The sequence below is a fragment of the Centruroides vittatus genome, unplaced genomic scaffold (assembly GCF_030686945.1).
Source record: "Centruroides vittatus isolate TY-2023 unplaced genomic scaffold, ASM3068694v2 contig_356, whole genome shotgun sequence".
NCBI classification, from domain to species: domain Eukaryota; kingdom Metazoa; phylum Arthropoda; class Arachnida; order Scorpiones; family Buthidae; genus Centruroides; species Centruroides vittatus.
This window is the reverse complement of record NW_027122179.1, coordinates 178317-250405: the sequence shown is the minus strand read 5'-3', so window position 1 is coordinate 250405 and position 72089 is coordinate 178317. Positions and strand designations below refer to the sequence as shown.

Below are 72089 nucleotides of genomic sequence, written 5' to 3'. Positions count from 1 at the left end.
CAGTTCGATAATCATTTACGTCATTTATTACAGAAAATATTGTACATACTTGTAATTATGCAAGTTAAACAATTAGACTATGATAATTAATTAATTATTTAATAATATAAGGTGTTATAAAAATTCTTACATATAATCAAATTTTTCCTTAATTGTAAATGTTTAATAGCATTTAACATAATGTTATGTTTCGTACTGAAATATCATATGGTATGGAAGCTGGTTTGATTTCATAAATTATAATAATGTTCTTATTATTAATAAATGAATTTCTGGAACTGAATCATATTTCTGTGTCACTTCATTACATTATTACATTATAATTCCGATGTTATATTAAATAAATAATTTACGGCTTGATATAAATAATGCTTACAGAATTACAGCGTTTAAAAATAAAAAATATCAGCCATTTGTCTTCGGCTCTCAATCTGAATTCTTGTATTTATTCTTGTGTACTGCAATAGTTTTACTAAATGTTTTATGTTTCAGATCTATGACAACTTCATTTCGATTGAAAAATTTTCTTCTGAAAATTTGCCAGTTGAATTTAAGTATAAGGTACGATAAAAACAATGTAATACAATACGAGTGAATTATTAACAATAAACTTTGTATACGTTTTCAGATAATTTGTTTCATGAAGAGATTTAAAGGACATTCAATGGGAATATCTATGGCAGGCTTTTTCTATGTTAGAAAGGATTTTGTAAATAGAGTAAGTAATATTACTACAAAAGTATTTCAGTGGAAATAAGAACAAATTCACTATTATTGTCTTTTTATAGATGGCGAGTGCATTATATTCCATTTTCTCTTCGGCTATACAAGTTACCGGTGTGATGAATAAACAGAAATACTGTGTTCCCTCCTTAAGCGGTAATAATGTTAAAAATAACAACGCGAGTTCTATATTCTTCAATGAAACAACATATTGATGATATTATTGTCATTCAGTAATTACAGGCATTTGTTGCAAAATATAAATTACTGGAAAATGTCTGTAGTACGTTTGCTTTAACGTCTCTGGTTATTGACAATAAGTCTCGACCAATGAATTTTAATCAGTTGCAAAAGAATTTTGTCTAAGAAAAATTTTAAATAAATAGAATGAAAACAATGAAATCGCATTCAACACAAAACAGGATCAATCCTTCATGTCATTTATAAACGTTTGCGCACGCACACATGAGTACTTTTTCAACGCATTAATATGACTGCATATAAAAAAGGTTAGCATCGAGTTGCGTATCTTTCTCGGCTGTTATAAGGTTTTATGAAAAAATAACTTGTATATTATTAATTATCAATAAATTGCGTATCGCGCTATCTTTTACGAGATTTTATTACGAAATTTTTTCTATTTTTAGTTATTATCAAATGGGAAAGCTTAATTTTGAGGGTAGAGATGAGTGTTATAAAAGTGGTAAATGCTAATAACAACTAAAATCTCGTTTTCAAAGATAACACTTGACTTCTTTGTATCTCTCTTTAAACATCAATATTTAATAGCAATAATGTTCCTTATGGACAAATTACCACGTCAAAGAAATAGACACAAACACACACACACACACACACACACAATTACAATGTACTCGTTAATATGATGTAGTTTCTGACAATATTTACTCTTTTCAAGATCAATGAATGTGTGTGCAACGGGAACGTGATCTTACGAGGTAGGATGCTTTACAGGAAGACCTCTTACTGGAAAGTGGTCTTTATTTAAATGTTACAATCGTGTAGAAAACACGGAAAACCCCACGTAGTCAGTTCGTTGCAAGGCTATGACCAGGGTCCAATAGTGGGATATCCTTGTTTTTTGTCTACTCGGCCACTGGTAGACAAAAAATTTGGAATATTCGGTTACGTTTCTTGTGTGCGATCGCAACGAGTCGATTTCCATAATGACTTGACATAATGGGAGTTTTGTCCACTCTTCACGGAATGTATAACTGTTGATATCAGCTGCAGAGATTTACAAAAAAAATTTTAAATTCTGTAAAATGCCTTAGGGGCAGGGTTGCCAGATTTAAATTTAAAAAAAGCCAACTAAGGTAAAAAAAAGCCAGAAAAAAGCCAAAATTTATTTGGAATGTAAAACTTGTATGTAATAAATGGAACTTTATTAGATATTCTTATAGTTTCTGCTGTTGCTTTACGTATTATTTCATAGTGTTAGAATTAGTTAGACATCTTGAATGTTTTAATATTATTAAGTAAGTGTTGTAATGGTTGGATATATCAAAATCTAAATTCTATGTGGTTTGAGCTTGACTTTTCTATTTAATGATCATATTTCTTGGTGATTTCCTAAACATTATGGTTGTTGTTATATTTAATGGAATTATATTCAAATATATTCGATGGAGTAGTGGTGATGTTAGTGTGTCAGATTATATGTTTCGCATTTCTGATAACTTTTACTTGGAATTTAGAAACAGAATTTGTCTGAACGATAACTTTTTGTGTCAATCAGTTTAAATGGGTTTTGCGACAGAATAGTATCTAAATTTTAATTTTGTTAAGAAATCTCTGTCAGCTCGAAGTGACTAGGTCATTTCTCTCAAAATATTTGATGATCTTAAATGCTTTTTTTTTAAATGAATCCGTAATCGAAGACTCTTTTTATACTAATTGTGTCTGTTGTGTGTTTTGGAACGAGCTAAAGCAGTACTTCGGTAAATTTAGATTGTCAAAATTTGAATTTTTAAAAATAACTTCTTATTTTTTTGTTAATATGTGGAACAATTTTTTACATTTCATTTCCCATTTTTATAAATTTTGCTCTTGAACTTATTTCCAGAAGGTTTATCGCCGCTCAGAATTATAAAGTACACAGAATTCTAAAGAATTCTGATATTTTCTAACGACCAAATCACACAAAATTGTAGAAAAGAGTTCTATATGCAGGTCTTAAAGTGACTCTCATTTTTAGCTTTTTTTAGCTTTTGTTCATAGCTCCTCTCTTTTTTAGCTTTTTCTGAGAAAAACACATGTTTTAGCTTTTTTCTCTTCACATGTGAATTTTTTTTTTCGTAAATGCGCTCAGGAGAGAAATAGTGATCAGCACGCACCCATACACTTTATGGATCGTGCACATGATAAGGCACTGTCGTATACAGATGTAGTGTACATGTATATAGACTAACAAAACGAAAAGCTTCCCAAAGTGTGATACTCTGCACATGCTGTAGGAATTTGCGTGTGGGTTCTCCTTGCTTGTATTCTTCTGAAATACCGATCTCCGTGGCGCTTCGATACAATCACACTACATTAAGACATAAGTACACTTCTAGTTCGGCGTTAAGAGTGATTTCTATGCGGCATTATTTTTAGCATTTGTATTTATTTAAGCGCAGTGGACAAAAGAAAGAAATAGATTTTATTTAATACTAACAGTAGAAACTCATGCTTTTACTTCTACTGGAGTTTACGCTTTTATTTCAACTTCGACCCTTTAGTTACGAAAAGTGGGGAGACGGGCGTCACGTGATCGCGTACCTGACTTCTTACAAGTTTCCTTCCTTGAAAGTTTTATATTTTTTTCTCGATTTTAATTATTATTAATTAACTTCTTTTGGCGGATTCTTATACATTTGTATTATCTGAAGTTGCAGATATAAATGCATAAGACTTAATTTTAAAAATTGTTTTTCTTATATTTTAAAATTAAAAAATAAATTAAATATTATCGGAAATGCTAAACTATAAGTACAGTGTGTTTTACAATATCATTGCGAGCAGATATAGCAAATTATTTTATAAACGTATTTATTATTTTAATTTTTATAAATTATTTAATTTGATGCAACGTGATCAATTAATTACTGTGCGGCGTTAACATGGGCGTAGCCAGAAAGGGGCATGGGTGGGCACGGCCCCCCTCTAGTTAACCTGGTGCCCCTCCCCAGAAAATTACAGCCTCTATTAGTCCCCCCCATAACAAAACCCTGGCTACGCCAATGCGCGTTAATTAATATGGAGGCGAGACTCAATTCAATTACTTTTTCATTTCAGACGTTAATTACAATGTTATTTTAATGTAATTTTATACATAATGTATGTTTATTATAATTAATAAATCTATATAGGAATAATATCTGTGTCTAATAAAACAAAGCGATTATAAATGTAAAAAGCGTGCGTTGCATCTCGATCTTTTGTAAGCGAAATTTTATGATTTTAATTTTTAAAAAATGAGATTTTTATTTATAATTTGTGTAATTTGATCTATAAATACAAAATCTAAACTTATCAAATATCAACTTTATAAATAATTTCATCGTTTACTTGTTGACATCAGATTTGTTAAATTTCACGGGATTGTATAATTTTTTAACTTCAGGGTTTCTACTACCTTCGAAGTTGAAAGCTTTGTATATTTTCTCTCGTGAAAGTAATTGACTCTGCCGGTTCCCTACTGTGAAGGACAACAAACTGCTAAACATTTAATTACATTGTTTTCATAAACTCTCTTCTCTGTCAGTTGTGGGTCAAATGACTAACAAATTGTTTTATTCTATTCAGGGGAATAGATTTGGAGACTAGTATTACCAGTAATGAATTCTGTAATTTTATTTTTAATATTTAAAAAATATTGGTAAAATTACCAAATAAATGTTTGAGTCACAATTACTAGTGGCATTGCTATGTAATGAACATGCAACCCACTGATTCTGCCGTTGTTTTTTTTTCTTCTTTAATTACATTTTTTTATAAAGAAATCAAAAAATGGCATTTGAAATTTGGCATATTATATGAAAACACATCTGGTAGTTATGTTACTATTCGATTTGCTTTGCTGTGTAATGGTGGGAATTCCGTATGGGGCACATGAAAACTTAATGCAGGCCTGTTCTGGCTTAATGCAGTCTTACTGGTCATTTTTCTGGTGTATAAACTCAGCCTAACTATTTTCATATTTAATCTTATCAGTTCACTTAATAATCAATCTAATATCATATGCAATGTTATTGATACCAAATATGTGTGCGTTTGTGTGTTTTTTTAATAATGCCTGTTTTAGTTCACTATAACACTATTAGCTATTTTAGCTTTTTTTCAGTGTGAACTCTTTTTTGTCACTTTTTTCACTGTTATGACTGCTTTAAGTCCTCAATATGCTTTTAAAAGGAATATAGTATATTTTAAAAGATACGTGGACGATGTACTTATTTTACGGTAGAATAATTGTAAGATAAGTAAATTCGTAGAAGTAATAAACAATAACAACGACGGCCTAAAATTGAGAATGGAACAGAAAAGTTCCTTAGTTATCCATTTTCTAGATATTAGCATTATGTTCAAGAAAGGGCATTTTTCTATCAATGTTTACATCAAATCAACGCACAGCTCACTTTTCATCTCATCGCAATCAAATAACCCATACCGTTATAAGCTGGCAGCATTCTAAGCTCTTATCAGAAGTGCCTTTCTGTATTGTGACAGTGTTGTTGACAGAACAAAGGAAATTGACAGAATCGTACAAGTATCCGAATCCCTAGGATATAAAAAACGCACAATAGCAGGAATAGTTTAAAAATATGAGATGGGCACAGAAAGAAGTTCAAAACACGATCCCAGTAAAGTCACAAAGTTTACATACAATAAGAATATGAAAGGCATTATGAAAGAAATTGCAAACCGCAAAGAGACAAGAATGGTTCTAAGAAGAGCTTCGAACCTATATAGAATCTTAAGAGAAGATAAAGATCACCTTAGAACAGAAGAAAAAGCAGGTCTGTACAAAATTCTTTACGAGAACACACAACTAGAAATCAAAAAAGATTACATTGGAGTCACAACAAGAAACTTGGGGATAAGACTTAAAGAACACAAGTGCAATGTCAGAAAAGACTTTAACTCAACGGTACTTTCGCAGTTGGCGCAGACCCAAGGCTCAACAATAAAATGTTATGAAGTGACTATTGTCAAACCTTTGCGCTCCCCAACGTTAGCAAACTCCACTGAGAAAATTGAAATTTACAAAAGCAACCTGGAAGAGGCATACATAAATGCAAGGGACGCAGACAGCCTACCGACAGCGCGGAAATTTATAGTAAAAAATGTAACACGATCTCGTAGTTTTGCCATAGTTTATATTTACATGTTTCATCAATTATTCCTTATTCCTTTCCTTAACAATTAATATTCTAATACATAATCTTAATTTATTCCTTAACAATTTACAACTATGTTTTTATAAAGTATCACTAATAGATATACTTTTACTTTTTTTTTTTTACTTTTTATTATTTTTACTTTTTATTATTTTTACTTTTATTTCTATTACTATGTCTGATTTTATTGTATATTTATATTTGTATATATTATTTTTCAGTTATTTTCTTGTTTTTTCCGTTGTTGATTTTTTGAATTTTTGAACATATGTATTCTATTTAATGGAACGCCAATGTTCCGTTTCTCACGTTAAGCCCGAAGATGACCTATTCAGTAGGCTGAAAAAGTTACTTTTTCAATAAAATTATCTCAGCAACACAAAGGTGTACTGTGGTAAATTAAGTATTTTACTTATTATAAAAATATACAATTTTTCATAAAACCTGTCCTACCTCAAAATTAAAATATTTGCGGTTTTATAATAATTAGATATATTAAAATTTTTACAGTAAATTTTGAAAACAGCTGGTGCCACCAAATGTTGCAGCGAAAGTTAAGCAATCCGGTGCTGAATTGTTTACATTTTTATGTAAGTCTAGATCCTTGAAATAATTCGTGCACGGAATGCGACTAGTTCATTAGAATCTCAGCCAGATTCAACCATATTAATAATTAACTCACTATGGTAAATTTGTTTTGATATCATTGACATTTAATTCTAAAAATTATTCTCTCTCGAATAGATATCAATTAATTGCAAAGTTTGAAGTTTGTATTAATTAAATTTAGGAAAAGTTTTTGTAAATTAATCAAATTATTTTATGTCTTGGTATCGAGTAGTTCTTCAAACCTTTAAATTAAGTTATAGTTATATAATTTTACAATAAAAATACAAGATAACTTACCACCGAAAGTTTCATGAGTAATCAACTTGCTTCCAAGCAGAAACAGTACGAACGGCAATTTCGTATTCATATCTTTGCTAGTTTTCAGTGTATAATTAAACTAATTTACTAAAAAATTAAATATTTTAAATTGAAATAAGAAATTTGTTAGAATTATTTTCTAATGTATAAGATGAAAATATAGATAATACCACCTATCAAGTTGAAGTTTACGTGATTGCTGAGCAGTAATCAAAACTCTTATGAAGCTTATAATGCTTATATTATTCACCGTAAACAATATTTTAGTTTCTATTATTGGTTTATTAAGACTTTGCTAGAAGCTTTTCAAGTTGAAGATTAAAATCAATAAATTAATCAATTTTAATATTCCAGCGGTGTGTTTTTTACTGGAAAAAATAACTTATTTTAAATATTCATTACTTTCAAAACAGGCAATCAACTTATATAGATTTGTAAATTATATAGCAGTGATATAGAAATTCTAAAATATCGATTATTATTGCTACAAAAGTTTAATCTTTTTAGATAATTTATTTTCAACATAAGAAATAAATTTTTAATTTGCAATTAAATATATTTTAAATATTTATACAAAAATTATACAAAAGATATGGTTATTTATTTTAATTGAACAACCACACCAGGTATAATTTCATTTGTAATTATTCAACAATTAATGAATCATTAGATTTATTTTGCTGTAGTCGGAATTTTCTGTTGTCTACAATGAATAAACATTAAAAAATGTAAACTCTGAATTTCTGTTTATACAAGGATTGCTTGATTTTTATTTCTGCACATTAACTTAAATTGAATAAATTAAAAATATGAATAAAAATTGAAGCCTATCATTCTGACGATGTCACAATAAATAATTGCTTTTTTCGTGAATACTCAGGATGTATTTACTTCGTTATTGAAGTTTAGACTATTTACAAAAAATAAAATTTTTGAGTCCATCAACCCTTTTACATCACCACAGAAGTAACAGTTAACATGGTTCTTTTGAAGACATACTTCTTAAAAACAAAGGTAAAAGACAGGTAAAAATAATCCACAATGTTAATGTTAGATGTGAAAGGATTAAGATAAACTCAAAAAATATTATTTTTTGTAAATAGTCTAAACTTCAATTACGAAGAAAATACATCCTGAGTATTCACGAAAAATTGTAACTACAGTGGACCCTCGTTATAGCGCTGCTCACTATACCGCGCACGCGGTTATAGCGCGGGCGATGTTCGCGACGCGATAAGCTCAAACACGTTTATACAGGTCCGTGCGGCATTAGTAAGTAGCGCATTTTATTGTTACTGCGTATTGAGTAATTGTGTATGTATTGAGTTCCTGCATGTATTTTGAATAATGTTTAATTATTGTATGCATGATGAGTAAAAGAAAAGTTTAGTGTGAAAGAAAAGCTTGAATTATTGCTAAAGAGGTGAACCGCGTTGCAGCGCGTCGCTCGATATAACGCGGTTCACCTTATAACGCGGGTGTTGTTTCCCGCTCGACATGCGCGTTATATCGGGGTCCACTGTATATGCAAATAAGTAGAAAATCTCGTATCTACCACTAGAGGGCCAGAAGCAGTTTAAGAATGGATAAGGAGAACATGGTGAGAAGAATTCGTGTTTTTTAATGTAAAAAGTGTCAAATCATACAGAAAAAGGAAGACACTCGATCATTTTTAACATTCTGGATTTTTTACCTGTTCTTTACCCTTGTTTTTAAGAAGTATTGTCTTCAAAAAAACCATGTTAACTGTTACTTCTGTAGTGATGTAAAAGGATTAAGATAGACTCAAAAATATTATTTTTTGTACATAGTCTAAACTTCAATTACGAAATAATTGCTCATTCATATTAATTTGTTTTCATTTTGAATTTTATAGGTGTGGCTTTTTCATTTGTTACTGCAATGGCGTTTTATTGTATTGATAATTGTTAATGATTATTGTATTGTTAATGATTGTTAATAATGGCGTTTTATTGTATTGTATTGTTATCTTATATATATATTATACTTTACATATACTTGAAAAACTATTTTATTACATTAATACTTCTTCCCCAAAAAGCATATCTTCATGACTAAGAGAAGAATTTGAATCAGGGGAATACAGTTTCTCAGAAGTAAAATACTCTAACATTTTATGTGAAGGGACAAATTCTTTGCAACATATATTTGAGGACAAAAGTTGTGACCTAATCCTAATAATTGCATCTAGAAGAGAAAGTTGCATTCTATTCCTTGCCTTATTCTTAAAGTGAGTTAAAAGTGAAAACACCCTCTCTACTGTAGCATTGCTAATGGGTGTTATTAGGCAATTGAGGGCCTAAGTCGCAAGTTCTTTGAATTGGGGATTTTGTAATATTTTTTGTCAAAAAAGCTCACTCTCATTGGATATTCCACATTCCTTAAATTGATCTTCGTCCATCCAATTGACAAAAGATAATTTTCTGTATTGCTCTTCAATCATATTAAGATTGTCTTGTGCTAAATTCAAAAATGGCAATTCAGAAAACTTTGGTCGTAAAGCTTGGTTTAAAATTATATTTGGGCTTAATTGCGCTAGATATTGAAATAAATTTCTTGCCGATGGAAGTCTTTGTTGAACTTGATTTAAAGCTTCTTTTAACATTTGTAAACATCTTTCTTTGATAGTTAGAACTTTCTGCTTGATTTTTTCATAATTATTATTTATTTGCAGGTATTTATCACATTCATTCTAAAATTTCATTCCAAAATCAACTTTAGAAATACTTTTTTTATAATTACCATCATAAAGTCTAGTTTGCAAAGATTTGTAGGGCAAAAATAAATTTTCATGCAACTGATAAGGGTCTGCTTTATTTTGTTGAAAAAGGCCATTTAACCTTTCAAATTCTTGAACTATTGGAGTTGCAAAATGGAAATAGAGATAATTAGTCTGATCCAAGATCATTTCTTTTATCATTTTTGCTTTAAATTTGGTGTCAAATCGTTGTTCTGCTACTTCTGCAGAAATAAAATATGCTATAAGTTCTTTCCAATTCATTAATAAATTATACATGACCTTTCCCCGAACTAGCCAGCGAGTTGAAGATGTTTTTTCAAAGGAAAGTGGTGCAGTTCTAACAAAATCTTTTGAAAAGTTTAAAACATTAAACAACTGTTTGAAATCTTGGCGTTTTAAATTGCTATTTCTAAATCATTTAGGTATCTCAATCAACAAATATCCAATATTAGAAGGTAATTTTGAAACAGCATATTGAATACATAGCGCTAAAGAATGACATATGCATTTATACTGCACACAGAAAGGAGCAACTTCACTCAATCTAGACCATACAGAATTATTGCATCCTACCATATTAGATGCACCATCCGAGACAAAACGAATGCAATTTGTTAAAGATTGGCCAAATTTATGAATTTCATCTGAAACTAAATTAAATATATTATCTCCTGTTGCTTTTTGAACAGGAATTAATCCTAAAAAATTAGTGGTGATTTGCTGTTTTAAATTGCTAAAACATCTTACTAAAAGACACAAATACTTTTGAGTTGAAACATCAGTTGACTCATCCATGATTATTACATACCTTTTATCTTTCAAGTCTTCAATAAGTTCAGATTTCAAAACAGGTGAAATTACATTTTTCAGCAGAAGTAGGCATTTAGTTCTGTGCAATTTGATCTTGCCTAGAGTACTTCCACACGCTTGTTTCACAATAATTTCACCAACGTAATCGATTGATCTTATTGCACTATGGCAGGCTATACTTACTGAAAGCTGTAACTCGGCTTCCTTAACTTTATCATCAATTGTCTTGCTGGTTTTTGTGACAGGAAGAACAGTTTGATATGTAGATGGAGTATTTTTCTTGTGCTTGTCTGATTTGTCATGGTTTGAAAGATTGGATAATCTTGGGAATATGGTACACCTACATAATTTGCAATATGCGGATTCAGAACCATCGGTTACTTTTTTAATCCAAGGAAATTTATCCTTCCATTTATCATTATATTTTCTGTTATTGTCATATGTCGATTTCCACTTAGGCATAATTATAAAGGAAAATAAAAAATAAAATAACTTTGAGAACGATTTTATAATCACTTTAGGTATGGCGCAGCTGAATAGTTACAAGGTAGGCATGCAGAGTAGTAATAAGCAGCAAAATTTCTTATTTTAGTGTTGCCAGATTAAAATCTATAAAAGCGTGAAGTAGAGTCGCTGATAGGATCCCAGAATGTTGCCAGCTTGCTAAAATAAAAATGCCAAAATGCGATAAACCATGATGAAAAATTATAATATACAACTTAGAATGGATACTGAAAAAAATAAAATCAGATTTGTTAAAAAATAAAATTATCATGATGTTATTCGAAAAAAGCCAAAACAAAGCCAAAAAGCCAAACAAAATTTTTGATTCCAATCGGACTGAAAAAGAGCCAAATTTCGTAAATTTGGCGTCAAAAAAGCCAATCTGGTAACTCTGCTTAGGGGTGAGGTGCTAGCCTACCACTCGGGGTTTCCGGTATCATATCCAGTTCATTAAATTCTGGGCGGTTATTGCCCCAAGTTTATCTTAATATAAAAAATTGTAAAATTTTGGTGAAATCTGCTTGCTGTCAAATAATGTACATCTGGTAGATCACACTGTGAGTTGCACTTTATTGGAGCATATAAACGCGTAGTTCAATGGAACACTACTAAAGGACACCACCATTAATTGATTAATTGATCGTATGTTTAATTTTTTTATTGTTTCCGGAATTTATGATATGTGCACAATTGAGGAATACGGATGTCATATAGGAAAAATGAAACACGTTTCTGACTGCCTTCAAATCAATGGTATAGGAGTATACATCGCTGAATTCTGTTCCAGTATACATAACACTTCTCAAATACAATATGAACAATTTTCAACATTTATGTAAACTGCTTTGTAAAGTAATTATAAACTCAAGTGTAATTTTTCTGTGTTTTAATTTATTTTCATTCACAGTCAATTGTTACAGTATGAAATGATTTTAATTAGTCTTAAGAATATATAATGAAATAAACAAGTCTTTGTATTGTATCATTTTAATAAACAATCAAAAATTTTAATTGTTACAATTTTTTGTTGTAAACAATTTATAAACTCAAGGGTGAAAACTGATTATTACCGTTGAATGGAACAATCCACTATGCATGTATTTATGTAAATTAGTATGTGTAACATTTTGGGTGAGTCTAAGAATTCAAACTAATAAAGTGAAAAAATGCCAAGGGGAGTAACCTTAACTGAAGCCAAAAAGCCAAAAGTGAAAGTGAAATACGAAAAATCTATTTCTTTAAGGGAAAAGGATGGCCAACTCATAAAATTTCTTTAAAACTTGGAAGATCTCAAACTGCAGTACAAAACGTACTAAAAAAGAATGACAATCATAGCAAAATTAAACGTACAGGACGAAAACCAAGTCTGCAGCCTCGTGACCATCGCCGCATTGTTAGTCTTGCAACAAATGAATCATTGTCTACTCATGAGATAGCTGCAGTTTTACCAACTCCAGTGTCCTACCAAACTGTGTGGAAAAGCTTGAGAAAGAATAAAACAATAAACTTTATGAAAGTGAAGTCCAAACCAAAGCTAACAGAGTTATGTCGGTCAACAAGGCTGCAATGGGCAAAAGATCATGTTACCTGGACAACTGAATGGAGAAAAATAGTTTTCTCAGATGACAAAAAATTTAACCTGGATGGCCCGGAAGGCCAAGCATATTAGTGGCACGATACAAGAAAGAATCCCAGGATCAAATTCAGTAGACAACAAGGTGGAGGTTCAGTAATGATCTGGCCAGCAATCGGATATGAAGGAAAAACAGATTTGGCATTTATTAATGGGCGAATGAATTCGGAGATGTACCAAGCTATGTTATATGAACATCTAATCCCATTTTGTCCTCTAATTGGTGGTCAAGACTGGATTTATCAACAGGACAATGCATCTGTTCCAAAGTCAGCCAGTACTACAAAGTGGTTTTCACGTGAAAAACTTGAAGTGATGGTTTGGCCAGCATATAGTCCAGACCTTAATCCCATTGAAAACCTTTGGAGTCAACTTGTGGCATTAGTTTATTGCCATGGAAAACAATACAACACATCCGATGAGCTTAAAGTTGCATTGTATAATGCCTCAGACAAAATTAAACTAAGTGACGTTCAAAACCTGCTTGATTCAATGCCTAAACGAGTTGTGGAGGTAACTGAAAACAAGGGAGGGTCCGCAAAGTATTAAAAACCTACTAAATCACCTTTCAGTTTATAAATTGTTTACAACAAAAAATTGTAACAATTCAAATTTTTGATTGTTTATTAAAATGATACAATACAAAGACTTGTTTTTTTCATTATATATTCTTAATACTAATTCAAATCATCTCATATAGCAACAATTGACTGTGGATGAAAAGAAATTAAAACAGAAAATTTTCACTTGAGTTTATAATTTCTTTACGGATTGTAGTACTAAACTGCCTTTGGAATTACAGGCTGAAGCAGTTTACTTTTTGTTTATTGAAAACAACAAAATGTTTATATCACATGGTTATGAAATGTGGATGTTTGTCTCCTGCAATGTGATAGGTCCTATAGTGGTGAGTTTCAGATTAAATATCGCACTTGGAAATCATTTTCGCATGTCTTAAAATTTCTTTTTAAACTGCTACATATTTCTATATACGGTGTTAAATAAAGATACTTTAATTATGAACATTCTGGAATCACTTAAAAACTGGAGATTTGTTTTTATTTTAAATAATTCTTGTTTAGAACTTAATATTTAAACGGTAACGATTTTTATTCAAAGTATTCGGTTCTGACAATGGATAAACAAATAGTTGATGAAACGTTAGAGAAAATTTAAAAATTGTTGCTGGAATAAGTTTGTTTTTTTTGTTTTTTGTTTTTTTTTGTCTTTAAGTATTTACAGTGATTTAGTTAAAGCTAAATATATAAAAAATATATTAAAATTTTGAGTATTTTAAGTAATAACTTTTATAATTTTACCTCGATTTGAAAAAGACCTGATTAAGAATTAAAACGTCTTTCTTCATGACCATGTTTTAAGTTCTCGACACCGACCAAAACGATATGAGGCAAGACACGATTTAGGCGAATCAAGAAGTAAGTGGTGACCCAGACAACTCAACATCGACCCCAGATACATCAATACGAGAAGAGAGCCGGCACAACCCGATGAAATTTTAAAGGCAATTTGCGGTAAGAGAGACAATATACACGCGGGGTCAGAATATCTAGATTCGGTAACGCCACAACTCATCGTAATGTCAGAGCGCACGATGCGGAGCCAGCATTACATTGTCTAATCGACGACGTACCGACTCAATTATCCATAGACACCGGCTCCAAAGTGACACTGTTGTCGAGATCACTGGCACACATATTTGGCTCCTTCGAAGGAAAAAATAACAAGAGGGAGATACCATTCCAAAGCATCTCTGGACACAGAATCAACATATACGGTAAAAACAACTTTCAGTTCGAAATCAGCCTATTGCAATTTTCCTACCCATGCTATTTAGTGGACGATGAAATTACACAACCAATTGACAGACTGATAGGAAGGAACATAATAAAGAACAAGTGGTTAAAAATAAACATAGCGACAGAAACTATTAAACTCCCAGACAGAAGAGGTTTAGGCTTCCAAGACACGGCCACTTCAAAGGGGACAACGAAACGACTTCAATCGAAAAAGACCCCAACCACTAAAGAAATCACTGTCCGAGGAGTCCGGACAGGGGAAAGCATCTTAGAGCAGCATAACATGGAAGTGACAGAAGAGAAAGACAGAAGATACTTAAGCAATATATACAAAAAAACCGCACCATTAACGTCTAATATTTATAGAAGAGAAAAACCTAATAAATCGACAACGAGAACTTATCGCAGAAAAACCACTAACTCCGAAAAATCAAAAGTACACGGAGATGAACATTAAAAACTTGGCTTGCCCAAAGGAGAACAAAATCAAATCCATCTGTCCTAACGGAAAGGGAAGAACCATAACAGATGAACCTGAACCGGAGATAAATCGTGTACCGACGCACCTGGAGGCAACCAAAGTCCTCCGGAAGCAGATAGCCATCAAGAACGATAAACGGAGCCCGATCAACAAACAGACAGATCGACAGTTCTCCATAGTACAATTAAAATTATCGTAATCCTCCTAGCCATGATGCTCACAATTTTATGCTTTCCACTTTTTTCCAATATTCGTACGCTCCAAACAGTCAACGTTTCTGCTGACTCCGAGAACCTTAGAGGCAATGCCAACTATAAAACTATATTCGCCGCGAAGCCGCCTACCGGTAAGGATATTCTCCTCCTCCTATACAAATAAAATTCAATTAAAGACATCCCGACCACAAAAAGGAACGTGACAATTAGTCAAAAATGAGAAAACCTAACAGCCCGCAAGAAAGAAACTGGCCAATAAACTGATCAGAAAGGGAGAACCGAAAAAGTCTACAATGTGACACGTGCAAATAAACATTTATATCTGCGTTATGCTTGCTCCTTGTAGTTCTGTTTCCTCCGCGTACTTAGCCAAAAAGAAAGAGTAAAGAAATCATATCTGTAAACAATACAGGATCTTGAAAAAAAATCGTGATACGCAATTATACACAATCAATCTTTGTGTATTAATTTTTATATTCATATATATTTTCTATATTGTCCCAGAGAGAGAGTAGTCATTTTATATCAAGTGTATAACGAAATTATCATTGTTACAAAATTAAAATCAATCTTGCTCACTCAGAACAAACACGATTTTAGAAGGGCCGAGGTGATGTGAGACTCAGCACTGTGTAATTTATTTACATAACTAAATTATAAGATATCCTTATAACACTACCATTCTGTCAGATAACTGTCAACTTTCGCACCTGGGAGTTAATCGTTTGTTAAGTTATCAGCGGCTGAATGATGCTTTCTCATAACCTTCTGACGTATTGTCTCAAGTTCATCAGTTGAATATAACAAGAAACCGAAAATTTAGGCAGTCAATGCCCATTCTTCCAGTAGTGCAGTTGTCATCCAGTTTTACTATGCACATCGCCTACGGGTCTTTCACCTTCTCGTTTACCAAATTGAATTTTCCTTATTACGTACGGAATTAGTGAGTGCCCTATCCTTGATTAACATCGCCGCCGAATCGGCGTTAAACGCCACCAAATAGGACTCTCTCTTCTCATCACCGAACTTTCCGACTCCGGTCAACGAGGTTGCTCCAGCTAAGGAAGACCCACCGCTACATCAAGTGTCTATAGCCACGCGTTTTTATTGTAAACTCTTTCTCTCGGCATTCTCAAAACATGTATATCTATGTATAGCGATCTTATCAGTTAGATTCCCGATATGTATATTTTTTTCTAAATAAATGGTTGTTTAGTCAACCTAGTCTCTGCGTGAGTCACTTCCGATGCGCTCTCCCACTCCATCCGCCCGATCGCCACGCACGAGGCCGCTCGTGTTACCGAATCAACACGCCGCACAGTGGGCCGTGAAACGATTCTAGGAGGACAAAAGTCAAAAATGCATAACTGATAATGACCCTTACATATTTATGAATTAATAAACAACATTTCAGTGAGTCAATCGATATCGATAATTTTTAAAATACGCCCCGTAAAGTTGCTAAACAACAGAAAGAAAAGCATCAGTTTTATATCTCGTTGAATTAAAAACGTGCGTCGTGTTCGGACTTGTTTTGAATAGTTGTTTCTCTGGCTGTTTTGAGTGTTTTTATCCAATATTAAGATGAATAGTAATCGCCAAGGTATGTATTTTAATATGCATATTTCATTAATAATAGTCAATGATGAGATTTTATATAAAACAATCCCAAACCCAAGGGATTTTTACACTTTATTTTAAATAAGTAGCACTTAAAAACTTCCGCATCTTTTTCGTATGTCATTGTATGTTTTAATTTAATTTTTTCCGTGGGGCGCTGCTGACAGTGCTGGCTGCTGGCGTGTTTTTTCTGCGAGTTACTGTTTCGAACTACAATTTATTGTCTGCCATTAATTGACTTTATAGAAGATGTCTTTTTCTACTATGATACTTTCTTTTTTAATTTTGTTCTTTTTGCTTGTTATTGGAGGAGTCGAACTTAACCCAGGCCCAATGTCTCGTACACCACCTTCTTCACCTCGCAATAAAGCTTCGACTTCCGCCGGTAAACGCCGTCGATCTCCAAGCGAACCAACGTTGAAATCATCTCGATTGGAGGACTATTTTGCATCGCAGGATATTTCTTCTCAACTACCTCAGAAGATTCTGTGTCTCCTCGAGGAACGTTTTGATACTATTCTATCGAAACTGGAGGAATTGTCATCGAAATTTGACTGGCTGTCTAATTTACATAAGGAATACGACGAACGTCTGTCTCGCCTGGAAGGAGAAATTGCTGAACTTTCGTCCTTCGAAACTGTATGTATGGATAAACTTTCTCTTCAAAATTATTATATAGACTCGGTTCATAACGATTCGAAGAAGGATAATATCATTGTTTCTGGTTTGAGTGGCGATGACGAGGAAATAGCTAATAATGCTAATCGCTTTATTGAATTATTTAAAAGACAGAGCGGGGTGTCTATTCCTTTAGTTAATAGTTATCGAATATCGGGAACTCGACTTTTTTGTTTAAACTCTGTAGTCAAGATGAAAAAAGAGTTATCTTTAAAAATTTAAAGAAAATTCAGGCGTCGCTGTCATTCTTGCGCATTAGAGTCTCTGACGATTTGTCATACAGATTAAGATTAAGGCGTAGAAAACTGTTGCCTCTTTTTGCGGAAGCAAAATCTTTGAAAAAAAAAGTATTTCTGAAAGCCGACTGCCTGACTGTCGATGGTGACAAATTTCTTTTAATTTGGATACGAATGAACTACAGAAGATCGATACATTTTTAGACAAACCCAGCCAAAAAGGTTAAGTGGAACAACTGCTAACGAGACAAATAAAACTTTGGAAATGAGGATATTGCCTTGGAATTGCCAAGGAACGCTGGACTTATCAATGAATGACCAAGAGTTCATTTATTTATTGCAAAATTATGATTTAGTTGCTTTAACTGAGACATGGTTAACTAAGTATTTCAAACCGGTTCTCTATATGCTGATCCCAGATTTGTTTCTCTATGAACAACTTGCTAAAACACCAATTGGTCCCGGTCGTCCTTATGGTGGTCTTATTCTTGCAGTTTCCCAGAAATTGGGCTCCTCAGAAATGTTGTTTAACTCCGATAATCTTATGGTGATTAAATTAAATTATGGAAGATTTTTTTGTTCACTTAGTCAAAGCTTGATTATTGTTCTTGTTTATATGACAATAGATCTTTATGATTTTCTGTTAAAAAAAAATGGAAGACTTGTTGATGAATTTCCCTGACAACGATATAGTTATTTTAGGTGACACGAATGCCAGAATAGGCGAGGAACTAGATAATTTTTATGCTGGGAGTAATATTAATGTCCTAAATTCCCGAAGATCTAATGACTTAACATTGAACCAAAGAGGAAAAAGCTTTTTACAACTGATTAAGTCGCACGGATTATATATTTTAAATGGTCGATGTGCCTCAGACAATCCGGCTAAATTCACTTTTCTTTCAACAGTTGGTCTATCTGTTATAGATCTAATAACAGTAAATGCTTATTTTCTAGATAGATTATTGGATTTTAGAGTTCTTGATATTTTCAATTCTGATCACTTTCCAATCTCGATTTCATTTGAATTTACGACAGATAGCGTACAGACTCTGAAACTCCCAAAAATTCGTTACGTATGGAAACAAGATAAATCGGATGACTATTTATCCCTGGTTAGCTCGCTGTATACCTCGATTAAAACAACTTTTTTGCTGGATGCGCAGAGTTACTATGATGAACTACTAAACATTTTGTTGACTTCGGCTTTACGATGTGGGATGGTCAAGAAGAACATTTCCTTATTACCATTTGAGAAGCAATGGTTTGATCCACAGTGTCTACGTTTAAAGAAATCTAAGAACCGAATACTACGAATGTTTCGAAGAAACAAAAGTAGAAAACCTCTTGGACGAATATTGTAAATTAAATAAAAGCTACGAGTCGCTATGTAAGGCGAAGAAAAAGATCTTTTTGGCTAAAATAAATTCATTATTATTGAAGACAAAAAATACTAGAGATTTTTGGTCACTAGTCAATAAGTTCCGAATTAAGAAACCGTGTGAAAATGCTATATCTCCCTCGGATTGGTTAAACTATTTACAAGAGTATTTCGCTGGACCAGATACAGTAATTTATATCGATGTAAGTCTTAATAATACTGTACCTCTTTTGGATGACTTTATTACTCTCAGCGAATTAGAAGTTGTAATCAGAAAACTAAGATCATCTAAGGCCCCAGGTCCTGATAATATAAGAAATGAAATGATAAAATGCCTTTCTACAGAAATACTAATATTGGATATGTTTAATTCCTTTTGGTCTAGGCGCTCCTTTCCACTATCTTGGAAACAAATTGCTTTGAGAATGATATATAAGAAGGGATGTAGGCAGACGCCAACTAATTATAGACCAATCGCTTTAATTAATGTATTTAGAAAGGTCTTTTCAACTATTGTTGCAAATCGGCTCCGGATTTGGATGAACGAATTTAATATTGTTACACCTGTTCAAGGAGCATTTGTTAAAAATAGAGGTGTCGAATATAATTTGTTTATTTTGACTGGTCTTATTCAAATATCACTATCGAGGAAACGATGGAAATTATATACTGCATTTATTGACCTCAAGAAAGCTTTCGACACAGTTGATCATGATTTGTTATGGTATAAGCTTAGAAGCATTGGTCTTTCTTCGTTTTTTGTCAACTTACTTAAGAGTCTCTTCTCCAATACTAGATATTTTATAGAAACTTTTTCATTAAGCACTGATTATGTTGAGTCCAATAGAGAGCTACCTCAAGGAGAACCACTGAGTCCTATCCTTTTTGTTTTGTTTTTGAACGATCTCCCTGGGCTTCTGAGAGGTAAAAGTTCTATGATACATTTATCTTCTCATGTTGAAATTAACTGTCTTCTTTATGCTGATGATATCCTTTTCTTGGCTAATTCGGTCTCTTCGCTTAGAGAAAAAATTAATCTTACTTGGAAATACTGTGAAGATATACGATTGGCAATTAATTTGGAAAAGACAAAGTATATGATCTTTCGTAGAGGTGGAAAACTTAAAAAAAGCAGATAGCTTTAGTTTAGAAAACCATAGATTTGAAATTGCCTCTAACTTTAAATATCTGGGTATTTTTCTTCACACGGTACATTCTCCTATCATTTAAACAAGGTGTTACCTGCTGCAAGATCTAGGATCTCCAATCTTATCACGTTACTTATTAAAATCAAAGCGTCTTCATTAAATAACTACTTTAAACTATTTGATTCGTTGATTGGACCAAGTATGTTTTATGCTTTCCCGGTTTGAGGCGGTCTTTTAGTGGACAGGTTTGAACCGATACAGCTATTCTACTTTAAGCAGGTGTTCCATATTAACAGATCTGTCTCGGGGTCTGCATTGAGAATGGAATTGGGAAGACCTCCCCTCGCAATTGGATTGGTGATAAAATTGTTTAGATTTTGGAGGAAACTAGTTGACCTACCGGAAGACGATTATCGAAAATTGACATATACAAGACTTTCAAAATGGATGGTAATTTTTTTTGAAGCCATGGCCTGCTATCGCTAAAGGATTATTAAATAATATAGGATTGTCATATAGCTATATGTGTTTAACTGAGAGTCTGTTCTTTCTGGACTGCGATCGACGATTGAGAGACCTGTATTGGTTTAGGGATGTTCAATGTTTGACTGAAAGAGGTTGGAACAGTGAAATCTTCCTTAATGGAATGTGGAGTCCAATGCCTTATTTATTGTCTGATTTGAGTTATAAACTAAAGTCATTTGGTGCACAGTTTAGACTAAATAGGTTTTCCATAAACCTAAATGGCAAATCAATTAATATCTCGGACGACTCAGAGTGATGAATATGAGAAAACACCTTCTCGTTTCTTGTAACTTCTTTTTGGATACCCGAGCTGCTACTCTGCCATCTGATTTTTGTTATCAAATTATACTCGGTGATAATTTTTCCAAGCTAACTTTGTATAAATTATACAATTTCTTTGTTCATGTAGCTACCTTAAAACAATAATGGTCTTTTAACTCCCTTTGTAATAACAAAAGTTATATCAAATAATAAAGATTGATTGATTGATAAATTTTTTTCAGATTTTTTAAGGTTTTATAAATTATGCCTAACAGATATTTGTGTGCGGAAACGCGCGGATTTTGATGTATAACCATTTTTTCTATCACAGGGCGTTGGCTTGTAGTCAGCGGGAGTGAACTTTTTGAAAAACTAAGAGAAAAAGATAAAATGATAAGCGGGTCATTCGAAGTATAACATATTAAATAGACTACATTTAAAAAAGTTTAATTTAACAAATCCTAGTCGAGTTATGGAAAATCAGTTACCTCGAATCATTTCTTCTTTTTTCGTTGGTCTAAATCAAGGATGGAAGAGATCGTAATCGAAATATCAAACATTTTTCAACAAAAAATCATTTATGGCTCAATGATCAGATAATTATCGAAAATGTCGATTTGTCACAAAATAGCGAAAACCGTAAAACACCACAAAAACAAATAATGGGACGTCCCAAAAAGGATTTTTCGAAAACTGGACCGAGAGAGAAAATGAGAAAAGTTCAATAAATCAGTAATGATCGAAACTTGAATGAAATTACTTATGCTGCTGAGGTAAAGTTAAGATTATGTGGAAAAACAGATGCAACTAACGTAATAAAACGTATTATGAAATCTCCAAAATCAGCGAAGAGATTGAAAAAGGCATTTAATCGACCATCGGTACTGCACAATATGTATTCTCCCGAGGAAGCTCTGGCTTTAATTACCTCCATGAAATTAACTAAATCGCAGTATATAATGTTACGGCAAAGTGCTATAGAAAAAAGTGTTAATATTTATCCGTGTTACCACAGCATTAAGAAAGCAAAGAAAGCCTGTTATCCATCAGATGCTACTATTACAGAACATAAAAGTGATATAAAACTTCAAGCTTTAGTGGACCTAACTACAGAACGTCTTTTTATCACTCTAACAGATGTATCAAAGAGTTTTTATGTAGAAGATAAATGCAATTTGCAGAATATTACCAACGTTTACAAGTGGGGGTTGGATGGCAGTGGAGGACAGAGTCGATACAAACAAAGCGCTTCGGAAGAAAAATTCCGAGGACACTAATAGGCCTATAATTACGACGTCTTTGGTACATACTTTTACTCACGACAAAAATGAGGAAAAGGTAATTTTATGGCAAAATTCTAGACCAAGTTCTACCAGATATTGCGGACCAATTCGTTTTTGCATCGTAAAAGAAACCGACAAGGAAAGTCTGTATGAATTTATTCGCATGAAAAACCAGATTTGTGAGATACGAGTACCGAAATTATATATAAGAATTTTACTTTAAAAGTAATCAGAGTTTATCAAAACCATGGTCGATACTAAGGTAATGCTTTAACATCAAATAAATCGACTCAAAAGTATTACGTATGTAGTGCCACATCCAGCCAAATGAACGATCTACCTAACATTAAAATGAGGCAACGTAATGAAGAAACTTTTTCATTTGGTCTACCGACTCTTCATTGTCACACAAAATTCATGAAATGCATTCTTTACATAGCGAATCGAAAAATATTAAAAAATGGCAAGTGCGCAAGACCGAAGAGAAAGAGTCGGTATCAACTAGAAAGAAAAATATTATTGATAGATTTAGAACCGAAACTTGTTTATTTCTGGGTACTCCCAAGCAAGGTGGGGAAACAAACACCAACGACGGTAATTCGGCAAAAAGATTTTTTTCGAACGCCACTCTTACTGCAGAGATAACAGGTGTTAACAAGAACCTAAAAAAACGATTTTCGGTTATATTACAAGCACTGGCAACCGGCTACGAAATCGATACAAGCAAATTCGAAATCTACACGAAAGAAACGGCGGAGTTATATGTGACGCTTTATCATTGGTATACCATGCCAGTCAGTCTTCACAAAGTTCAAATACACGGATCAAAAATTATATCTTCGTTTCTCGTTCTAATAGGACAATTGTCCGTAGCAGTGCCAGAAGCTAGACACAAGGAATTTAAAAAATTTAGTGAGAGTTATTCCCGAAAAACTTCTAGAATAAACACTAATACAGATATTTTACATAATTTTTTAATTTTTTTAGATCCTCTCGTTACAAACCTTAGATCACTTGGTATGAAGAAAAAACTCTGTTTAACCGCTAACGTTTTAAAATTACTAAAAGCACCGAGCGTGACCGTAGTACAAGATGAATCCGAGTCAAAGTCCGAATGTGACTCCGATATATAAATTTTTAGTTGATACGATATCTAAGTAAAAAATTTTTATTGTAAAAATGAATTGCACTAGCCTACATACATAAGTCCTGCTAGAATCGTCTCACGACCCACTGTGCCACGTCTCGGCTTCCGTAACCATCGGGTCACAAACATGTAAACATCGTTATGGCATTTGTTATTATATATTCAAATAAAAAAAGTGTCGACTATCGCCTATTTGACGCTTAATAACAAAAAAGTATGATGACATTTTGGGAGCTGTTTTTGGAGTAGAAAGCCAGACAGTTGTTTCACATTTTTACAGAGTTTGGTGAATTTCGGTTGAACTATGGAAATGTTATCTGCGTTCAAAGAGAAAAGAACCAGATTTACGTTCCTCATTTCAACTACATGGCACCACGTTCCTAGCTCTTCGATTGCCTCTGCTGTAATTGCATGCCTGGGTTTTCTACCGATTTAATCTAATTGTCATTTCTTTTCGTCCACATGTCAGTAGTTTAGCTCAACTCATTCTTCTTATCCCACCACAAATTTTTAACGTTTATTTGACTACTACAAATATATGTTTTTTAGCTGTGCCAAGAAAGACAACGACGTGATGTTTCAGACACAGTTCACTCAGCCGAGACTGGACAAAATATCAAACGCAGATGCTTTTAATGAGCTACTCCAATTTATCCAACAATTTTCCTGATTAAATGCAAACTATTAATTTCTTACTTTTTACTTCAGTTTCGCTTAATTTAATTTCTTTACTTCACTTTTATTTTTTTATCTGTACTCTTCATCATTTTTTTCATCAACAATAAAGCATTTATAATTTTTCATTTGTGACGTATTACTGATCAAACTGCTCGCACAGGCGAACTATTTCGATAAACATTGTTTGCGTTTCTCTAAGTCACCTATCAAGTGATAATATTAATATATTAAACAGATATATTATACAAGAACATAATGTACAAGACTTTTATTCACAATACATAGCAATATGACAGATTTTAGTAACTCCACTATAGTATTTGAGATATTAGTTCTAACAGTTTTAAACAGGTCTCTATTAAAAATTTGGATAAATCAAATTGAAAATATAACTATTTTCGATTTATCTACATCTTCATCTGTAATTTAAAATCATATTATTAATTTTTTTATAAACCAAATATGCTTTTTCTTTCTTTATACATGATATAAAATTAAAAAGATGTAATTACGAATAAGATTTTTGAAAGAACAGTAAAAATTGTTAGAAAAATGTTTAAAATGGGAAAACTACCTACTAACCAAATAGATAAACAAACTTTTTCTTGCTTAACCGCTACTCTTACGCCAGCTATCGGAAACCTGAGTCATTAATCGAACTTGAGAGTATAGCGCAAGGACCAGTATATCTATCGACTCTGATATATGTCATTAAACATAAATTATGGGTGATATATTACTGTAAAATGGGGTAAGATTGATCACGTTTATTAATTTCTTAAATATTCACATTTCCTGTGTAAATATAGAGGAAACTAGTTTCAGTGTGCTAAGGTTGGAACGATGTTGTGGTAAGTATCACCTATGTGTATTTCTGTATCTTACTACACGAGGTTAAATGTTGAATAAGTTTTTGATGGTTTTAAAAGTGTATCACTTTTAATATTTCAACCATTGCTATGAGCTCTATTGTGGAATTGAATTATTTACCTAAAAATATAATTTATTTTGTTAAGGATTCATCATTTGCGCTGACGAACCAATGTGTTTACAGAAAATATAAATACGTACACATAATACCGCAACCGATTGATCGGATGATGAATCTTAACTGGCTTCTAAGTATCTTTTACGTGACCTCTAATTTTTATTATAATTATAGTTTTTAAAGTTATTTTAAAGTTTTTTAAAAAGACTTTAAAGTCTTTTAAAGTTACTAGAGACAAAACAATTTATTAACATTACATAATATTTGTTTTATGATGCGCTGGCAATCTAATTACAGATTTTTTTTGCCAAAATAACTTATGTTTTCTGACGTTACGTACACAGGAATTTGATTTGCTTTGTTGCATACCATTACAAACAAGTTGAATAGACAGCGCCACTTTTATCCATTTCGGCTAAGGTAATGCATATCATGAGTTATCAACATTCGAAGACTAGAGGATGATGATACCCTGACCCTGAACACTTCTGCTAAATTATTAAAATCTACATGACTTGTTCATCAGATAAATGTTTATTACAATAAAGTGGATCTTTGTATAAATCATAAAAGTAAGTAGGAAAAATAGCCTTTTCAAAAAGGCAATATTTCATAGCTATGAGCGATTCCAATTCTAATATTTTTGATATTTTTCACAAGTTGTACTTAATTAATACAATTATCAATAAGTCAGGCCATAAATGATGACATTTTGACCATTAACATTGCTTACAGTGAGGATTTGAAGCAGAATCTTTCGAGCCACTCGAAAATATATTTTTTGCTTTATTAAAGTATTCAGAATTTCACTGTCTTTTCTTCCATTCTATATTAAACTTAGTTTCTTCTGTTTGTATTTATATTGTGTTTTTCTTCATGTAAAAAACGCATCTTCTGAATATAGACTTAATATTCTTAATAACAAAAAATTTTCATAGTTATGATACGCGTGCACAATAATACAATAACACTGTTACAATAACGTGTTCTCTCTTTGTATACAAGAAATCAGAATCAAAAATTATCAACGGTCTGAAGACTCTATGAAAATGTCGTTCATTAACTATTAATTACGAACATAATAACATAATTACAAATATACTAAAAAAATAGTCAAAGCAGCATGAATTTCGAAAAGAAAGAAGTCGAAATTTCTTATGTATCAGTAAGTGCATTGTAATGGAATTATTCTGGTGTTCTTTGAGAACCGCGCCCACACCTAATGAAAAATGTTACTTACTGTTATATATTTAGTAACAATAGTACCAGGCGGAACACCACAAGAGTATTGTCCTTTCTCTACATCATCAGCTAATTCTTCTGTTGTTGTAGGCACAGATTCATGTACAGGAAGGACAAGTTATAACTGCCATCAGACATCCACCGTAACTCGACACTAAAACAACAATTGATAATAACCAAGTTGCTACGATGAGTTTCGATTGAAATCTTTTGATTAATTCCAACTTTCCTCCTGTTTTTGTTAAATACAACAATCAAATCTGTAAACATAAAAAATAATCTACTGTAGTGTAATTCTTATTACCTTGTAACGCGATGGTTCCAAACAAAATCCACAGCAGTTTGAATAGAGAATTCCTTTCAATTTGACTGATACTGTGTATTGTAGCTTCAACATGTAAGACTTTGTGAAGTACTACTCCGCAAATTAACCAAGAAGTAATCAATGCAATCCATAACTGCATGGCAATTTACATTACAAATATAATTTCTTTGCATAATAATGTATTAACTTTATAAATGATATTTCTTACTTTCTTTGAGAAAGGCGTTATTAAAGCAGTCCAATTAAACACTTTCTCTGGCGCTTTCACCACAAATCCATAGTTGACAAATTTATATGGTGTTGTATATTCGACCACTTCTAAACGTTCGAATGACATCACACAAGGCAAGAAACTCATGTCTGCTTTCTAATTCAAACAACATTATATTATTGATATGTAAAATATATATCTGCACTAAACGTCATTTATATATAAAAAATTAATAGCGTTTCGTTTTGATTGTAGGCCATCATATTCTATAGAAAGTATCAGAAAAGATGATGACCAGAAATAAGAGAAATGATCAAAATAATAATTAAACAAAATAAAGAATAAGTATAAAAGTATTAAACATTCGTAACCATACGTGGTGTAATATATAAACGACATATTTTTGCCTACCAGTGGATGAAACGACGAAACACTGGTCGGATGCGTGTGATGTCAAACGCATCACGTGAAGCTTTTCATGTGTCAGTCGCATGTATAGCATATAAGGGATTATAATATAAATTTAGACAGCTACCTTATAGAAAGATTTACCTGGAAATATCGGCCATTTTCCTAGGGGTTAATGCTGTCCGGGAGATGTTTCTGAGGGTATCTGGCCCCTATTCAAGCGTTTCAGACGTAGAGAAAACCCGGTAAACTCCACATCGCCAGCCTATCCTGGCGAGAAGGTAACATACGACCGTTCAGGAACGACACCGCTTCACCACTTGTGGGCCATTTTCTATGGTAAACTTGTCCCTATTCCTATGATAGACACGTAATCCAGGAAAACATCACATGGTACTCTGTCAGACACGTACCAGTGACTTGTTTTCTAGTGAACTAGTGTTCAGTTCTTTCAGTCACTCAGCCGCTGCTGGTAGCCCGTCCAAAAAATTTGTAGCCAGAATCCGATTCCGTATTCTCCAAAATGATAGGCTGTGGCCATATCTGTCTCGGCTATTCTTCTGATATTTGGTCATTTTATTGCAATTTTGAGTTGACTTTGCACGCGTAAACATAATAGAATTTCCACACTGGTTACAATAATACCAAATAAACCAATGCATTTTTATAGTGTAATTAATAAACGATAGTACGAAATACACTGGAATTGTTATATTGTGTCGCCAGTTACCAGTTAAAATAAAGTTTAAACTCAATTTTATTTTAAACTTTATAAACTTTATTTTACGTGTGCCATCTATGGTCTAACATTTTTAAGATTCTTTACCTAATGATTCACCAACAATTCCAAATACTTGTTTAACGGAATTGAACACGAGATAGCTTCTTGGTGGGGACACTATTGTGACTATTCTTATATCAAATGAAATAAAATGTTTTTTTTTTTCATTTTAAGAAAATCCTTCAACTTGATTTCTTCATTTCTGAAGATATCAGCACGGCTGACCCATTTTAGCATGTTGCAAACAACAAACACCAACGTATTGTGCATACTGTTGCATAAGTTTTGACACATTTCATGTTATTCTATACTGTATTGTTGCACCGTTTGTCGCAGTAGCGGACATTTTTGTAACTATTTTTTTCATCTCAAATAAAATTATGTCATTACCAACGTGTGGTGTAGGACGCTACCCTGCTAATTTGTTTCCGAGTTATACCTTCCTGAATTGTGAACTTTAGACTGCAAAATACCGTACATATAAACAGTCGTATTTAAAGAAATGGCTGCTAATTGTCTGTACAAAAATAAGTTATTAAAGTAAATAATCAATATTATATTTTTAAAACATACATTGTCAGCGATTTGTCCAAGAATTCCGGTCCAATTTCCGTCTGCCATTTTCAGTCCAACAATCGGTTGAATCGGTCTTATCAGTTCATAACTTCAAACATGAAAAATATTGTACATATTTTAAATTAAAAATCAAAAATTTGAAGAGAAATGTTTAAATTTTAAATAATTTTTTTGAATAATTTTATTTATTTTTTATTATTTATTCCATGAAAATCAATAAACTTTGAAAATATGTGTTCTTTAAATCATGTGTAGTAAAAATTCACGTTGGATTAGTATTTGCTGGTAACAAAATTATTTTCTCTCCCTTTCCTTTTATATCAAAATTCTCATAGAATGAATTTATCTGAAATATTATTTAATTATTTATATCTCAATTAAATATTTGTGTATTATGTTTTTAAGTCTACAAAGCGATCAAATTTAGAGAGACTACTGGAGGAGTTTCAATCAAGTTTCGTATACAAAAGTGAACAGGTCCTCACTTGCCGCGTCATGCATTATTACATGTAGTTAAAATGTCCTATCAAGAAAATTGCATTCCCAACTCAGCAGTTAAATCATTTCGGACATTTCCAGATGTCTTATATGGCCGAAAATTATTTAAAACGTACGTTGTATGCAAATTACCTAAAGAGCAGCTCTATATTTTGCTGTAGTTGCTGAATACTGAAGTAAAGTTTTCCCCCATAGTGAAAAAATGCGTACATATATTATGACTGAGATGTTCCTAATAATTCTTTCTAGACAGTGCTATGAGTACCAACTCTGTAATTATGATCAGCCTGAAAGTTTAAACTTTGAAATATTTTATCACCATTAAGAGAATTTTCGATGCAGAATCCGCCTGGTGCTTGAATAGCTACATAATTCAATAATACTGTCATAGTTCTACAATAATATAATAATTTTTATATATTTAAATAATTTATTTAAAAACACAATAATAATGAACGAAATACAAAACTTAATTCATGGCAATTACCTTAATCCTGCAGTCTTTACAACTGTGCTGAAAAAGTCCAAATTTGCTCCTCCAATAATTCTATAATTTTTATTATATTTCATGTATAGATTATTCTAAAAAAAGTGAAGAAATTAAAATCAATTTTTCATTTTATTTGACATAAATAATAGAGCCAAAAAGTTATTGAACACTACTTTAATACCGGCGATTCTAATCAAGTTAGTTTGGTTATTTAATTCTGAAATTAACTTAAAACAATTATAAAATTGAATGTTTACGTAATTTAAATAATTATTATAAGTAAAATGTTAAATTATGGAATTAAAAACAGTTCCCAGTTAGTGATGCTTAAAACCATGACCAGTGAAAAATTTGTGTTCAATGTTTTCATTTGTTTAGAAACAGATGCACAGCAAAAATGAAGTAAAACAACTTATTGCAATTCTTTTATTTTTCGTATTTTTTAAGTTATTCCAACAGATGAATTAAAATGGTCAACGCTGTATATTATTACTTGAATATATCTAATGAAATAAATATTAAAGTTTTTATGTAACTAAGTATAAGAGAAATGTTATGAGGCTACGCAATCAATTTTCCTATAAGTATAAAAGCAAAATATGACAGAAATTTCAATTTTATGAACTGAATAAATATATATATCTAATAATATACAGGGTGAGCAATATATTTAAGACACTATATTTTATTTTTCTATTATGATGCCATCTATATATAAACATTAAGATTTCTATATGTAAAGCATCCTAGAAGAATTATAGTAATAATTACTTTATACAAAAACACTAAATATTCACAAACCATTCAATACATTTTTCGGTCATTCTATTGTACATCTATGGACTGCAGTAGAGTGACCAGAAGTCACTATGGCCATAAAGAAGAAATAAGTAAATATTGTAAACATTGAAAAATTTTCAACGGATAATTAAACACTAAATTTAGATTACAACTTTTATTTTGGTCAATGGTCTCATTATTAATTGTTTGTAATATTTTTGATAAGAGCTTTTTAAGTTTCTACACTCAGTATGCATGGAAATGTTGGGTGACCCGGAGATATCTTCATCTTACATTAATATAAAGTTTTTATTATATATTCAGTGTGGACTGTTTAACAGTGTAAACAATTTTTAAACTTGGAGAAACAATGAGGAGACTCACCAGTGGCTAACTGCATAAAATTGTCAGTCCTGAGTTTAAAAGTATTTATTCAAATTTTTCATAATAATTATTATGTACAGCACATCAATATTTTAAATTTTATCCAAATTGGTTTGTTGAACGTGGAAATATTAAGAGTCAAATCGGCATTTAACATTACACATTTGGCCCGAAATCATTCGGTTACTATTGTGCCAAATCACTAACAAGTACTTTTTTTTTTATAAAGAAGAGCACTTCATCTTTCCATATTTGTCATCATAAATGTTTTTCAAAATAACGTTTTTTAATTCGATTACATATATTTTAATTCTGTTAGATTACAGATATCCCTTCGATCCGTTACTCACTCGTACCATACAATATCATACCCATCGTACGTTGTGATTGAACCCACGATGCGTATGACTTAAATGCAAACGCCTCTCACTACCCTAAAAGATCTAGAATAAAGTAGTTGAGTGGTAATCAATGTGTCACGAAATGTCCAGAACAGACCCAGAAAGTTTCCTGTTGGTATTGACTGAACAGATTCGATTTCTGACTTCCAGCACTATATTGATGATCATCTAAGAAACTGTCCAATAAAAATGGGTCTCCTGAAAGGGGTTTTTTAAGAAATTAACCCTTATTTATACCTTGGAGTTTTTCACTTGTGAGATAAATGAAGTAAAAAGTTGATGAGACTCAAAAACTCGACCAGAGTTACTTTTTAAATAATGATAATACTTATTTTCATATAAATTAAATTGTCAAAATTATATAAAAGTTATATAAAAGATAGTTATAATGTAAAGTATGAAAATAATATAAAATAATACATAATCATTGATACCTTCGAAAAAGCAGTTTTCCATAACTTTACAGTAATATTATTGTTAAAACTAGAAATAAAGATGTTAAATTTATTAATTATTTTGTAAAATAATCATTAAATTTAACATCTCAATTTATATTAAAAATCTCTATATTTCGAATAAATCGTACCTTTTGATTGACTAAACACACCTTTGCCATAAAATATTAGTGAAGTTAACACAAAGAACTTAATAATCTCTCTATATTTATAATGATTCATAATGGAAGTACTAGTAAGTTCGACTAATCAGTATAGTCTGCTTACACAAGTAAGTGTAATTAAATTAAAATTATATAGAATATACTCTACAAGGATAATACCTCAAACTGCATACAATTTTATGCAGAAGTAAAGTAATGGCTATCATTTCTAAACTCATATAATTTCAGAATCTTTTATGTCTAGACATAAAAGATTCTGAAATTATATTTCTATTACATTTAGATCCATATAAAAGTAGTTCATTATACGTTATTACAAAGGATATATTTAGATGTTTCTATAACCTATTGTTGAGGTATTCAAAGGTTTTTGCGTGTTTGCACAAGAATTCAAATAACAGAAAACATTACAGATCTATAAATTGAAAACTTTTAAATTCTTCAGTTAAATCGTATGGACTTTTTGTCATGTTTCTTTCGCGTAATAAATTAGTTTTAAATCTGATATTTAGCACAAAATCAGTTATTTCTTCTACCTAATTTAAAGATAATTTTATTGTAAGCTGTTACGAAAAATTTTATACTTAAACATCATTTTTAAATTTTCAAATTGTTGTATGATAAGGAGCATTAAAAAATAATTGCGTGCGAAGTTTTACTTTGTTGTGCAGCAAGCAAATCGATGAAACCACTGAAAACTGGAAGTTGAAAGTTTATAGTTGAATGTGTTGAAAGGATGTTGAATCTGACGAATTTTTGATATTCAATTACAGTATCATTATTGTTGAAACTGGAAATAAAAATATTAAACTTAAGAAATATTGTTCAATATATATATTTAAAATCTCTATATTTCGAAGAAATTTTACGTTCTGATTTACTAAATACATATCTGCCATAAAATATTAGTAGAGATAACACAAATAACTTAATAATCTCTCTATACTTATAACGATTCATACTGGAAGAAGTGGGTGAGTAGACTGGACAGCACGTTAACACATGGAAGCATAATTAAATTAAAATTATATAAAATATTCCCTGTCAGAATAATACCTGAAATTGCACGCAATTACAGGCAGAAGTAAACTAATGGCTATTATTTTCGTTTTAGAATCCCTAAACAAAAGTATTTAGTCTGAAATTATATGCCCATTACATTTAGTTATATACAAAAGGTAGTTCAGTATACATCATTACAAAAGATTCATATTCAAGTGTGGGTTAATGTGAGCCTAGGTATACAAAATAACAGCGCTTCCAGTAACCTCGATGGCAAGTGTTTTTAGATAAGAAATGTAGATGGCGCTGATAGTAATGATGCCTTCGTATGCAAATATCCATCAAAAAATTCCGTTCAGGAAACATGAGGAATTATGTGAATTTCGAAGTTTGGTTACGATGTAGACGGATCATACACGTTGTTAATTTTTTTTTAAAAGTATCTGTGTTTTTTAAAGTTTGTACAATTTACTCGAAGTCTAAAGTTATCGAGGAGGAAAGTTTGTCAATGGTAATTAACATGTTAAACGTGTCCTTAATGTGTTTAATGCGTGTTAAATGTCATAAAAGTGTATTAAAGGTTTGATAACATTGTGTAAGTGAGGTAAAAATTTTGTAAAGAGTTTACATGTGATTCAAATGTGCGTTTAAAGTGTGTAAATGTGTGTTAAACGTCTTAAATTTGTCATAACGAAGGATACGTAATAGTGATTTCCGACCGAAAGACAACGTGAACGACACATGGAAGGCTAGGTGGCCGTGGATCGCAGGTGCCACCCTCTATGGAGACGCTGCCTATCGTAGGTGAAAAGACGAGAGATGTGAATCGTAAGAGTGCAGTTCTTAAGAGGAGTAAAATTTATGTACAATACAGGCAAATTTTGTTCGAACCACTGATGTATCGAATCTCGTAATTCACTTCGTCCATGCATCGATTGAATTTATAGGTAGTATGACGACTTTTTTATTTTTCGTTTCTGGTCCAAGAGTAGGAAAAGTAACCAAAAGCAGGGGGAAAAGTAAGTAGCAAATTTACGGTTTATAAATGTCTTAGTTTTAAAAAAGTTTAAATATAGGCGCGTTTAGGTTATTGTCGACGGTCGCCATCTTGTTTGCACATTTGCGTGGGCAAACAAGATGGCAACCGTAAGCGCCGCCATTTTGTATACCTAGGCTCACATTAACCCAAGTGGATTGATAATTTGTTGTTCAGATATTACAATGATTTTCGCGTGTTTGCATAGAAGTTCCAATAACAGATAACAAATCAAATATACAAGTTGACAGCTGTTGAAATTTTTAATTAAATTGTGTGAAATTTTTTGCATAATAAATATTATATAAAATCAATAGACATGTTATATAAGTCTTTATTATAGTATATGTTTTTCCAAATAAATTATAGTTTTATTTCTGATATTCGACAGATAATAAGTAATTTTTGTGTAATCTAAGAACAATTTTATATTGAGCTATGTTTTAGGATATATAATACTTAGAAATCATTTTCTAGTTTCAAAATTATCGTATAAAATAGAACACTAAAGAAATAATTGCGTTCGAATTTTTACTTTCTTTAACAATAGCTAAGTCCATGAAAAGTTTAAAACCTGCTACTTGCGTTATTGTACATAGTTTATACTGTAGTATTCTTCGTGACTGCTATCCCACGTATCGTGCATAACTGATATATTTTACTTCTATAGACCTATGAACAACTTGAATTAGGTTATTCTTCTCGTAGTAAATGTAAATTTTCTTAAAATAGAGCTTTTAGATTGTTTTAACTGTTAGAACATTACAGATTTGTGTTCTATATATATCAAAACTAACCACAGCAATTTTTAGACACCCTTGGTTGCCAACAATAAACAAATATATTTAATTGTTTAAGTCTTTATGTACATAAGTAAGACGAATCGACTCGACTAATAAGCTTATATCAAGAGAAAATTAAAACTTTACACATTAAAATACTCACATGTGTATGTTAAAGCAATCAAAAGTTAACACAATTATCATTTTCACCTGTGCACAAACAAGTAAAAACGAACTGTTTTTAAAATTTGGTTTAACGTCAGAGAGAAAATATATAATATAATAAGTGTCAATTAGTGTAAATCTATAAACACATGTAATAGATTTATTTTAATCCTTTTAATCGTAAATATTGCGTGTAAGAAGTGTTTCTTGATCTGGTCAGGCTTCATTTAATATAAACAAGTTACACTGTGATTAGATATATTAAACTTTATATATTTAGTTTTGGTGAATAAACTTTTCAAGCAGTTCAACTACAAAGGAAACAAATGAAACATCATATCCGGAAATTAGAAGTGCAAATACACTTTTCAATTCTTGCAGGTTTAATAGACAAACATCCGTTTCATCGTCACTTAAATTGTAACTGAATGGATCAACAAATTTCGCAATTCCAGCTTCAAACACTCGGGTTATTCTAAAAACTAATGCCAGATTTAACAATCAGAGGCCCCTGGGCACAAATATGGTGGGGCCTCCCTTTAAAAGTATGCAAATTTGATGATTTAGAAAATTCACACAAAATAATTTATTTTCAATTAGATTTCAACTAGGACGTTGTAAATTTCATTTAAAAATAAGGTTATTGTAAACATACATATATTTTATTGTGTAAAACTAATTATTTTAGTTCCACTAAAAATATGTGAAATTTTTCCCAATATTTTCCGATGTTTCATAGGTTTTTTTCCAGGTTTGGTTTTCTCTATTTGTTGCCTCGTGATTAGGACACAATAGGCTGTCGCGGTAATAGAAAAAACAAAATTATGTTTAAACATAATTTTGTTTGGCCCCTATTTTGTGGGGGCACTGGGCATCGGCTCCAAGTGCCCTTATGTAAATCCGACTGTTCTGAAAACCATACTTAATTAATTTACATATTTAAAAATGGGTAAAGTGTCTCACATTTTGTTAATATCATTTCGATATTCGAAGCCCTTTTTTAATCCGTAACTGGTAGAAAACGTGATCTTAATATCTTCGGATACAATAAAATTATTTCGTCCATATTTTACGACTAACTTCTTAAGCGTATATTCAGTTTCAAAATAAGCAAAACGTTCATTTAACACTTTCATCATACCTTCATCAAATGGAAAGTAATGTCTGTTTGATCTTATATGTTCACTTAACAATTTTCCGCTTCCATATTTTCATCCCTAAATAAAGTATAATTTTCATTCATATTTAATTTTTCAGATATGACGATCATGGAAGAGGCCGTTGGAGTATTACACCACCAAAAATTTGTCTTGTTATTATTTCTTTTCTCTTATCGTAGCCAATAAACTCTAATTAAGTTACTCCTCCTCTTGAATATGTCGTCATTCCGGAAGTTAGAACCATTTACAAACATAATGGAATAGTTTTCAGACATTTTATTGATGACCAGAGAAAAAAATAAATGATGGGTGCAATCTTACGTCCGCAAACACTTCCTACATGGTCAGACCGCAGCTCTCTACCTAGAGCAGGGGAGAAGTTATTGCATTATTCACACTATGTCTCTAATTACTTAGCTGGGAGAGTAGTTGATTGTTATCGTGAAGAGACACTGATTAGTCAGCTGTATGACTGACACGGCTTTGCTCTTATCTTTGTGTAATAATTAAATGTATTCAAAATATATATGAATTCATTTGATAACAATTTAAAGCCAATTAACAGCACGAACATCTTTCATAGACTTACTATAAGAAGGTGTAGTTTCCCAGGAATATTTATCGCTAGATAGTTTTAAAAACATATCTTCTTGCCTAAATATTGTCAAATTCGCTAATTTAATGTCTAAGTGCATTAAATTAGTTAATTAGAGCAAAAAATCGATTAAAAAAGCGAATTTACTGTAATTGTTTACATTTTACATGGAAGGTTGCAGGCGATTTTTTCCTTTCACAAGTGTGTGATTAGTTAAAGTAATGTCAACAAAGACAGCAGATACCGAATATAACCTTAGAAGAAGTTTTCCTTTGATTGTTTTCAGCTAACTGTGCAGTTAACTGCGATGATTTACTGTAGAACAGTAGAGGAATGTATTTTTCGAAATATTTATGGCCTAGGGGTGGTGACAAAACACTTAATGGCTTAAAAAAAGTCACTCGACCTACAGAAGAGCGAATCAAAGCAAAGATCGCTGGAAAACTCGAATATAACGCAAATTAATCGAATTATTTGATGAATTTTTTAAGTTACACTGATCGGTGCATTTCGCATTACCGATGAACGGAGAAGTCACGTGATAGACACGGATCGGTAGCTAACCGCATGGAAAAGGTTTAGTTATGTGAAAGGAAAACAGCCGATTTTACATTATAGTACTGAAAATCCAGAAACTAGTTGCTTCAGTTTACCGGCAGCATTTGAAACTGAGTTTGCGGCCCCATCTGTTATGATACTTTATTATTATAATTTTTTATATTTTTATTCATCTATCTCCTCAAAAAGATTAATTTTCAGGGTCGAGATAGGTTTTATAAAAACTGTAAATACTAATAACGTGTAAAATCGTCGTTAGTTCTGACCGCACTCAACATATGAGAGATAACAACCAATAACTCCACACCCTATCAATATTTAACCACCAAAATATAGCGGCATCGAACACCCTAAAAATATAGCTCCCTACAAAATATCATAAATATTTGAGAAAAAGCACAAGAGTTATTAACCTTCAAATACAATTGTTATACAAATAAGCAATGCTGTGTCTACCCGCCACAAACACATACACACACACATGATGTCCATACATACAAAAGGAGTCTCGATTTTTTTCATTTTCTGACGTTTTAAGATCCACAAGTACAGAAATTTTCATTAGAAAACATTCATTTTGTATGTCGTATGAATTTACATTATTTAGACAACACATTCTTGATTGAAATATATATTCAATTACTGGGAGAATAATTTAATTAATTATTTTTAATCCAGTAATAATTTAAATAATAAATCGAAACATATAAGAACTCTATTACGAAATATAAAAATTATTATTCTTACCGTTAGAAAAGGCAGCAACAGAGAAATGAGACAAGATTATCAGAGAGAGAATCAGAAAATTATTCATATCTCCTAACGAAAAGTCAGCACAATGGCACAGGAAAAATACTACAAATGATTTTTGCATGTTTTAATACTAGAAAACCTGAAAGAAAATCGAAACGTATCGAAAGAAAATCGTGACGTACCCTATTAAACCGCAATCAAAAACGCAAAAAACTGCATCTAAAATAGTATAATAGATGCCGAGTTATTCAAGGTAGCTCTTAATTCTTCCCTCTCCCCCACGGGGAAAATTTCGTGTGAGAGCTATATAATAGTAGGTAGGCCTGTATAAGAACACGCGTTTATTCGAATGCAACATTGTGTCAAAATTTCAATGCAATAAGTGAAGATCTTTCGGAGATTTAAGATTTTGAACAAACGAACACTTACATTTTTATTTATATAGATTTCATACTTTTAAACATTCTGTTATATTATATTATAGTATTTGATTTATATTGACAAAGGTTATCTTACGTAAGGGTTTATCACACCAGATTGGGTACTAATCTAACACATTTTAAAATTTTTTAAAATTGTGTACAGTAGAGGAATAAAGAATTTTTAGAATGCGTTAGATTGATCACTGGTGTGATAACCCTCTAAATAAGATAGCCTCAGTAGTTATATAAATCAAATACTACAATGTAACGAACACGAAAACAAAAACGAAATAAACAGTTTGGCTATATCAGCTTACCATTGTCACGTTTATTGCAATACTGAGATAGTATGAAATAAAACAGATTCAATGGTCGAGTGGACAGGAATTAAAGGTATATCTTATAAGTCTCAGATATTAAACTATTTTCTAATGTGAATTCTAAGAAATTGTAATCTGCCAACGAATAAAATTCCGGAAAAAATAACAAATATTTAAATTCGGCTCCCTGAAAAATCACTTAAAACATATTATGCGCTTGCCGGTAACCTTGTATTACGTACTTTTCTTTTTCGAATGCTGTAAAACCACTGGGCAAATTGGAAGAACAAAGTGTTCTGGAAGAGGGTTGAAACAGTTCGACCAAAAGTTGTTGTTAACTTTCTCCTGGAAGAAAGGATGGTCGACGACTACTAATTAATATTGATATACCATTTATATCTGAAAAATTATCTATATTAAACAGTTTGTGGTGGCCCCGCATTTGATCTAAGTAAACTTAATGTCCAAAAGTCTTTATATAAAACTTGTTTAAATAAAAAAACTTTGTAAAATGATGGAATAATTTCTTGTATATGAAAGTGTTTAAATTTCGCAATTACAGAAAAATTATTCTGGGGCAATTTAAAAAAATTGTAGATCTGTAAATTCTCAATGTCTGGGTGTTTAACTGTTTGTTGTTTCTTAATTTTAAGAAAGGAGTTAGATAGCTTTGTGAGACCGTCAGGGAAGTCGGAGGAAGTCGGACCGCTCCTTCTGGCAACAGGTCGTTGACCTACTCACTTGTCAAGCATGGCTGTTACGTTCTGTTACGCATTACGCGAGTGGAGGAGGTCAGTGGAGTCGACGATAACAATGTGGCCGACAGTCGAGTAAAAACACCATTTTATAACAAAACAAGATTTATTAAAATCGAAACGAATAAAACTACACTTCTACCCTCACATACGCGAAAAGGGGTATCGAGAGAGAGAGTTTACAAATATCTGTTCATACCTCTTGGCAAAATTCCGTAAGAGACGGATCCCAGTGAATTTTCTAGATTGGAATGGTCACTCGGAAGGGGCGATAGGTCACAATATATCTTCCTGATGGCTGAGGCGAGGCGGAGCGTCAATTATCTGAAGATGGCACTTCGAAACACAGGAGTTCGGACGTCGGAGCCGTGCACTTAGTTAAGGAGACGATTAGAAACTTCTCGAGGGGGAAGGAAGCGTCTTTTATTGCTTTTCGATAGGAAATTCGGTCACGTGATCGATAGCGGATTGCGATTAGGGTTATAGGTGTTCCCGGGATTCTATAACTAACTAATTTCCTAACTATAAATTATCGTGCAAGTTGAGCTACATGCTGCGAGGAAACAATGGCTTGTTGACGGTTAGTGGAAGCTTGTTGATGGTCAGGGGTCTCATATTTTTTTAGCTATGGTATTTTGTTGTCTAAGCTTTTATATAACAGAAGTGGAAATAATTTAGAATTTTGGGTTATTCGCTTTCCGATCACACAGCTTTAAGTCGACAAGACATGTAGAAGCAGGTGGCCAAGATTAACCATATAGCAACTTCCGATTTGAAATAGAAGTAACGTTACTTCGATTCAAAAGTTTCTCCCGAATATACATAGAAATGCTAAATTTCAAATAAATTCAAGGATTTCATAGATTAAATACATCTTTTCAATTGAAAATTAATTGAATTAATAGGTAGAACTTACTACTCTTTCTAAATTTATAATGAATCATCCTGTCAGAAGTGTTGACTAAACATTGAAGTCTTCTTGCATGTGTAAGTGTAATTACAGTGGAAACAATTACACGAAAAGGTAAAATAATAACTATTATTTTCTTTGACCATTAACGTAATTAACGAAGTATTTATTTTCCAATTATATTCCGTAATTATACATTATTACACTCATTTAAATTGACGTGTGTTCATAAATCTGTCAATTTTAATAACGAATCTTCGTGTAGCACAGTAGCTTCAATAACAGAAAACATTGCAGGAGATCGATAAAACTGTAACTTGAAGTCTTTAACTAAGCGGTAAACAATTCTTTTATAATAAGAAAATGTGCACTAAAATCAATAGCTATAGCTATATCAGAAAAAAGATTTTTCCACAAGAAAATCCTGTACTTGTAATTAATTTTGTAATTTTTAATGCAAATATAATCCGTTTTTATATTATTGTTTACTATATAACACTAATCGAATAATGAATTGCTAATTTATACATGGCTCACGAGTATCAATAAAACTATTGAAAAACAGTAGTTAGATATAGGTTATTGCCTAATTAAAAGACTAGACGATTTTAAAATGTAACTATTTTCTACACACAATATATCGTGGATAATTGTTTTTTGTATGTATAAGTATATATTGATTTTAAATCAAATTTATCCGCAATTAAAATTGTTTACTATGCAATTAAAATTTAAAATAGTTTTCAATTTATCGATTTTCTTTCAGGTTTTCTAATATTAAAACATTCAAAACTCATTCGTAATATCTTCCCTGTGCCATTGTGCTGACTTTTCGTTAGGAGATATGAATAATTTTCTGATTCTCTCTCTGATAATCTTGTCTCATTTCTCTGTTGCTGCCTTTTCTAACGGTAAGAATAATAATTTTTATATTTTGTAATAGAGTTCTTATATGTTTCGATTTATTATTTAAATTATTACTGGATGAAAAATAATTAATTAAATTATTCTCCCAGTAATTGAATATATATTTCAATCAAGAATGTGTTGTCTAAATAATGTAAATTCATACGACATAAAAAATGAATGTTTTCTAATGAAAATTTCTGTACTTGTGGATCTTAAAACGTCAGAAAACGAAAAAAATCGGGTCGTGTGTGTGTATGTGTTTGTGTATGTGTTTGTGGCGGGTAGACACAGCATTGTTTATTTGTATAATAATTGTATTTGAAGGTTAATAACTCTTGTGCGTTTTCTCAAATATTTATGATATTTTGTAGGGAGCTATATTTTTAGGGTGTTCGATGCCGCTATATTTTGGTGGTTAAATATTGATAGGGTGTGGAGTTATTGGTTGTTGTCTCTCATATGTTGAGTGCGGTCAGAACTAACGACGATTTTACACGTTATTAGTATTTACAGTTTTTATAAAACCTATCTCGACTCTGAAAATTAATCTTTTTGAGGAGATAGATGTGTAGAAATATAAAAAATTATAATAATAAAGTATCATAACAGATGGGGCCGCAAACTCAGTTTCAAATGCTGCCGGTAAACTGAAGCAACTAGTTTCTGGATTTTCAGTACTATAATGTAAAATCGGCTGTTTTCCTTTCACATAACTGAACCTTTTTCATGCGGTTAGCTACCGATCGGTGTCTATCACGTGACTTCTCCGTTCATCGGTAATGCGAAATGCACCGATCAGTGTAACTTAAAAAATTCATCAAATAATTCGATTAATTTGCGTTATATTCGAGTTTTCCAGCGATCTTTGCTTTGATTCGCTCTTCTGTAGGTCGAGTGACTTTTTTAAGCCATTAAGTGTTCTGTCACCACACCTAGGCCATAAATATTTCGGTAAATACATTCCTCTACTGTTCTACAGTAAATCTTCGCAGTTAACTGCACAGTTGGCTGAAAACAATCAAAGGGAAACTCCTTCTAAGGTTATATTCGGTATCTGCTGTCTTTGTTGACATTACTTTAACTAATTACACACTTGTGAAAGGAAAAAATTGCCGCAAAAAGCCCGCCTGCAACCTTTCAAGTAAAATGTAAACAATCACAGTAAATTCGCTTTTTATATCGATTTTTTGCTCTAATTAACTAATTTAATGCACTTAGACATTAAATTAGCGAATTTGACAATATTTAGGCAAGAAAATATGTTTTTAAAACTATCTAGCGATAAATATTCCTGAGAAACTACACCTTCTTATAGTAAGTCTATGAAAGATGTTCGTGCTGTTAATTGGCTTTAAAATTGTTATCAAATGAATTCATATATATTTTGAATACATTTAATTATTTTACAAAGATAAGAGCAAAGCCGTGTCAGTCATACAGCTGACTAATCGGTGTCGCTTCACGATAACAATCAACTACTCTCCCAGCTAAGTACAGGGTGATAATAATTAACCCGTACAAGATTTTGTATCGTAAATTTATTAAAGAAATGAAAATTAGCAAAACAACAGCATATAACAGTGACAATACTTTACGTATTAATCAGATATTCAGCCAGTTTCAAAGTGGACTCCTTTTGCTTTGATGCAGAGCCCCGAACGCGTTTTGAAATTCTCAGCGATGGGCCGCACTCTTCTGGAGACAGTTTGTCTCACTCCCAGCGCAAGGATTGCTTCAGCGACTCCAAACTTTCATGGCGCTTAGAACAGGCCCTGGCCTCCAAAATGGACCACACACTGTAGTCCATTGAGTTCAGATTCGGCGAGTACGGTGGCCATTCCGCAGACGAGATGAAATCGGGAAAATGAGCCTTGCACACTCCTGAGTCTTCTTTGCCCTGTGTGTCGGTGCCGAGTCCTGCTGAAACGTCCATTTCGCACTGCCAAAATGCTGCTGAGTCCACAGAAGTACCACAGCCTCGAGAATGTCACGGTGGTACATACCTTGATTGATTTTGGCCCCTTGATCGACGAAAACAAGGGGTGTCTTGCCGCTCGCACAAATTCCGCCCCAAACCATGACTGACATTGGATTTTGTGATGTTCGATGACGGCTGAGCGTCCAGGAGCCCCCACGGACCAGTTCCTGTCGTTTTGATGGTTGTACGGAGAAAAGCTTCTCGTCTGTGAAGAGAATGCACTCCCATTGTCGACCTGCTGCCCGACGCTTGAGTTAACGGGATCTTTGGAGTCTCACGCACTTGTTTTCATCGGTGAGGAGCTGAACCTTTTGGAACTTGTAGGGCTTGAGTACGAGTTCCTTTTTCGCCATTAACCGCACCGATTCGTGATTGATTCTGATCTCACGAGCAATTTTTCTCATGGAGACCTTCGCATGTCAGTCAACTCGCTTTGTGATGATCTTGCGGTTCCTAGACGTGTTGACAGTGCGCTTTCTTTCACGTCCGGGACGGTCACCATTGTGGCCAAGCTCCTTGAATCGCCGAACTGCATCTGAGACTGTCATTTTTGGAACACCGAGCAGACGAACAATTTCACATTGATGCTTTCCTTTCCGGAATAGCTCTAAAATTGCACAACATTTGTTCGACACCATTAAAAAAATAAAGAACTAACCCTTATTACATCGAAAGTACATTTACACGTGCAGGAAATCATGGAGAATTAAAGAATAGTATGTAAATTGGTGACAATAAAAAAGTTCAGGTGCAGCATTGCTACAAACTTTGTACGGGTTAATTATTGTCACCCTGTAATTAGAGACATAGTGTGAATAATGGCAATAACTTCTCCCCTGCTCTAGGTAGAGAGCTGCGGTTTGTTTTGTTTAAAAGAAGACGGATGTTTCATGTATAAATTTCAGCGATTCTATGTAAATTTATTTTTTTTCCTTTGTTAGTAAACTTAATATTATTTTAAATATCGATTAAAGTAAGAATTAAACAGTCGCAAACTGTAATATGTTTTTGATCAAACACAAAAAACAGATTTAATATAGCGCGATATTGAAGCGAAATATCGCGGTTTAAAAAATTACCCAAAAAACTCTAAAATGCGCCGCATAACGAATTTCACCTACTTACTTAATGCAAAAGGTTTTAAATGCAGCATGGAGTGGGTGAAACATATCTATCACATAGTTGATTATTTTCTTAATTATTTGTTTTCATTCGACTTGTTATTACTATACACTTATTCTCCAAGATATGTATACAGTATTGTAATTTCAATTTAATAAAAATTTTTATATACAATTTGAACTGAAAGACAGTGACTAGCAACAGATAACGATGAATCACGCCGTAAGAATTGGTTCATTCGACCGACTAAATAAAGACTTCTTAGACAAATATTTATATTACATTGAACTTTTATAAAATATACATTACTAGCGTAATATATCTAATTGTACAGAATTCCAAGAAAGTAAATAATAGCGATTATTTTATTTATCTAATAACTAATTAAGATAACAGAAAACAATACAGAACATAGATAAACTGATAATTGGAAATTTTTAATTAAATCTGATATTTATTAATATTATCTTTATACTCATTCTTCTGTTACCAATTTTTAAAATTAATTACAATCTGTTAGGAGAATTCATAACGCCCTTTCTTATTTAGCACCCGAAAAATATACGTCATTCCTCATCTTTCATTACGCTTCTATCAATATAAATTACTAATAGAAATGTGAAAATTTCAGTAAAAAGTTGCTTATTTTTCCGGGCAACATTTGGTGGAAATGAAAATGAACAAAAGCATGTGACACACAAACATACACGATAACATCATGTACAGAAAAAACACCCGATTTTTTGCTTTTCTCGAGTTTTTGCAAAGTGTCAGTGAAGATCCTTACGTAATCCGTTACGATCTTTGCGATGATCCGTCTCGAGTTGGTTCTTACGACTCGAGAATGTCCGTACGATGGTTCGAAGAAAGCTACACCTCCACACTCAGTCCAGTGAATATTTACAGTTTATTTACAAAACAAATATTTACAGGATGTACAAGTTTGACAACATTACATACACTATGCAACAAAGGTGTGGTATCTCAGGTACAGCTTGTCTATTAGGGACTATTAGACTCCGGAAAAACTCCAGTCTGTTCGCAAAGTTGGCTCAACCGCGTGGCCGTCCGGTCTCTACACTAACCCTTCTCAGAGGAATTCCTAAGAGGAGAAAACTCTCTCCACACCTCAAGGGCTTCCTAAGTGTCAGAGACTACCACGTATCCGGTCTCTCGCCCTTCTCCCCGTTCCTCTCGCCACCCTTACAATTTAAGGAGTTCAACGGCGACAACTTGCGACCAATCGGGTTCTTCTTTCCCCTGGGAGCTTTTAAAGACGTCCGCCCTATTTCCCGACGACGTAGCTTACGTTCGCGTCCGTCCCTTGTTTACATTTTTCCCCAAGCCGGCCGGCACGTGGCAAACACATTGACCCTTAAACGGAGACGCTACTCCTTTGATCTTTCCGGCCGTTTATGGCCCCAACGCCAGGTGGGTCCAATTATCTCGGTCGCGTGGCTTTTCTACTTAGGACGCTAAAAGCGACCTTTACAGTCTTGTGTATGTTTTATTACATTTTTGGATTTAAATGTTTTCTGTACATTATGTGTATGTATTATTAACTATGTCCAAGTATAAATTCACCTTGAAGAAATAAATAATGCCCGCCGTCCGGCCGGTATCCTAGAATGTGCTTTTAGGTACAAAAAGGTTGGGGACCCCTGTTCTAGGGAATCTCCCACTAACATTATTTTATTTTTTCGTTCCAACCCATATATTTCGCATAATCCGTTTTGTGTACGGTTCATCGTTTACATAGGCCATTCTTTCCTGTGGTTTCATCCTGTTGACTTGTGAAGTTACTTTTACCGCCTTTTGATGTCTGTGGTTAACACGTTGTCTTACTTCCTTGACCTTCTCGAAGATTCTGTTTTTGGTGTTGACAGATGTTGTTTTCTTTTATTCCATGCTGGCTTTATTGCTTCAATCGTCACCGGTTGTTAGGCATTGAATCGCGCCTCTGACCCTTGGAACAATCAACACCTTTACTTAGAGATAAAAAGAAAGTTTCTGGTTATGTAATTTCTGTGTGTGTTCAATTACTTTTCTAAGTTTTGGTTATCGATCTGCATCACTGTTCGAAATGCGCATTCGTTTCACCCTTGCAGATTCTGTTCAATAGTTTCATTTGTATTTATTATATAGTAGTTATGAAAACGTACGTGAAAATATTATTTGCATAATTAATAGCGTATCTAATGTATTGAATAGCGGAATTTAAGTTATTATATCACAGAATTTATTACGTCGAACATGAAAAGTAGACTAGAAAATTGTGATATATTGCAATAAAAGTTGACCTCTGGTTTTTACTGTCATTCGATTGATCAGTAGAGTGATAACTCTATTTTTTCGAAGTAGTTTTTACGACCATTAGTAACAAGTAATTACCATAACAACGTCTTAAAGATGCTATTTTAAAATTATCGACTACAACTTCGTCCTTACGAAATAGGTAAGAGTTTCGTTTAACTGTAATGCAGCTTTTTCACATAAATGCGATGTGGTTTGCTAACACTTCGAAGCATGACGAATAGAATAAAAATCATTTATACAGAAAACGAAGTTAGTCTTATCAAGTTTACTGATACTAGTTTTCTCGAGGATTTTTCATTTTATTAAGTTAAAAACTTCACAGAGAGAGGCTTGATAGTTTGTCTATTAAATACAGACATTAATATTTCAAATGATATTCCTCAAAACTGGATCGAACGAGCATTTTAATATTGCAAAAACGGATGCACGATGATAATGAAACGTCAAAATTTCTTTAAAATTTTTATTTATGTTACCTTTCAATTGTTTATTGCAATGTAATTTATCAGCGTTTTCATATTTTTCAGATTCATCGTTTTCGACAATATGGAATCTGACAGGAATTCAGGTAATGTGGACTCAATTATTAAATTTTTAATTGTTCTGTGACTCGTATTAAAGAAAGTTTTATTTGTTTTCAGATTCCATTTTTGATGAAACTCGATGATAAACAGGAACAAGTAATTTGGTGTATTGAGTATGATACATTCCAAATTGTTCAAAATAGACTCAATTTCAAGTAAGATTTTGAAAACTGCATAAAATTTTTATTTTGCTGTTCTCGATTCACTGCTTTTCACCGCTTTCAGCAGTCAAAGCACTGATGTTTTTATCTCTCCTGTTAACCCACTTTTTCATAAACAAGTACAAGTATTGCTAGTACATAACGGTTTCCCTCTAACACGTTTCGAAAATTTTGGAAATCCTTCCTACAGAATTTTACAACTTTTAAGCACAAACTCGTTTATTCGATATTTTTTAAAATTTAATTGTGTTATTTCAGTTTTGTTCACTGATATTAGAATATTAAAATTTTCAATTTTGTGCTTTTCATCAGATTTAATGAATACTGGTAGTTCAATTTTCTTTTCCTGTGTCCTAGATTCCCTAACAACCAGACATCAATGCTTTTAAATTTTAGCTTTTTGAGACAGGCGCTGTGTTTAGTTTTTATAGATTAACCTTCGTGTTTAGTAAAGTTTATTTAAATATTTTAAGTATGTGTTATTACATTTTTTAACTGTAGGTAAGTAATCATTCGTAAAAACGACAAACTAAATACAGAGAAATCCAGGTACTCGATCTGTTTACAACTCAAACAATTTGTATTCCAACAAACAGTCTGGAATAAAATCGCTCGGTCGTCGGTTGAACAAACGCGCCCGCTAGAATAAATTTTCGATTAATAACGTAAAAAAGGAAAATTCGTATGCAAAATAAAAATATGTTATTATTGATGCTGATATTTGTGAGTAAGATCAACATAGATCAACCTGATTAAGATCAACATAGCTCAGAGATTACAATAATTTGTAAATAGAAAACGGTGGCAACATGAAAGCATACAGGTGTCGTATGGTGTTAAAGCATATCAGTCCACAGTTGCTGCATGTGGTTCTGTAGTTCAGCCAAACTTCTAAGATGTGGAACTTGGCGTCCCAGGTAACTCCAGACATTTTCGATCGGTAATAAATTTGAAACCGAGCAAGCAAAGGTAATGTCGCAATATGGCGGAGTCAGGCCTGTCACACCCTTGATTTGTGTTGTAGAGCATTATTTAACCTGTTAAAAATGGTTCTCGGGAGCGCTGCCACGAGAGGCGACACGTCTAGCTGCAGAATGAATAATGTTGTAAAATGCATGAGTTATATAAAATTTGATTTTTGTTGTAATATTTCTTTTTCTCGTAAACTTCGGTTCAGTTAGCATTTTGCATGTTCCGTTCCTCCACATCCAAATCACGTTTCTATCATTTCTTGGCTCTGCCTCTAATTTTTTTATCCTGCAAGTTTATATTTCTTACACAACAAATACAGCACAAATAACAGAGAAAACAGAACAAAAAGATTAGTTTTCGCAAATTATATTCATGTTTACAAAAAGTGATTTATTAGTTTACCGATATAAAATCTAATAGAAAGCAGCGCTGCACAATTGCTTCACTATTTTGTTTGATTAATCGGAACCGCATGAATGTTCGAATGTGAGATACAAAAGAACAAGTTCAAGAGTTGAATACTCTCTGTAATTGTTCATCACTTTCATTTATGAAATATTGTAAACACTAACATAATTTCTTATTTTGATTTTGTAGATATAAAATTGTGAAACCGATTCCGAAAGTATTTCAAGGACAAAATAAGAATGGATCTTTAATTGGATTAGTCGGCCAACTAGCAACTAATGTATGTGCGCAAGTAATATTTTTTAATTAAAATAATGTTTTTGTATGGAATTTTTTGAAGTAAATATTTTTCTCTATTTGAAGTTATATTTATATAATTAAATATATTTTAAATATCTTATATTTTATTTTTAATTGTCTACTTAGAAGTAGAATATATTTCAAATATGTAAGATTGGTTGCTTTTCATTTTTTCAACCTGGCTGAACATGACGTTTTTGGTTTTCTTCACGTCTCAAAAACGCAAATAAAGACCAATTTCTCACATTTAACAACGAACAAGTAGGTCATATGATGGATTGCCTTATTCCACCAAATCATCCACTTTATTCACTCTTCCATTGTTAGGCTGCAGTTTTAGTGTTTGATAGTAAAGTTCAAATAGGGCTTTCCGATTTCCGGTCCGTCGAAAAGAACACCTTATGATTATTTGAACTAATTTTAAAACCGTTTATTTGACGACTATTTACAATGTAATACACAACGATATCCCTTGCGTGTTTCTAACTAGGCTAGACGTGTTTTCTCCGTTCCAACGGTCGCGTTGTCTTATATCCAAGTTCTGGATCCGTTGTTGGACCAATCCGGAGCTGAGCTGAGCTGAGCATTCTATCCCGTCTGCCTCGGATGGCATCGAGTAGTTCAACAGACCTTTTCCGGGTTTTTGGTCGAGTGAAAATTCGATTTATCGTGTAACCACTAGAAAACTTTTTGATATAGATGTTTCAGCATTTTATTGCATGAATATAAATGACATTAACATTATAAGTGCAGTGAAGATTCATCACAATTAATTTAATTATGGACCATTAGAATTTCTGGTAATGAAACAATAATAGAAATGAACGTGTAGTTTTGAATCCTTAGTACGTTACCTAATCTTTTCTGATTGGCTTACCTATTACGATTCTACATTACCTTAGAAATAATAAAATAATATACCCATCTATCACAATAGTAATACCTGCGGAGGACTTTCATAGCTCTGTTGGAATATTCATTGTTTAGAAATTAATGTTTTAAACTAATTAGTAGTTTACTTTGACAATTTATCTTTTCATTTTTCCGATAGCACAAAATGTTCTTTTTCACTCGAATCATTGTATATTTGCCTTTTATTTTAAGTTTCCCTCGTAGTTGGCGCAGCATGGACCATGAGGCCCTTGTGCTATTACACACCGATAAACCAACCAACTGTATTTATTTATAAAATATTTAATATTTTATATTAGGTTTTAAATGCTCATGATTCTAAATTAAGATACAGTAGAACTGATAGGGTAAGGCAAAGATAAGCGTGGGTAATCAGCCCTTCGAAAAATAGTCTACGACAATCCGTCTTCTATTTACATGTTACACGAAAAAAGCAGAAAATTATGTGTAGAGAGGCGATACTGGCGTTTGGTCATTTTATCACCTCGGCCACTGATGGAAAAGTGCAAATCAGTAAGAATTAAACTTAATTTTATAATTAGCAATTTAACATACAAAAAGTATTTACAGGAAGCCGATATGTCCGTCATACCCGTGTTCATTACGGCAGAACGTTATAGAAATATACATTTTTCATCTTATTTGAATTTCGAGAGCATAAAATTTGTAGTCAAAGCTCCGGAAAAAGAAGTCAATTGGAATTCTATTATCAAGCCCTTTACATACGAAGTATGTTACATAATTAATTCTGTTAATTTATATGTTGTATTATAAATTAATTTATAAAAAAACTGTTTAAACTAATTATGTTTCTATTTGTTATTTTTAGGTTTGGATCCTAATTATTTGTGTAATAATTATTTGTGGAATCGCCTTAAACCAAATATTGAAATATGATTATTATCGAGATGGAATTTCTGAACAAACGTTAAGAAAGCGCATACATTGGTATCTGTTTTCTACATTAGTCAACCAAGTTAAGTATATGAAATTTCATTTACTATTGTAGATCTTCAGGCAAAAACGTGCTCAGTATTATGTTGAACATCTAAATACATAGAGCAAATATGAATTCTAGATCCACCTCACGTACTTTCTCATAGACAGAACTATAAAGCTCTAATGTAATTAATCACCAGTATGTGTCGATTTTAAATACAGGACGTATTCGTCACTTTTGGGCAATGAAAAAAACGAGTTAAAATGTTTTTGCGCAAAACGTCTACTAATTAACTTATAAAAAGTTTAAACATAATTTATCTAGTCTCACTTCCAATAAAATTAAATTTTTAACACTGGATTTACTTGAAACAGGAGGAGAATTGAATAGTGTAAATCGATTGCCTTCTCGAATATTGATTGCAACGTGGCTGCTCTCACTCGTGGTACTGATTCCTAGCTACAGTGGCACATTGATGTCATTTCTAACAGCTCCAACCACAGAACCTATACCAAGAAATATACAAGAACTAGTTCAAATGGTTACAGATGGAACTTACTCGTGTGGTGTTCTAAAAGGGAGTGGCTTAACTCGCTATATTCTTGTAAATCAATACCGTTTTATAATAAAATTTACAAATACTTTAGTATTAAATACAATTAAATCATTTTTCTTTTTTAACAGAATTCGCAGTTTGGGGAAACAAAATTTCTCTCAGACTACATTAAAAAAAATAAAAATATTATGAGCAGTGAAGAAGGATTTGAAAGAACAAGAAGATCGAAATTTTCGTTTATTACTACCGAATATCATATTAGAAAAACGATGAAAAGTTACAAAGAAGAAAAATTTAAAATTTCTGAAGATTCATTCACAACGTTCATTAAGGCGTATGGATTAAGAAAAAATTTTGAATACAAGAATAAATTAGATGAAATGTTAGAATAAATATTTGTCATTTTATATTATTAAAGATGAATATAATTTCTAATTTATCAAAACTTGAATTAACTGTTTTTTTCAGAATTTCTCATATTTTTGATGCTGGCTTAACAACTCGCCAGGCGTCTTCTGTGAAAGAGAAAGAAGAAATCCCGGAAATTCATGCTTTAACTACACACGAAATGTTCGGCCCATTTGTGCTTCTTATCACCGGATATATTTTATCAATTGCTATCTTCATATTAGAGCACATTTGCAATAAAATATTGCAGAAATAATAGGAATATTTTAAAGTAGAACCGGTAATTTTATGGCTTACATTCGCCGAGTAGAAAAATTACGAAATACTGGTAGCTGGTCATGGCTTCGTATTTGACTAACGCAGAATTGGTCACGCAGAATTTTTCAAAATTTTTTTCAGGTGTCTGTCACCTAAATAGGGACAGATTTCACTGGAATGTCCTCCCGAGACAATTTATTCTTTCTAGATCACCTAAATAGTAGTCTAATTACATTGATGTTACAATTGTTAATTACACGAAATAATGAAATTTATGTTATTGTAACAATGTATTTAATAATAAAGCGTTTGCGTAATAACGTATATAATTTCAGTTTAAACTGTAAATTACTATTTACATTACGTGCACTGAACGGAATAAAAGACAAAAGGAACTAGACAAAGCTTGACTTAAAAAATAACAGTATGAATTATAAATAAAATTAAATAATCTATTTAATAACATAAAAATATAAGCAATATTTGTGCTGTTTTAAATTAAATTTAGTACATTAATCTATAGCTGTTTATTCTCTGTTATTGATTTTATTTTATTGTGAGATAAAAACTAGTTTATTGAGATTACTTTTTTATATAACACTTGAATCGTTATATAGATTTTTTGTGTTTTTGAATTAAGTAATGGAGGTTAGAAGTAGAATGAAGGATGGCGCAGACTGTACCTTATAATAATTTGTGCCATCCTGAAGCTCAGGATGGCGCAAGTAATTTTATTTGGTTTCGTTAGCTTATGAGTGTAAACTGTATCTGCTTGGTATTTCAAAAACCTCTTATATTGTTGACTTTATTATGTCAGAAAAATTTAAATATTTTTACTGAATATGTGTCAAAGCTATTTATCAATTGTCTGGATTTTTATGTTATGTTCCACGTTCCTAGGGCTATTCAAAATTTTTTATAAAGTTTGGCTATAAAAATACATTTTTGGGGTATCAGTTTCACGGCAATTATTTCCCCAGCAACTTTTTTGGATGCCAGATTCGCTTTTAAGCGGAAATAATTATTTAATATAAAAATAAATAGATAGCATAATTTTCCGTGCGGAAATTAATTAGGCCAAAGATATTAGCGCTGATATAATGAATTTATTAAATAAAATTTGAGAAAATTATTATAAGGAAGAATGAAACGAACACAGTTATTGTATTTTTATTTTTTTATTTTTTGCTAACCTTTCAACACTTAACGAGACAACGTTCTATGGGAAACTGGTCTCTATTTTCATATTAGACACTTCAAAAGCATCAGAAAAGTTTACCATACCTCATCGTTGATAATTAATTTATTGACATCAAGTACCAATGTTCGGTGGTTTTAAGTAATGTAGTCTCTTAATTAAAGACACTATTTTACAATATTTTTAAACATTATTAATGTACGCTCTTAATTTTATGACATTATTTAACAAACACGTTAAACCAATAAACTTACTTTTTCGTTTTATTTTTCGAATGATTTCAGTTTGTTTAATTTGATTTATTTTAACTTACATTAATTACTTTACAAACTGTATTTTACTTTTTATATTACCTTATGACAGATGAACAGTATTTACATTTAATAGTGTATGTTTAAAAAAGTGATATTTTTCTATAAGAATTATAATAATATTACTGGTTTAGGATTCAGGTTCACGTGTTGAGATTATTTGAACTTCTTTATTGCGTAAGAATTGAGGTTGAGCAAAAAAGAAACAAGTAATATAAAAAAAAAAATTTAAAGTCAATTCCTACTTAGGTCAACAAAGAAAAATTTTATTTCAGTTACTTTTTATTAAATAATTGCAATTAATATAAATATGTATATACATATGACAGAATCACAATACTAAGTGGCATGTTGATTTCAATTTTCATTACAAACTGCTAAAACTCTACTTAAAGTATTAAAAATTATTTGAAAATCAAATAAAAAAATTTTATGCTTCGACAAGATTCGATCCATCGAAATTCCTACTCTCTCTATATATATTTATATATTTTGTTCAAATTTTCAATCGTTGATACAATACTTTTTTATTTTCACTACATTGCAGAAAGTCTTTTATAAATAATCTTCATTCATTTTTTTTAAGTTAGAAAAAATTCTTTCTCTCTCACACAAACACATTCTCTTTCTCATATACAAACTTTTCATCTCTCTCACTAATTTATTCACACGTTTCATGCAATTCCTACTATTAGTTTTTCTCCTGTATAAAACTAATATTTAATTAATTAATTAATATTTAAAAAAACTGTATTAAAATCAAGTGTCATCCACTTGATGTTAATACAGTTTTATGTTTAATTTCCCGCAAAAACAAAAAAACTGCATCTACGTCTTACACGTCGCTTCTTCTTAACAATTCCATTGTTGATATTTCCATTCTTGACACTTCCATTGTTACTTGACACTTCCATTGTTGATGGAAGTGTTAAGACTTAATCCTGTCCCTCTCCCCTGTAAGGAGGAATTTCGAGAAATCCCTTCTTAGCGTGCGTTCTAGTGACGTACCCTAACTGTGTACCAAATTTCAACTTTCAACTCCTAACTGTTTCGGCTCTGCCCTGATTATTATTATTATTATGTTGGGTTAAGTGAGATATACTCGGTTAACACCGGTGGCTATGTACTATGCCGGACCAAAGTCAAGGCGTAGTAACCAAAACAGAAATTAAAGAAGTGTATCAGTGTGTGTGTCTGTATTCAGGAATTTTCTCACAATATGACATGTATTCAATATAGTGGCCTTCTGTAGAATGATGTATGTGTTTCTATTCAATTGTAACGTGCCCAGGCTTTTGTGTAGTGTGTGTGATATGACACCTGTAGAAGAGAGAACAACAGGTACAATAAGCACTCTATCCATCCTCCACAGATGCCTTATTTCCTGAGCAAGTTCTGTGTACTTGCTAATTTTTTCAGTGCATGCGTTTTGTATATTGTGAGTGTTTGGAATGGATATGTCTATAATGTATGTGATTTTATTGTGTTTGTCAATGAGTGTGATGTCTGGTCTGTTGTGGTAAATTGTTTTATCTGTGATTATGGCTCTGTCGTAGTACATTTTGTGCGTGTTGTTTTCCAATACTGTCTGCGAAATGTATTTGTAGTATGGCTCGTGGATGTCTACTAATTTGTGTTTCTTTGCAAGCTCTTGGTGTATTATATTTGCTACTTGATTATGTCTGTGTAAATAATCTGTCTGTGCCAAGAGCTTGCAAGCAGAGGTGATGTGTTGTATAGTTTCTGGCATGATGTGACATTTTCTGCATGTGTCATTTGTGAGTGTTGCATCTTTGAGTATGTGTTTTCTGTAGTTTTTAGTATTTATGACCTGATCCTGTATGGCGATCATGAATCCTTCCGTCTCCCCAAAGAGGAATCCCCGAGCTAACCAGCTGTTTGACGCAGTTTTGTCAACAAAATCCTGGGCCAGATCATAAGGATGCCTGCCATGGAGTGCCTTTCGAGCCCACGATTGCTTAATGGTGTCTATGCTTTTTATATGTTGTGTTGTGTCCATATGATGTGAGTGTAAGTTTAATGGTGTGTTATTCGAGTCTGCTAGAGTTACTGCTTTATGCAATTGTGATGTTTCTTGTTTTTTGTAGAAAAACTCTCGCAGTGACTGTATTTGTTTGTAGTGAAGGTTAACTATGTCAATCAGGCCACGTCCGCCATCTTTACGTGGAAGAGTTAATCTTTCTGTGGCAGATTTAGGATGATGTTGTGTATGCTTAGTAAGTGTTGTTCTGTTCTGCTTAGCCCTGAACCCATTATCCAACATGTTAAACAACACGCAATATGTAAGACATGAAAAAACAACACAGTTTACACTGTCACATCTCATGTACATGGATGACATAAAACTTTATGCATCCACACAAAAACAACTTCATCAACTCCTACAAATCACACATTCATACACCAAGGACATACAAATTGAATTTCGCCTAGATAAATGCAAAACAGTTCACATAGAAAAAGGAATTTTGAAGAAAGAAGATTTTGCACTTGGAAATGGAGACGTTATTGAATCCATGGAAGAGTGCGAGTTCTACAAGTATTTAGGATTCCAACAGGCCAAACTAACAGAACGTACACAAATAAAGCAATGATTAATTAAAGAATACCAAAGTAGGTTAAATGCTATTCTCAGAACACAGTTAAATGCAAAACACACAGTTAAAGAAATAAACACATATGCCATCCCAATACTCACATATTCTTTTGGAGTTATACATTGGACTCACACAGATCTTGAGCAACTCCAAAAGAAAACAAGAACAACACTTACTAAACATAAACAACATCATCTTAAATTTGCCACAGAAAGATTAACTCTTCCAAGTAAAGATGGCGGACGTGGCCTGATTGACATAGTTAACCTTCACTACAAAGAAATACAGTCACTGCGAGAGTTTTTCTACAAAAAACAAGAAACATCACAATTACATAAAGCAGTAACTCTAGCAGACTCGAATAACACACCATTAAACTTACACTCACATCATATGGACACAACACAACATATAAAAAGCATAGACACCATTAAGCAATCGTGGGCTCGAAAGGCACTCCATGGCAGGCATCCTTATGATCTGGCCCAGGATTTTGTTGACAAAACTGCGTCAAACAGCTGGTTAGCTCGGGGATTCCTCTTTGGGGAGACGGAAGGATTCATGATCGCCATACAGGATCAGGTCATAAATACTAAAAACTACAGAAAACACATACTCAAAGATGCAACACTCACAAATGACACATGCAGAAAATGTCACATCATGCCAGAAACTATACAACACATCACCTCTGCTTGCAAGCTCTTGGCACAGACAGATTATTTACACAGACATAATCAAGTAGCAAATATAATACACCAAGAGCTTGCAAAGAAACACAAATTAGTAGACATCCACGAGCCATACTACAAATACATTTCGCAGACAGTATTGGAAAACAACACGCACAAAATGTACTACGACAGAGCCATAATCACAGATAAAACAATTTACCACAACAGACCAGACATCACACTCATTGACAAACACAATAAAATCACATACATTATAGACATATCCATTCCAAACACTCACAATATACAAAACGCATGCACTGAAAAAATTAGCAAGTACACAGAACTCTCCCAGGAAATAAGGCATCTGTGGAGGATGGATAGGGTGCTTATTGTACCTGTTGTTCTCTCTTGTACAGGCGTCATATCACACACACTACACAAAAGCCTGGGCACGTTACAATTGAATAGAAACACATACACCACACTACAGAAGGCCACTATATTGAATACATGTCATATTGTGAGAAAATTCCTGAATACAGACACACACACTGATACACTTCTTTAATTTCTGTTTTGGTTACTATGCCTTGACTTTGGTCCGGCATAGTACATAGCCACCGGTGTTAACCGAGTATATCTCACTTAACCCAACATAATAATAATAATAATAATAGCAGCCAATTGATAGCACTATCTTTCACAATAATCAACGGATTTCACGATATATTACTGTCAAGTTGTTTTAAATTAAATTTATGAAATTTAATTCATAAAACAATATAGCCTAAATTTTGTAAATTACATTTGTATTTATTCACAAAACGTTATCAGCATTTAATCTGAATTTTAAAGTAATTCGAATATTATTTTATTTACATATTAAACGTTAGTACTATTTTCACGAACTAAAAAAATGCAACAAAACGTTTTACAAAATTTAGTTGATACATTGCTTCTAGAAGAGCAAGCAATAATTATTCCATTAACAGTTTTTTAAGTTTTTTTCTCTCAGTTAACCGTCCCTAATAGTGTATCGTCCAGTTTTTTTACCCGTTTATCACGTTTCCTCTGGAGTAGAATTAACAATAAAATTAATATTAATTGTAAACCATATATTTATATATCAGTGGCATGCCATGAGTAAAAGCAGTGGAAAATGCCATTTCCGTTGTATTTTCTAAAATATAAATATTTATACAAATATTATATTTATATTTTATTATGTTCTCATAATATTATAATTATATTTACATTTGTATAAACATAAAGATGTTAAGTAAGTATAGTTTATTTGAAGAGTTTAAGAAGTAATGGACCAAATATAATTTGACCACAACGAACTGATTAAAAATTTCATGCTGTTTAAGTAATAAGGACTTAAGAAACCATTAAAACTGGGCTAGTCGATTTCCTGAGATCCTGTGAGAAACGCAGGTGGGTTGAATAGTAAGGGATAAGTTTGAATTATTCATTCGTTTGGTTCAGACACTTGCTTGTTACTCCCAGTAAGTATTTGTGTTTTTATCATTTTGTAGATAGAAATGCTTTGCATAAACTTTTTAAGAGAATTTATGTACATAATGTAATTATATATCGCGAAATTTTCATTTTCTGTTCTGTATCTAACCCTTAAAAGTTCGAACGATAAGTACAGTGGTCATGTCCAATATTATGATACATTAAATAGTGAGAGAAAAATGTGGTAAAATTGTACCTTAATTTTTGTTTTAACAGACATACTGTAAAGGTCGCTTTTAGCGTCCTAAGTCGAAAAGCCACGCGACAGAGATAATTGGACCCACCTGGCGTTGGGGCCATAAACGGCCGGAAAGATCAAAGGAGTAGCGGTTTCGTTTAGGGGTCAATGTGTGTGCTACGTGTCGGCCGACTGGAAAAAAAAATGTAAACAGGGGACAGACGCGAATGTGAGCTACGTCGGCGGGAAATAGGGCGGACGTCTTTGGAAGCTCTCAAAAAAAGAAAGGAACTGATTAGTCGCGGGTGATCGCAGCAGGATCCCTTAAATTGGAAGGGTGGCGGAAAAACGAGGAGAAAGGGCGAGAGACCGGATACGTGGTGGTCTCTGACACTAGGTAAGCCTTTGAGGTGTATAGAGAGAGCAGAACTCTCCTCTTGGAAAGTCCTCCGGAAAAAGGTTAGTGCAGAGACGGACGGCCACGCGGTTGAGCCATCTCCGGAAAAGCGACTTGAGTTCCCCGAAGCTTAACAGTCTCCAATAGACAAGCCGACTAGCGATACTACATCTTTGTAGCATAGTGTATGTATTGGTGTCGAACATTGTACATCTTGTAAATATTTGTTGTGTAAATAAACTGTATATATTTACTTGCTGGGTGTGGAGGTGTAGCTTTCCTCGAACCATCTTACGGACATTCTCGAGTCGCAAAAGCCAACTCGAGACGGAACATCGTAAAGATCGCAACGGAGTAATAAGGATCTTCACTGGCGCAGTCTTCGACAGGATTTTCCTGCAAATCTTCAGGAGATTCTCGCAAGACGACAGGAAAGTACTGAGCCCACATTCGAGATAGTTGAGAACTTTGGATACTTACGGAAGGAAGAGTAGCCGGAAATCAAGGCGGAACAGAACTCAACATTGGTAAGTTGTTCTTGATTATTTGTATTCAGAATGCCGGGACGCAGAAGGACTCAAGGGTCGAAAAGGGGGATGCCATGTTCTGAGGATCAGGGAGGTCGGGCTGATCTTAGTCAATCCCAGGAAATGGATACGGAGCCGGAAAGGGAAATTTTGGATTCCGAGTTTGAGGTTATGGACAACCGGAATGAAATGGAGGGGCATGAGTCTGACGAGTTAGAGAAGTTACGCTTGCAAATTAGACTAGCCGAAATAGACTCTAAAAACAAGGAAATTGAAAGGGACATTAGAAAGAGCGAAAAAGAAATGGAAATGCAAATTAGAAAGAGCGAAAAGGAAATGGAAACTCAAATTAGACTAGCTGAAATAGAGTTAGAGAGAGATCGTCTACGTCGTAGACGATCTCTCTCTAACTCTATTTCAGCTAGACTCTACGAAGTGATTCTAGGCCCTTATTACTAGTCCTAGAATCACTTCGTAGACTCTACGAAGTGATTCTAGGACTAGTAATAACTCTGAGCTGGGAGGTAACTTGGATAGTCTAGCTAGAAAAATTAGATGGGCTTTACCTAAAATGCCAGACAAGGAGGCAGAAGTACCATCGTGGTTTCGGGCCGTAGAGGTAGTTCTACAGAAGTACGATGTACCGGAAGAACTCCAGGGGCAGCTAGTTTTAACGGTGCTATCTGAGAAATGTAAAACGGCGTTGAATAGGCTTACGGCAGTCGAAATTAGGGATTACCAGACTTTGAAACAGTTCGTACTAGACGAGCTGAGACTGTCTGCTGCTGAGTATCTCAAAGAGTTTACTTCCTCCGAAAAGGGAAGCAAAGAAACGTGGCCCCAATTTGCAGCTAGAATGGAGGACCTATATCGGTACTATTTGAATAGTAGAGGCGTAGATTCTTTTGGGCAGCTAACAAAATTAGTGGTCTCGGATCATCTTAAGACTAAGTTAGATGCAGACACTAAGCGTTACGTTTTGTTGCAAGAAGGTAAAGGCTGGTTCCCACCGGAAGAGTTAGCTAGATACGCAGATAAGCATGCGGAGGCTGTGGGAAAGGGTGACTTTAGAGGTATATCTGAATTCGAAAAGGATAGAACAGTCATTAGAACTGGGGGTATGAGCGCGAACAACGGAGGATCAAAAAAGAGATGTTATATCTGTGATCAAACGGGTCATCTCAGAAGGGATTGTCCTCGGGACATATTAAAGAGGAAGGACCGAAGTCTAAAGCCGTGGTCACACTATGCGACTTCCAGCCGCGCAGGCGACCGCAACCGCGAACAAGCGCGAGTCGCGCGCGTCTTCTCGTGGTCACACATTGTTCGTTGCAGTTGCAACTCGAAACACGTGACCCTATAATAAACCAATAAAATTACAGTAGCTTGTTTTTGTCTACTTTCGTGAGTTTACCGACATTTTACTTTCTACTTCAGAATATTTACGGAATTTTAGCCACTTTTATTATTAAAATGGCAAGCAGTTCCTTTTCTGAAATGAATAAGAGAAAAAAGGCGATAATTTTGTTACAGCTCGCGAGAATACACGAAGAAAAAAATAAGAAAAAACGCTCATGCTGGGTTAAAACTTGGCGAAATGAAAATAAACGGGCTGAACAATCGTGCTTCCACCAGCTGATGAACGAATTAAGGCTTTCGGATGCCGAAGGTTATAGGGGATATATCCGTATGGATACAAATACTTTCCAAAGTATTTTAAGGAAGATAACCCCCGTAATAGCTAAAGAAGATACACATCTTCGAGGTTTTATTTCACCCGGAGAACGTCTTTCGTTGACACTTCGTTATTTAGCTACCGGTAAGAATATATTTTGTATTTAATTTATATTTTATGCAATCTTACGATTAAAATGGTTCATATATAATTTAGGAGAAACGTTTCGTAGTTTGGCATACCAATTTAGAGTGGCCCATAATACAATATCAGTCATTATCCCAGAAGTTTTGGATGCCATTTATCAATCTTATAAAAGTGAATATTTGAGGGTAAGTGTTGTTCAGAAGAAAGCTTGAATGATTTAATTCATTTTTAATTGATATATTTTTTTCTTTTATGTAAGCATTTATTTTATTCAATTGTATATTATTAAATGTAATCAAATAAATCTAACAATAACTTTCATAAATTCAGATTTGATTTATATCAAATATAGCATTTAACTTTTGTATTAATTCAGTTTTAATACATTTAATGTTACTATCAAGATATGTTTGACAAATATACAACACAAGGTATATCTCAATAATGTTAATTTGAAAAAAAATTGTGCAGAAAAAATTTATTTCAAATGCTCTTAAAGAAATTCATATTATTTTGATTTTTAACTTTATTATTATATTGGCTACATCAATTTAAAATTGTTTATTTTTCTAAGGTACCATCTACAGTATGTGAATGGGAAGATATTGCTAGGGAATTTGATGAAATGTGGCAATTTCCTCATTGCCTTGGTGCAATAGATGGAAAACATGTACAAATCATATGTCCTAAGCAATCTGGATCTGCTTATTATAATTACAAAGGTAGTATTTTTGTTATTAGTCAATTATTTAAGGTTGTACTCAGTTATTCTGTTTGCTAAAACTCTATTTTTTCCAAATAAGGATTTTATAGTGTGGTTATGATGGCAATAGTGCGAGCAGATCTTTCATTTACATATGTGGATGCAGGCACTAATGGGAGACAAAGTGATTCTTCGATTTGGAATGCATCAAATCTGAAGAAAGCCATTGATGATGGAAAGTTAAACTTTCCACCAGATAGTCCTCTTCAAAGTGGAGGACAGCCAATTCCATATGTATTTGTTACGGATGAAGGAATTGGTATGTCTTCACGAGTAATGAGGCCTTACCCAATGAAACAGTTGACAGCTGAGAAATCCATCTTTAATTATAGGTAAAAGAGCTATTTAATATTAATTATTTAAGACAGTTTATTATTATTATTAGTGTATAACTAATGAAAACTGTTTAATTTAATTCAAATTGAAATTATTGTTAGAATATCAAGAGCAAGGAGAGTTGTCGAAAATGCATTTGGCATCCTCACTTCTGTTTGGCGAGTCTTCTCTACAGTGATTTTATTATCCCCGGATAAGGCTGCAAAAATCATCCTAACATGTTGTGTTCTTCACAACATGTTACGGGAAAGAAAAATAAAATCTTATCTCACAGTTGCTACCAGTGACAACTTTGGAGAGCAACATCAACAGTTTACACCCTTGGAAAGCAGTCGTAATTTAAATCCATCAACAACAGTGGCAAAAGCAATCCGTGATGAATTCAAGACATATTTTAATACTGTAGGCCAAGTAGAATGGCAATGAGATGAAATTTGTTTATAAAATTATTTATAATAAATGTGAAATGTAAAAATATTTAAAAAGTTTGGAATTATTATGATTATGTCATTATAAATGATACACTATTTTGAGTTAAGAAATACAACTTTGATACAATAAGTGAAAGATATTTATTAATTAATTATTATTCATAATATTTTTTTCTTCTTCTACAATAAGTGAAAATATTTTCATCTGTAAATCTAAGGCATTTTTCTGGGGAAGTGTTCTTAGTTTGGCAGCTACAAGATTGCCAAACTCATCGAACACATCCTTCTTTGGTTCATTACAGAGAGCCTGAAAAAATATTTAATAGACAATCTTAAAGGAAAAGGCAGATCAGGTTTTCAGTCATATTATTTAATAATAATCTTTGTATTTGTGTAATATTTATAGTATCAGTTACTAAAGTGAACACTTACTCAATAATTTTGAGTTGTTTAGTTGTTCACTCTGAGCTGTAAACTATAAATAAATAAATTATACATTTTTAAATAACTTACATTCATTGCACATTTGTAAAAATTTTCTTTCTCCTTTTCTGCCATCTTTTTTTTCTTCTTAGGTGGCTGTGCATCAAATGTACATGGTGACAATGAAATACTTTCATTTAACATTTCATTATCATCATGCACATCTATATTTGCTTCTTCTGCCTCATCAGATATGCAGCCAGAAGTGGATTGTGTTTGATTTAACTATAAATAGAAATAGGCTATATTTAATTAATTTTTACCTACTTTAATATATAAAATATATATAACTTATATAATTACATCGTATGACGACAGCGGTGACATCGTTTTCTTGTATGAATTTAAAAGAAAACTCATAGACGACCAATGTTCCCACGTTGGTTTATATATTTCGTGTTCTCCACATCCACTTCGCCTGCTGTCATCTACTTTTTTTTTAATCCTCAGAAACGACGTTCGGAGATGGTGGAATTTTTTACTTAGTACTTTAGCTATATTTAAATCAATATTGTCGTTACCAAACTAAAAACAATCAACATTCTATATCCAGAAATCTAAAAATGGTACTTACGATCAACGCCGAGACTTTCACTAATCTCACGCCATGCCTGCGCTTTTTTATCTTTTCTTCGATAAAATGAAGAATTAAAGTCCCACAGGCATTCGTGAGACTGGATGAGTTCGATCAACCTGGATTCTATACACGTGTCATCCATATTCTTGTTATCCGCCATGATGAACTATTTTCAATGTTGCCACCGCATGATGTGGCTCAAAAACGTTTGCTGATTGGATGCGCGTTTGCAACCGTCGCCAGTAGAACAAACTTTCTTGTTTCTAGTTGTGGTTGCAGTCGCGCCGGTTTTCGAGGGGGGATTACTAGTTAACGGGAACAGCCGTCGCGGTTGCAGTTGCCGCGCGGCTGGAAGTCGCATAGTGTGACCACGGCTTAAGGCAACGCGAGCGGTTAAAATAGACGAAACGGTAGAATCGGACGAGCAGCTAGTAGCTAGGGTAAAGGTGAACAGGGAAACGATCAGTGGAAACGTACCCATTAGTGTAAACAAAAATCTCCTGCTCACTTGTAAAGGTAATAAATTTTCTGCAATAGTGGACACGGGGGTAGATATGACGGTAATCAGAAAAGCTGTAGTACCCGGTTACGTGTCGCGGGCAGCGAGAAAGGTTAAGTTAATCAGCGCATTTGGACAGCAGGTATCGGCAACGTTAGCGACAATACCTGTAAGGCTAGAAGGGAGGTCGAGTAAAAAGAACAATGATCGCGCTCCAGTTTTGATAACTTGCGCATTAACTGACGAGCTTAGCTGCGGTACAGATGCATTACTTTCGGCAGCCGATTATTGCGTTTTGAGGAGAGCCGGGCGGACGAAAACGAATAGGCGACGGAGGCCAGTCATGAATGTTACAGTTGCGGAAGTAAACGGGGAAAATAGGACAAGCCCTACGATAAATAAAAAGGGCAATGTTAGAAAATATTGCGAGGCAGATCATAGTCGGCAGGCATGCGTTCCCCTTCGGCTAGTTGACCACACGCCTCGTAGAGAGCAATTGGTCCCTAGGGCGTTGGTATCACGGGATAATAAGGTAAAAATCGCGCACAGATAAGGGAAAAATCGTAATGATATCGACGTCCTATCCAGACTGGAGGTTAGGAGCAATCCGGAACCTCCAGATCGTACAGACAAGGCAGTTTAATTTCGGTATTAAGTCCTTCGGATAGATATAATCGATATCTACCAGGTGATTCTGAATGCAATGTGACGGGACAATTTGCTGAAAATTGTATTGACTTTGTAAATATTTTTTTCTGTAAAATATTAAATATTGTATATTGTTAGTAGTTTATTATCTGTAGTAACTTGATCCTTGTAATAGAAAAGGAGGAAATGTAGCGTGACAAAACAATTTGTACGGTAAAGATTGTTGTATGTCGTGGTGGTATTGTTTAGGTCAAACCGGATTTTGTGAAGCGCAGTTTGAACCTTGTCGGTGGGAGGTGTAAAGGTCGCTTTTAGCGTCCTAAGTCGAAAAGCCACGCGACAGAGATAATTGTACCCACCTGGCGTTGGGGCCATAAACGGCCGGAAAGATCAAAGGAGTAGCGGTTTCGTTTAGGGGTCAATGTGTGTGCTACGTGTCGGCCGACTGGAAAAAAAAATGTTAACAGGGGACAGACGCGAATGTGAGCTACGTCGGCGGGAAATAGGGCGGACGTCTTTGGAAGCTCTCAAAAAAAGAAAGGAACTGATTAGTCGCGGGTGATCGCAGCAGGATCCCTTAAATTGGAAGGGTGGCGGAAAAACGAGGAGAAAGGGCGAGAGACCGGATACGTGGTGGTCTCTGACACTAGGTAAGCCTTTGAGGTGTATAGAGAGAGCAGAACTCTCCTCTTGGAAAGTCCTCCGGAAAAAGGTTAGTGCAGAGACGGACGGCCACGCGGTTGAGCCATCTCCGGAAAAGCGACTTGAGTTCCCCGAAGCTTAACAGTCTCCAATAGACAAGCCGACTAGCGATACTACATCTTTGTAGCATAGTGTATGTATTGGTGTCGAACATTGTACATCTTGTAAATATTTGTTGTGTAAATAAACTGTATATATTTACTTGCTGGGTGTGGAGGTGTAGCTTTCCTCGAACCATCTTACGGACATTCTCGAGTCGCAAAAGCCAACTCGAGACGGAACATCGTAAAGATCGCAACGGAGTAATAAGGATCTTCACTCATACATTCGATAGTAATTCCCAAAACATATAAATTATTTGTTGCCGATCGATACAAAAAAGCGCTATAAACAAATGAATCATAGGACTACTTATCGAGATCTTCGACGTTCCAGTCGGCATTGCTGAAGCTCGTTTCGTAGGTGGAAAATCATAATTGACAGCGGTATTACCGGAAACGTAACAAATGCAATGTATATCAAACTGTGGTTCGCGGACGATTCCAAGTCTAAAACGATTTTAAAAAAACACGTCAAAAATGTCACGTGGTTGAAGTGAGCAAAGTATTGAGTAGTCACGTGTTGTTGATCGTTATATTCCACGAAAAAGAGCTTAAGCAATGGCAGCCGAACGATGCAAAATCTCTAAGTAGTCCTATTGTTTTCTGTTTATCAAGTTTCATATATTGGTCAGCGACAAAAAGTTTGTTTTTTTTTGTTTATGATATGTGTTCTATAAAAATCAAATTAAAAGAAATAGTAAAAATAAATAGCATTACGAGAAATAAGTCTAAAATTAAATACACTTGAAAGTTTTTCCTATCGTACTCACATATTGCTCTATAGATTTCTTATATTCCACTAGAAAATCTATATAATTGCTTTTTTATATTATGTATATAGCTAACCTACGAATGGCAGCTTTCTAGCACGATAATTACTCATGCAGAGAAGCCACCGGTTGCCCCTGTATGCTCCTATAAACTTGGCTATCTAGAGAGAAGTGTGCCATTTAAGAACCAATTTAGGAAAATTCAAAAAAAATCGAAAAATACTTTTTTCAATTGAAAAAAATAATATTTTTCAATAAAAATAAGAGATGGGTTGAAGAAAAAAGTTTTTATTATAGTGCAAAAAGAGGGGAGAGTTTAAAATGTTTTTTATAAGAAAATCGGTCGATGTTGGGTGAAGTAGAAACCACTGGCGTGCCATGACATTTGATGATAAGGAAGCTGTGTTTCTGTAAGAAGCCGACTTCCAGGGGCAATCAGTTAATTGCGCGTCAGTAATGGTCTAGAGTCCATTCGTACATGGGTGGTGACTGTAGAGACAAATACGACAAGTATCTAACAAAAACCGTTTTTTTTTAACATAAAATAAACGTACACTATGTACAGATTAGTTTGCTCTAGGACAATCAGTCGTTCAGACGTCCTGAGCATCAATATGGTTCTTCGATGGTCGATCGAAGGTGGCCTTGGGACAGTGGCGTTGACAAATCTCTAACGCATGGGGAAACTTCGTCAGTTGGCGTCGGGGATACGGTCTAAGTCCGAAGTGGCACGGGTTATAGGTTGGCACAATAGACGAGAAATTGTTTTTTTTTTTTTTTTTTGCACGTTGACACACGGTATTTTGGTTATTCAGAATGTTAACCGAGTGCCAGGTGTCTTCGATTGATTGGAGATTATATCAATCTCTGTTCTTTCTTTCGTCCATTTTGATTGGTCGTTCTCCCTCAATCATGCTTCCCGAGTGGTTGGTCCCTCATTATGAAACGCAACGAGACTCTTACCTGGAGCGCAAGAAAAGTCAAAATCATAGACGAATTCGATCTTTCACTGATCATAGGACGATTTCCTTCCGCGAACTACGGTTTCTGCCTGGCAGTTAGATATAAACAATGGGTGTCTGACTACCAATGACTTTTACCTATGTTTTTTTTAACTAATACATTTTTCTCTAAATTGGCCGTTTTTCGCGTCTTTCGTGACGGGTCAGACCTGTCCCATACACGACATTTCCATAAACGTTTGAAACAAATACTGGAAATGACAAAAATAAACAATTTATGTATTTTAGTTTTAAAATACAAATTGATATGATACAAGTAGTAGTCAAATGAGTAGCACGAATCACAAAATTGTCAAGTAAATAATTTTTAGACTTACCTTTTCCAATTATAAGAACTGCGATTGGTGGTATTTTGATATAAATTGATTTTTAAGATATGTTAGAATTTATTTTAACGCCAGGATCGGTCATGGAAGCATAAGGTTTTATTATTACCTACGATGGCAACAGAAAGTATTCTGTTTCTCCTCCTTTGTACAAGTCACTCGATAACTGCATTGCTGCAGTAAATAATTTTTCTTTCGATATTCCTGAAATCGAAGTATCAAACACAAATTCGTGTTAATAACAACCACTTGGCTTTTTACCACCTTTATTTAGTTGATCCAAAGATTTCAGCTACTGCTGCTCCACCCGAAATTGACCCGTAACCCTTCAAGACTGCCCGTCGTCCGGTCTGTTCGATGTGACGTAGAATCTCCGAATAAGGAAGACTGGTTTCTACCACAACTTGTTGGTTATTCAAGTCAATCTTGACTTTCTTTACATCCAAATTCCAAAGAGCTCTCTCTACCGAATTAACGCACGACTGACAAGTCATTTCGACATCAAACTCAAGTTTAGCCGTCGACATTTCTTAATTATTAAATAAAATAATTTATAACTGAACAATGTAGCCTTCGAATAAAATTCACATGGAAAGTCAGTTTGAAAGAAATAACTATACGTAAACTTTCAAACGTGACTTTCCATGTGAATATTTATTCGAAGGCATTACGATGTTAGATAAATTATTTTATTTAATAATTAAGAAATGTCGACGGCTAAACTTGAGTTTGATGTCGAAATGACTTGTCAGTCGTGCGTTAATTCGGTAGAGAGAGCTCTTCGGAATTTGGATGTAAAGAAAGTCGAGATTGACTTGAATAACCAACAAGTTGTGGTAGAAACCAGTCTTCCTTATTCGGAGATTCTACGTCACATCGAACAGACCGGACGACGGGCAGTCTTGAAGGGTTACGGGTCAATTTCGGGTATGTTTTTACGTTAAATTAGCTAGAGTAATCTTTGGATCAACTAAATAAAGGTGGAAAAAAGCCAAGTGGTTGTTATTAACACGAATTTGTGTTTGATACTTCGAAGAATAATACAACACGGTTTCACAAGAATCAACAATTCCTGAAATCGTTTAAAGAATCGGCAAAATCACATTTAAAAGATACTACATCCGAAATTAAAGATGACATAATTAAAAAAGTACAGACAGGATCAGGTATAAAAAGAAAATGACCTAAAAGATTAACCCAGTCGAGGAATAAAAGACAGAAAGTGCAAGATATATTCACCAAATAATGGACCCAATTTCGTGCCCTTGTTCCAAAACAGAATTGGACTTATTTATTACTGTTTCCACCCAACTAGCAATCGACGATTCAAAATAAGTTATTGTTCATCTGATAGCAGATATTACAGACAATCGTGCTCCAATTGAATTTTACATATCTGGTTCTGGAGAAAATTATATTGACTTACATTCGATTTATCTTCACGTTCAAGCAAAAATTATTAAAAAGGATGGAACGGATCTCCAACTCGACGATAAGGTTGCACCTGTTAATTATTTCTTAAATAGTTTATTTTCTCAATGCAGTGTGTTTCTCAATGACAAACAAATAATTTCGCAAACTAATTATCAATACAAATCTATTTTAGAAGCATTATTATTTTATTCAAAAAATGTGCAAAAAACATTTTTAACAAGCACATTATTTTATAAAGATACTGTGCAATATATGGATTCATTAGAAGATAATAATGAAGGATTGGCTAAAAGATTTAATATTGCTAAACAAAGTAAATTAATAGATTTATTCGGAAGGCTTCATATCGATTTGTCTCGCCAAGCTAAATTATTAATAAATAATGTCAATGTAAGAATTAAATTAGAAAGATCTAAAGACAATTTTGCCTTAATGGCAAGTAGGAATTGCAATCCAGCAGTGTTTTGAATCCAGCTGGATTTTTGCTGGATTGAAATCATTCCAGCTGGATCCAGCGCGGATCCAGCGCGGATCCAGCGTGGATGTATTTTTGGTGCAATAAAGTGTTATCTGTCTATCTATCTATCCTGCAATTTATGTTTTTTTAAAATGAAATAAAACATTTTTAAAAATACTTAAAAAGCTTTTATTATTTAGACTGGTCACTATAAATCAGTAAAACTTTTTACACATTTAGGTAGTAAACTTAACTTTGGTTCGGTTTAACATTCGAGATAGAGATAATTAACTTTAAATGTTTAGTTAGATTATAATTATAACGTAATCTTTAAGTTAAATGATAGCAAAGGTAATTCTACTGATTAATTTATATTACCGTATTTTACGGACTATAAGACGCTACGGATTATAAGACGCACCTGAATTTTGGAGGCAATTTTTCGAAGAAAAAAATGCGTCTTATAGTCCGTAAAATACGGTAATATATTATAATAATGTAACAACGGATAATCAGTGGCTAAGTGGCTATCAGTCTTACTAGTTTTCATATATAGGCTCTACATATTAGTCTGTAGTTATTTATAAGTATATAAAACTATGTACTGGAAGTAGAATAAGTTAAATAAACTACACCTTTATCAATCCAGCAAAATTTAATAAAATAATAACGTTTTCAATCGTTTTTAACGATCTTCCTCGGTTACAAAAAAAATAGAACATTAAATATAGAACATAAAATGTGTTCGGAATAAATATGAAAATTAACGGAAAACGCCCAAACGGACAAAATATAGATAAATAAACAAAATAAATAGCGGAAAAAATATACACAGGGTGTTTTTTTAAACTGACGGTACTCAGAAACATCTGTAGAGCAATCTAGCAGCCAGACTGTCGCCAAATTTGGGAGAGTGACCAAGGATGACATGGAAAAGAGATTCCACGAAGAAAAAAAGTAGTACCTAAATTCGCCGGTAGAAGAGGATTTGGCGCTGTTGTAGCGAAAAAGCTACCAGCACTTCACTGAAGAAAGGTCCCGGATCTAACCCCATATTACTTTTTCCTGTGGGGTTACTTAACGTCCAAGCTCTATCTTGGTAGTGTCCCAAACTTGATGACTTTGAAGGACAACATTTCTCGAACTGTGATGAACATTCCTGCGGACATGTTACGTTCGGCCATAGAGAACACGGTGTTCAGGATGCAATGAGTTGTCCAGCAGGACGGTGATCACATTGAAGAAGGGAGAAGGTTATTTGCTGATTAATTAAACTTTCGTTATTACACTGAAACCTCTGTCTGATTATTCATTCGTGTGTTTGTTAATTGCAGCTGGATTTTATGCAGATTCTTAGCTGTTTTGCTACAACAGCGCCAAATCCACCCCTACCGGGAAATTTGGGTACTACTTTTTTCTTCGCGGAATCTCTTTCCCATGTCGTCCTTAGTCACTCTTCCAAATTTGGCGACAGTCCGGCTGTTAGATTGCTCTACAGATGTCTCTGAGTACCGTCAGTTTAAAAAAAAACACCCTGTATATAAGATCCAACGAAACCAGCATTGTCCGTTAATAACATTAATTAATGTAAAAGGATCTCCACATGGTAGACAATGAGTCCGCATCTCTATGGTTTATACGACCAGTTGTCATGTGCGCCTTGCAGATTTCCAATCTCTCAAGATGTTTGACCGTTTGCCTATTCGTCATCGTTTTTATAATTGCCGCTTGATCCCATTGGACGTTAACATCCTTCTGTCTTGCGTATGGTGCCAGCGCAGTGTTGTCAAGGTTCTTACTGATTGTATATTTGTGCTCTTGAGCCTTTGTTTTAAACTGCGCATCGTTGCACCCACATAAACAAGCTTGGAATTGAAACGTTGGTTGTGTAAAGGCACCGAATATATACCCGTTGTTGAATTCCGATCCTCTTTCTTTTTATCGTTTCTTAAAAGTTTGAAAACAGTGGGATTACGTCGGTATACAATACGAAAATTATTAGACCTGGCAGTACATCTATGTATCTTGTTTAAAAATGGAATGTAATTAAGCACTATTCTTTTTACATTTATTCCA

At 33.2% G+C, this 72089-nt stretch overlaps 3 protein-coding genes across 3 annotated transcripts in view; 1 reads left to right on the top strand and 2 right to left on the bottom strand.

Annotated features, from left to right (window-relative positions):
• LOC136974782 (glutamate receptor-like) overlaps positions 1–9678 on the bottom strand; it is a 46945-nt gene extending 37267 nt beyond the window's left edge. Inside the window, exon 1 of the mRNA XM_067269721.1 lies at positions 9432–9678. Coding sequence (XP_067125822.1) covers positions 9432–9678 — 247 coding nt within the window. The remainder of the gene's footprint in view (positions 1–9431) is intronic.
• Positions 9679–10227: 549 nt separating this feature from the next.
• Positions 10228–11085, bottom strand: LOC136974781 (zinc finger protein 862-like). Its single transcript, XM_067269720.1, has one exon. It carries the CDS (start codon positions 11083–11085, stop codon positions 10228–10230), a length of 858 nt encoding a protein of 285 aa, XP_067125821.1.
• Positions 11086–22827: 11742 nt separating this feature from the next.
• On the top strand, positions 22828–52213 carry LOC136974780 (ionotropic receptor 21a-like). The gene is made up of 10 exons (XM_067269719.1): positions 22828–23317; positions 23393–23521; positions 47244–47284; positions 47358–47455; positions 49031–49133; positions 50624–50782; positions 50883–51001; positions 51318–51597; positions 51678–51931; positions 52018–52213. The coding sequence occupies exons 1-10, from the start codon at positions 22828–22830 to the stop codon at positions 52211–52213; spliced, it is 1869 nt and encodes a 622-aa protein (XP_067125820.1).
• The last annotated feature ends 19876 nt before the right edge of the window (positions 52214–72089 follow it).

What these genes read in the sequence shown, in the direction of transcription:
- LOC136974781 (XM_067269720.1), bottom strand. Translation starts at nt 11,085, where the DNA reads ATGCCTAAGTGGAAATCGACATATGACAATAACAGAAAATATAATGAT.
- LOC136974780 (XM_067269719.1), top strand. Translation starts at nt 22,828, where the DNA reads ATGCATTCTTTACATAGCGAATCGAAAAATATTAAAAAATGGCAAGTG. An exon ending in CAAGGAATTTAAAAAATTTA is followed by an intron (nt 23,318 to 23,392) that starts GTGAGAGTTATT and finishes TAATTTTTTTAG; the next exon opens with ATCCTCTCGTTACAAACCTT. An exon ending in GCTTAACTCGCTATATTCTT is followed by an intron (nt 51,598 to 51,677) that starts GTAAATCAATAC and finishes CTTTTTTAACAG; the next exon opens with AATTCGCAGTTTGGGGAAAC.